General features: G+C 41.1%; 1 protein-coding gene across 1 annotated transcript; it reads right to left on the bottom strand.

The window, feature by feature from the left end:
• Positions 1 to 4,511: 4,511 nt before the first annotated feature.
• insra (insulin receptor a) lies at positions 4,512 to 60,756 on the bottom strand. The gene is made up of 21 exons (XM_058648220.1): positions 59,551 to 60,756; positions 46,541 to 47,089; positions 28,308 to 28,641; positions 23,893 to 24,032; positions 23,488 to 23,632; positions 23,024 to 23,235; positions 21,459 to 21,585; positions 20,062 to 20,315; positions 15,037 to 15,204; positions 14,130 to 14,328; positions 13,748 to 14,034; positions 12,861 to 13,000; positions 12,238 to 12,397; positions 11,282 to 11,381; positions 11,111 to 11,178; positions 10,162 to 10,391; positions 9,874 to 9,984; positions 8,569 to 8,728; positions 7,562 to 7,691; positions 7,104 to 7,238; positions 4,512 to 6,134 (listed from the first exon to the last, which is right to left on the bottom strand). Exons 1-21 carry the CDS (start codon positions 59,648 to 59,650, stop codon positions 5,777 to 5,779), a joined length of 4,107 nt encoding a protein of 1,368 aa, XP_058504203.1. The 5' UTR covers positions 59,651 to 60,756; the 3' UTR covers positions 4,512 to 5,776.
• Positions 60,757 to 61,425: the final 669 nt, after the last annotated feature.

Below are 61,425 nucleotides of genomic sequence, written 5' to 3'. Positions count from 1 at the left end.
CCTTAACGACAGTGGAAGTAAAGAAGCTGATTCTAACCTTCATTCCTCTCCTTTCTAGAGCATATCTCCACCTCTCGAGCTTTTCCTCCACCTGGTCTCTGCTCTCACCACAGATCACAATGTCATCTGCAAACATTATAGTCCATGGAGATTCCTGTCTAACCTCATATGCCAGTCTGTCCATCACCACCGCAAACATGAAGGGACTCAGAGCCGAACCCTGATGTAGTCCCACTTCCACCTTGAACCTCTCTGTCACACCTACAGCACACCTCACCGCTGTCTCACAGTTGGCATACATGTCTTGCACCAGTCTAACATACTTCTCTGCCACTCCAGACTTCCTCATACAGTACCATAGTTCCTCTCTCGGCACCCTGTCATAGGCTTTTTCCAGATCTACAAAGGTACAATGCAGCTCCCTCTGACCTTCTCTGTATTTCTCTACCAGCATTCTTAAAGCAAATACTGCATCTGTAGTACTCTTTCTAGGCATGAAACCATACTGTTGCTCACAAATGCTGACTTCTGCTCTCAGTCTAGTTTCCACTACTCTTTCCCATAACTTCATTGTATCGTCTGCTAAATGACATGTAATGTAATGTAATGGCTCATCAACTTTATTCCTATATAGTTACTGCAATTCTGAACATCTCCCTTATTCTTAAAAATGGGCACCATCACACTTCTTCTCCATTCCTCAGGCATCCCCTCACTGTTGAATAGTCTGACCAGAAACTCTACTGCCTCCTCTCCTAGACACTTCCATACCTCCACAGGTATATCATCAGGACCAACTGCCTTTCCATTCTTCGTCCTCTTCAGTGCCCCCCTCCCTTCATATTTACTAATCTCTGCTACTTCATGGTTCACAGTAGTCACCTCTTCTACCCTTTGCTCTCTTTCATTTTCCTCATTCATTAGCTCTTCAAAGTACTCTTTCCATCTTCCCATTACTTCTGTGGCACCTGTCAACACATGTCCCTCTCTATCCTTAATCACCAGAACCTGCTGGACGTCTTTCTCATCTCTATCTCTCTGTTTTGCCAACCTGTATAAATCATTCTCTCCCTCCTTACTTTCCAAACTAGCATACAAGTCATCATACGCCCTTTGTTTGGCCTTTGCCACCTCTACCTTTACCTTGTGCTGCATCTCCCTGTACTCCTGTCTGCTCTCTTCAGTCTCCTCAGTGTCCCACTTTTTCTTTGCTCACCTCTTTCTCTTTATATACTCCTGCACTTCCCCATTCCACCACCAAGTCTCCTTATCTACTTTTCTTCCAGACGACACACCAAGTACTCTCCTACTTGTCTCCCTGATTACATTAGCTGTAGTTGTCCAGTCATCTGGGAGCTCTCCCTGACCACCCAGATTATTTCTCAACTCCTCCCTGAAAACCATAGAACAGTCCTCTCTTTTCAGCTTCCACAACTTTGTCCTTTGTTCGGTCTTTGTCCTCAGTCCTAGACTCTTGCCTTTCCTCTTTTCTCTCTGTTTCTGAACCCACCTTCCTCATCTCCTCCTGCGACTTCGACCCACAGTAGCCCATTTTCCACTGTTACCCTGTAGGTTATCGGCACCAATGTCGGTCGTTGTTAACCCGGGCCTCGACCGATCTGGTAGGGAAGTCATAGGTTCGATTCGCATATTTGGTTTTGGCACAGGTTTTACGCCGGATGCCCTTCCTGACGCAACCCTCAGGAAGGGCTTGGGACCGCAAGTAGAAGTAAATAATGATCTGGTTTGCCACATGGGGCCTACCAGGAAGTAAGAATAATATTGAATAACCTCCAGGTGGGAACTGTGCAGTGATTAGTAACTTCTCACTTTATTTACAGTGTCATATTAGTCAACATTTTCCCTTGTTTCACTAGTTTTAGGTCTTCTTTAACAGAGCTTGATGTCAATTTTGTAAATTATGGTCCCATTTAGAGGACGATAGACGATAAAGCAGGGCACTACAGAGCCAAAAACTTGAATTGAACACACACCACTGTTCATTCCATAATGGCCATGTGACTCCCTCTACTGGGCAAAGCTGTGTACTACAGTTAACAGAATGTCGGTGTACTTTCTGAAACTTGTGGAGGTTATTTTTGGTCACTGTAGTACTGAATTGGTTGTCCATAACATGCCTCAATTAAGTACATTTTATAATAAAATGATATATTTTATAATCACTATATAAAGGGGGTCACACGGTGGTGTAGTGGTTAGCACTCTCGCCTTGCAGCGAGAAGACCCGGGTTTGAGCCCCGGTTGGAACAAGGGCCTTTCTGCATGGAGTTTGCATGTTCTCCCCGTGTGTGCGTGGGTTCTCTCCGGGTACTCCGGCTTCCTCCCACAGTCCAAAAACATGCAATGTGGGGATAGGTAAATTGGACACTCCAAATTGACCATAGGAGTGAGTGTGAGAGTGAATGGTTGTTTGTCTCTATCTGTGTGTGGCCCTGCGATGGACTGGCGAACTGTCCAGGGTGTACCCCGCCTATCGCCCGATGTAGCTGAGATTGGCACAGCACCCCCCGTGACCCTCTGGTTGAGGATAAAGCGGTAGATGATGACTGACTGACTGACTATATAAAGGTACTTCCTGTTAGTTTTACAGCACACCTGGGTTATGATGTGGTACATTTCTCATCGTATACTCTATAATGAATGACAGTGGAAAGGGAAGATTGTGTCATTTTACTCACTGTGCTATTGTTCAACTTCAGCTGTTTTGTATGTGTTATTGTAACAAACAGTCAGTTATTAGAGAATATTTGTTACAGATACTGCAATTACATTTTTTTACACAATAATTTGTATAGTTACACAAAATTAATGTAATAGTTCATTTTAATTTTACACAGGACCTGAAGTTGTCATATGTGGAACTTTTGAGGTTTTCTGTTCCCTCCACGTTCACTTTTGGGGAGCCTACCTGTTATTTAACCTTTCATCTTTTGCTGCTGTATTCTGTGAGAGAGGTAAGCGACATGTGCTCATGTTATTTCTTCACAACGCAGACTGATACGGTATTATATATAACATAATATAATATAATACTATAATTAAACTGAGGGTCACACGGTGGTGTAGTGGTTAGCACTCTCGCCTTGCAGCGAGAAGACCCAGGTTCGAGCCCCGGTTGGAACAAGGGCCTTTCTGCATGAAGTTTGCATGTTTTCCCTGTGTGTGCGTGGGTTCTCTCCGGGTTCTCCGGCTTCCTCCCACAGTCCAAAAACATGCAATGTGGGGATTATGTAAATTGGACACTCTAAATTGCCCATAGGAGTGAGTGTGAGAGTGAATGGTTGTTTGTCTCTATCTGTGTGTGGCCCTGCGATGGACTGGCGAACTGTCCAGGTTGTACCCTACCTATCGCCCGATGTAGCTGAGATTGGCACAGCACCCCGTGCTGGTGGAGGATAAAGCGGTAGATGATGACTGACTATAATTAAACTGTATAATCCCCATGAAGAGTGAAGTTATATAGCACAGTATTAGTGCTGTGCTAATACAATACTACAGTGTCAGTATTGACACTGAACGATCATGTTTCAATACTGCTGTTGTCCAGCAGGTGACGTCATTGCTCCATAGTACTTTCCTGTGAGATCAGCTGCAGGTAAAGACCTGGCAAAGCAGTGTTGTTCAGACACATTAATGTACTCCTTATCCATATTTATACATGAATTATGTTCATTTTACAGTGAAAATGCTAATGAAGGGACTATGGTTTTAATGTCTGTACAGTTTCATTTTTGTTACCCTTGCTGAGTTAAAGGTCCAGTGTGTAAGAATCTACTGGTGAGGATGCAGAGTGGAACAAACCCCCCCCCAGCGTCAGAGAACCACTGTGGCCTTCACGTTACAAGAGAGGATCGTCGTTCTTCTTTCGTTTGTGTGGGAAGCTTCTGGTTTGTCCACTCACGTTGCTGTAAAATGTAGCGGCACATGATGGCGGCCTCTGTAGAGCAAGACAGTTACCTTTAGTGTGGGTAGCATATTTAATTATTGCCAATAAATCCTCCTTAATGTTGTCTCAGTGGACCTTTAAAGCTCTTTCTCCCACAGTTCTAAAACCATCACGTGTAAGCAATCTTCCTCTGGTGGTATGGGGGGGACATTCTAAATTGTCCGTATGAGTGAATGTTTTTTTTTCTCTGTGTGGCCCTGCAATGGACTGGCAAACTGCCCAGGGTGTGACCCCGCCTATCGTCCTATGTCAGCTGAGATTGGCACAGCACCACCCGTGACCCTCCTGTGGAGGATAAAGCGGTAGAAACAATGGATGAATTAGAGTCACCTTTGAAGCTCCATTTTAATCAGTGTGTGAGTATGATGAGATTATTGGGACTAAATCTGCCTCCAGTGAAAAGTCTGTAATGGTGTTACTTTGAGAACTTAGGTGGTGTCTTGGGTCTAAAAAGTTTGAGAACCACTGCTGAGCTTGATGCAAACCAAACCTGTAAAAATCTCAACAATCAACAGAGAACAGAAGCACGGCCAGAGCCACTTCCTGAATGCACCTTTGCTGCATTATTTACAGCACTATTTTTATTTGATCTCGATATGATGGGCAGACATATTTAAGCTGAAGATGCCAACATCTTCTTCTTCTTCTCCCCGCGCCTCACATAGCAAAAAAAAAAAAAAGACCGAGTGCTGTTGGTTGATCGTGAGTCCCAAAAAAACAAAAAGGTAATTAGTATGATTTTTCTGGATTAGAAAATAAAATAAACACAAGAGACTAACATGTAAAAACATATTCTATGACCAGAAATACCTCATGAATGACAACATATCAGCTACATACAAAAACATCAATATCATTTTTTTATATACTTACATATATATATTTAACCTTCTATACCCACTAAAAATATACCAACGAAGCAGCTATTGGTCAATCTGAGGAACTCGTTCGCCGACGTGTATTTGAAAACAGTTTTAAATATCCTTCAGCTGTAAATGTGTAAATAAAAAAAATGAAGAGAGAGAGAAAAAAAAAACGGGGGTGAGGGTGGTGGAATAAAGACAGGAAAATAAATATAAAAAAAAAAAAATGTCCTGTGTTTATCCTGTGAGAGCCATTTTTGGAATACTGCAGAGTGTGAGGAGGTAAGCCACTTCAACCAGCTTCTCCAGTGGATAAGAGTTTGTTCAATGATGGACTGACTTGTCTTTGACCGTCCAACACGGACTTCCCAAAGTCTTTCATTCTCAGTTCGTCATCCACTAATGTACAAAGATTCACATACAGTTCTAAGACAACTGACGTAGGCCACAGACAAAATAGAAGGGCACTTTTTCTTTTTTTTTTCAAGACCTAGCAACCTGGGATTTAACCCTTTTGTTTGGGTGAGAGGAGGGACAGGGACACAGTCTGGACACAGGCGGGGGGGGGCGGGGGACCGTGGGTTTAGCAGCCTTCTTGGTTGTCAAGAGTTTGTTTCACAGTTGAATCCATTATCTGCCCAGTCCTGCGCAAACTTGGCAATATATATATGTGTATATATACAGTATATAAACTACAATCATTAACAAGAAAGGTGGGAGATTCATCCTTAAATGTGTCTTCTGTTGTCCGTGCGTGAACGTACTGTAGTGTGGGTTTGTGGTGTCTGAGGAGAAAAATAAAGTCCTGAGATATGCACTGCGCAGCTTCAGAATAGAGTGTGGTAAAAGTGTGATCTATATAAAAATGAGAACGAAAGACAAAAAATATATTCAACTCTATAGCATTGATGTGTTTTTCTTGTGTGTGTGGGATGTGTACAGTATGTTAGGAGGGGCTGGACCGCGGCAGCGCCAGTATTCGTCCGTTGGTCTTTCCCCCGTTCATGTGTGTGAACGGGATGTGGTGTTCCTCGTAACTGCCCCTCAGGCCCATGGAGGAGGCCTCGTCCCTGTCCAAACACTGCTCCCTCTGCGAGTAGGAGGACGGGTCCAGTGGGATGCTCTCCATGTTCTCCATGTCCAGGTCAAAGTCCTCGCTCTCAGGCGGCTTGTTCTCCTCACTGTAGAAGAAGGACACGTCCTGGAAGGAAGGGTGCAGGTCCTCGCGCAGCATCTCGATGATCTCCTGGAAGGTGGGGCGCATCTTGGGGTTGTACTGCCAACACATCTGCATCAGGTTGTGTCTGGTAGAAGACACAGGGAGAGTGGCATCATGGTTAAAATGTTTCTCACTAAAACAGGCATCATTCCAGACTACCTAACGATCCAAGAGATCCAACAACGCTCTGATCTGATCTGATCTGAAGTGGTGAATGATGTGACTCCATTGTTCAATCAAACACAATTAAAAGCACAAGAATAAGCCACATGTCCCTTTATTATGGTGAAAACAAGCAATGTACTCTAAGATGAGTCAATCCTACATAAACCATCCAGCTACCATCAATATTCACTGAAGCGCCTATTGTATATTCATCTACAACTACAAAAAGACCTTCTGTCGACACATGTACTTTGACACAGTTTCCTAAACAATACTTTTTTCATGACTGGTCATTCATTTGTCGCACATGAAAAAAGCTGAGGCGACTTTTGGCTTTGTGTGTGACATTAAACCTCCAGCGCCAAACCTCTACTTCCACCTGTGAACATCTGAGAAATAATCCCAACAGTGTGGCGTCTGACTTACTTTTGTCTCTCCTGATGCCTCTTACAAAAGGATCAACAGTCAGCCAACTGGGAAAGCTTGTGATTGTGAACGCCTACTGTATGTCTATGACGAGTTGCTGTTTTCAGCCATGTTCCAACTGTATAATTCTGTCTTGCTTTACTCACACAGTGTGCTTCTTCTGCCTTGCCTGCTCATTCATGACATAAAATGTGCAGTACCTCTGTGTGCAGCTAGGGAACGACTGAGAGACAGTTGTGTGGAGCTCATGTGAACTCATTTGGAGCTCAATGGTTTGACTCCAACAAAGAATGATGCAACGTTTCCAGACTTTTGAAAATCAATCTGGTCAAAAGATGGATATGCAAAGAATTTTGTCCTGGCAGTCTGAACAAGGCCTAAGACCTTCTGAGGTACATGTGTGGTTTTGAGTCAGCCTGTAACAAATAATGAAGAGGTTAGAATTCTCGCTTCTTGTGCTCACAATCTGTCGGCGCAGTTGTCCGGTCGGTCCAGGTAGTTGCCGTCCATGACGAACTTGAGGACCTGCTCGTTGGACAGGCCCTGGTAAGGCTGCTCCGCCAGCGTGCTGATCTCCCACAGCACAACCCCAAACGACCTGGACAACAGGACGAAGAGAGAGAAAACAACAACGACACGGACAGAATGAAGACGAGCCCATTAGACACCTGACAGAGTCGATGTGTCTGTAAACACTTGAGGCAGAGAGCAGGCTGATGACGAGGGGAACAGGCAACAGCAGGAGCAGCCGCTGCGATGCTGGTAAACAATGTTGGATTATAAACCGTTTCAATCCCTCATTTAGTGTTTACAGGTTTGTCATGAAGGTAAAAAGACTAAATCTATATGTTAAAATGTATGATTCTGCTCGACATAAACTGATTTAACATTTGATTGCAGGGACACAGAGATGATACCGACCAGCAGTCTGAATGTGCAGTGAAGACTCCGTCCTTCAGAGACTCTGGTGCCATCCACCTGACGGGCAGGAGACCCTTCCCTCCTTTACGGTAGTAGTCGGTCTCGTAGATGTCTCTGGTCATACCAAAGTCTGGGAAGGAAAGAGGTGAAATTTAAAGATGAATAATAAGATTTTGTCGTATTTTAATGTTTAAAACTGTAAACATATATATATCAACCCCACTTTTTCCCAGTTTTCAGTGTCAGGTTTTATCCAGACTTAAAATGACAATTACTCGCAGAAATTAAATGCAGAATAGCACAGATTCTCCAACAACCATTTTAATGCATCTCTCCACTGTTTACGGAACACTGCCAGAAATGTGGGCATCATATTTGACTTTCATTTCTTGTTTGACAATCAAGCGCCCAACGTTCCTGCAATCCTGTTTTGCTCAACTCAGGCTTATCTCTAAAACAAAATGCTTTCCCTCGACCGTTGGCCTTGGAAAAGTGATTCATGCTTTTATTTCTTCACATCTGGATCATCGTAGTGCACTTGCAAAATGCTGTCGCTAGGCTACTAATCAACACTAAGAGATGGGAACATGTTAATCCTATTTTTTTTCCCTCTTTTTACCAGTTGCTCTACCACTGAGCAACCGTCGCCCCGTATAAAAGCACGTCTCTTAATAGAGCTTTTTCACAGCAGATGTTTGTCAACATGAACTAGTTAGTGGTGGCCCTAGTTTCACTCGTAACATTAATCAGAGCTCCTCTCACACACAGGTGTAAGAGAAACAGGTTAGTGCTACTGTTCGCGTGTCACCGTAGGCCACACAGTAAATACTTTCTAACCTGTAGAAGCTGGAAAATATGTTATTTATTGGATGTGTTCCAATTGGGTGATAGAGAAAAGGTTCTCTGTGCAGTAGCAATGTAAACTGTTCACTGCTCCAGTGGGATTGGAAACACAACCAAGTCTCCAAGTCGCGGCTTAGGCCAAACAAGAGTCGGTGAAAACATACCTCCTATTTTGACGGCGAGATCGTGAGCTACCATGCAGTTCCTGGCTGCCAGGTCCCTGTGGACAAATTTCTTGGCGTTAAGGTAAGCCATGCCGTCTGCAATCTCAGCAGCCATTTGGATCATCTCCTTCAGAGTGGGCGGTGGACGGCCGGGGTTGTTCTGAGGGAAACAAGGAGGAACTTTAAATTTATCATGCGTTACCACAGAGACACGGACAGAGAAACACCATTTTCTTTCCGTGTCAACAACTTCCGGATTCAAAGCTGGTCTTGAAATCATGTTTTGATACTTCGAAAAAAAAAAATGGATTTACATGCAGAGCTTAGTAATAACACCGGTTGAGTTAAGCTCTAAAGAGGCCAGTGCAGGGCTGCAGCCATGTTTTTATTTGACTTTAGTGCTGATTGCGCAAGCCTCCTGTCAACATACAGCAGCTCAATCCTGCTCCGATTCCAGGTCATGTACCATTTGCATATTTACACACTCCGCAAGGTGACACTTGAACAGAACATTATTGTCTGCATCTGTACACAAAAGCTAACTGTGGCATTTAGAGAGCTATATGTATAGGTGTGGAAGGTTTTAGGAATAGACAGCCCCTTGTGTTCAAAACAAAACAAAACAAAACAAAAAACCCACAAATTGCAAATAGAGTTTCTATATGTAATGTGCAACAACCTGACCGCAGAAACATCCGTGGAGCAAACAATTATGGTGTAAACTGCTGGTTAATGTGAACTTGGTTGGAATAAAGTTGTGGCGAGTCTTCAGCTAAAACTGAAGCTGTACAGACTATGTATTTACATAAACCTCTTTTATGCCCTTTATTGTAAACATGGTTTCTGATGCTATATGTAAGAAATGGATTGTATTAAGTCATTGAATGACCACTATGTTTTTTTCCCCACAACTTAAATGTGTATTTATGGGCTGCAAACTCTTGCTAATGTTTTGGTTTGGTTGTTTTGGTCTTTTGTGCCACCAGCCAGTAGCACTTTGAAATAATTGAAGTAATGCTGCAGTCACATCTGAGGTGAATTTTCCACATTACACCACACCACATTCACTTCATATGCGCTGCAAGATAATTGTTGAGCTCATCCTGTCTGCATTTGTGTCTATTGCCATGTACCAGGAAGACAAACTGTCTGTACTGTAGATAAAACATCTAGTGGTATGAACACATAGAGATGCCAAATGTCACTGAAACAAAAAAGCTCACTACACCACTTGTAGCTTGTAAAAACACCAGTTAAATATTTCTCTGAGTGACACAGGGACGTGTGTTGTTGTTGTGTCATTACCTCAGCATCAGGTCGCAGAGAGCGTAGGAAGCTCTTCAGGTCTCCGTGGGTCATCAGCTCCATCACCACCAGGGTGGGCTGACCCTTGGACACGACGCCCAGCAGACGCACCTGTGAGACAAACAGGAGTGGTGATTCCTATTTCATGAGCTACTGCATGTTTGACATGGACACAAATGAGCTAGAATGAAAATCCTCGTCAGAATAAAGACGCCACATAAAAACACGCCAGTCTGAATACTCTGGTCAAGTCAACAAAAACTTCTGTAGAAAAATGTCTCTCCTCACCACATGATGGCAGTTGAAGGCCTTCATGACCGAGGCCTCGTTCAAGAACTCGATTCTCTCCCTCAGGCTGGCGGACTCGTTCACCGTCTTCACCGCTACGTGTGTGTCGCACTCGCCCTTTATGATGTCCTTTGCGATGCCCTCGTAGACCATGCCGAAGGAGCCCTGACCCAGTTCCCTCAGAATGGCGATCTTGTCTCTTGCCACCTCCCACTCGTCCTCCTCGTACACTGTGGACACATTTAGAGGAAAATATTACAGCTCAATTTAAGAAACTTTACATGCAGAAGAAAAGCTTAATAGGAGTAAAGAGATTCATCCTCATGCAACCATTAAAAAATGTACACTACAAAAACTGCTATTAAACAGTATATACATTACATCAAACCTGATCATAAAAAACAACAACAACATTCATTTTGTTTTGCATTTTAAATGACAATTTGAACAAAAATGACTTTTTGTGTAGTGTCACTTAAAAAAACTACCCTCTCAACACCTTAAGTTCCAAAAATGTCCCATCCGCACAAACTGCAATCGGTCCAGACCATAAAAAAAATAAAATGAATGCATTTTAATTATTTTCTAATATGTTTCCTCTTGCTATTTACTGTATGGCACAATACCAGGAGAAATTACATCTACACTAAACAGAGGAAAATAGGGTCAAAATGATGAAAATTGGAAAGTCATAAAGTAGGCATAATAACATTGAAGGCACTTTTTTTTTTTTACATAGTGTAGTTATGTCATAAAACCTTAAGTCAATGTTTTTAAAATCAAAAATGTATATACAAGTTAAATTATCAACAAATAAATAAAAGATGTTGGATCTGAGAGATCTAAGGTGAGTATAATGTAATTGTGCAGTTGGTCAGCAGCCAGATTAGTTTTTTTTTTATTAAACAGCCTCTACATCATTGATCATATCATTAAAACCATTTCTTACCATCATTAGCACTGAGATACTCTGGGTTTGAAGAGGCGTAGATGGGACCGCTTGGTCCTTGAGTTTGACTGAAAGGAAAACAAGGAGCGCATTTATTAAAAAAGGTTAATGACACAGGAAATAATTTAAAAACAAAAAATTGCTTTTGAAAAAAACACATTTACTCCGTACCTCTTCTTGAACATGAAAAACCCGACCGCGGTCACAAACATCAGCAGGACAAAGCAGATGACCGGCGCAATCACGATCTTCACAATGTAGAGAGGATCGCCTGTTCAAAGCATTCGCCCAGAGACAATGAGTGACAGTTTAGAGGAAGAACATAAATGACCTCTTATGAAACAAGCGTGTTAAATTACAGCCAGGACCAATTAGCTGCTCTGTGAACACCATCTTTTCAAAGTGGATAATAAAAGATTTTATTCATGTTAATGTTCCGCTTGTTCACACAATTCTTCCTATTTTGACAGCAGCTGGTCAGTGTAGATATAAAAGAACTTCACATTGACCAGCTCTCAGCTTCAGTTTACAGATAAATCAAATGATGTTGTTTCTTTTTTCTCTGAAAGGAAAGTACATATTCAATTCAACGTTATTAGCCTCACGAGTTTAGATGCTAAGGGAAGGCTTCAAGGGAATCACAAGGATATCTCGTGATACGATATCAATAATATCACGATACAGCGATTCTGTGATAATTAATATATTGCAAGACAATCACGTATCTATCGTGTAACGATATCTGACAATAAAATGTCTGTGAAAAGTTAAAAGTGCATGGATTTCTCCATTTATTCACAAAACAGAGAACAAAGTGCATCAATTCTAAAGCCCCTTTTCCACCTATGGTCCCCAGCTCGCCTTTAGAAAGAGAAACGTGTTGATAAATCGTGCTGCGGGGCGCTGGTGAGTTTATGGAGCAGAACGTGTGGTTTGCTGATTAATGTGTAGGACTAATTATGCAGTTGCTGGGCTATGTAAATAACCAAAACCATTCTTTGGCAGATTTACAACTCTGTACAGTGTGGAGTCCTAATTATCATTCCAGATAAGTACGTCTCAAGCTTTTCACAATGCATAAACCTCGGCGAGAATATCAACGGAGCCGCACGACAGACGAGACTTACTTGCGTCCTGGACGTAGAAAAAGGTGGGCTCGGTCCAGGATCCATTTCCGGCCAGCGATGTGGCTCGGATCCTCACGGTGTAGTTCCCAGGATGCATCACTTTCAGCTTGCAGCCTCGGGACACTTTGAACATGTTCCGAGACACGCAGTAATGCTGCTCCTGCAATAGAAGGAGGAAGCAGCTGCTTCAGGATAGCCCAAGTTTTTTAATATGATGTCAAAAATAACATTTTGACTCAGTTGAAGAGATATGCTTTCTTCTCCCTGTTAAAACTTGTTTCCACTGTGGAAACATCTGTTTTATTTATCGTTGCCTGACACTAAATAACCATCTGTTTTGTAGTCCTGTCTCCATGGCAACTAAAACACGTTGCAACGGGAAAATTACTTCTCCATTCAGTTCAAACAAAATACACGACTGAGACCATTAGGCCAAAATTTGAAAACACAAGACAGGTAATTAGAAAGACCCGTGTTATTTGTCTGTATGCCTGCACGGCTGAACCATTTCATCTGATTGGTCTTTCATTACCTGCACAAGCCGGCACCCAGACCCACATCACTACTTTAACTGGAGCAATAACAGGCATGACAGATGTGCGTGCGGGCGCGTGTTTGTTCACCTCCGTGTCGCCGATTCTCTTGTAGTTGACCTCGTACAGGATGATCATGCCGTTAGGAGCTAGAGGTTCCTGCCACGTGATATGAACCGTATTCTCCGCCACCTCGTATTTGATTGGGCTCACGATATCGTCGGCTTTGGCTGTGGAGGAGAAAGTCACAGGGTCACACTCTGCTGCTCTTCAGTTTGGGGAGAAACAGAAGATGAGCGTCTGCTTGGATTAATGGCTATGACATGACACCACGTCATGGGGCCGCAACAGGAACTTAGCTGCCTCTGTCTCGACGCTGAAAGTGGGACAAAAATGCAAATGAACCTAGATAAGAAAGGAACATAAGACCAGCAATAAATGTCCCACTGTATTTATTATTTCCTTCAGTGAGATTTACAGGTCACAGTGAGAAAAGCACAGGTGCAGATAATGAAATGAAATGAATGATGGCTGACTTTTATAGTGTCTGCTGGCTCACAGTCACACTGCCCTGACTGACATCAGCTGAACACACACTCTGTCAAAATATCTGCTGTAAAACAGCCTATAATATTATATATAAATGTTGCCGGATTGGGATTTTCAGGTTATTCTGGGTTATTGGGTGTAAACTGGGTGAGCGTCGCTTGCCAAAAGCTATAGCCATCATTGTGTTTTTTTAATATAAACTCTTATCAGGAGCACTCCTCCTCCAGTTTAGACGAGATGCTGCGGTGACTCACTGTCTGGCTGCTAAGGCTGGAGCGTGTTAGTTAGCATACTACTAAGGGGTTATTGTTGGCCATGCAGCAACAAAATACAAAAAAAACACACACAATAAAACATATAAATAATCAAGACATGGGAACATGCTTTTTGCTCCACAGCAATCATCAGCGCTAACACTGTGTCTTTACCTTCAGGCATGGTGCGGGCGCTGACATAAGCTGCCATGCTGCAGCGGGCCGGGTCAGTCAGGTGGTTGCAGGCGTGGACCTCGATCTGGTAGCTGGTGAAGTGCCGCAGGTTAGAGATGACAGTGGACTCTTTGGCGGGGACGCTGATCACCCTCTTGGTGCTCTCAAAGGTCTCCTCACCCTCATCCTCAGGGAGGCGCGTGCCCTCGGGAAGGCTGGGGGTGGTGGCGGGGAAGGGGAGTGTTCTGTTGGCGATTCCCACCACAGCGCGACGCTGTCTGGAGCGTCTAGATAAAAACAACAACAACAACAACAAGGCATGCTTTACAGGAGCTTTAAGGACAACAGACTGTTCTCTTCATGTTTTCTCTGAAGGTCTCACTTTATCTCAAAGACTTCGTTGTGCAGGTAGTTCTCAAAGGTTTTGCGGTACTCCGAGTCCTCCTTCTCCTTCTTGAGCTCTTTGTCAGTTTTGGGGCAGGCGCAGCATCGCGACCCTTGGCCCTGCTCCTCGGTCTGGTTCCACTTCTGCTCCTCTTCGTTGTCCACCTGCGTCGGCACCCGTGACGGCAACTTCATCCCTGACGAAATGGGGTCAGACAAGGCAACCAGGGAGGAAAAGAGAAAATAAACAGTCAGAAATGTGACAGCAACTGCAAATAGCACAGGCACATAACACATATATGCACAAATGTGCATATGTACACAATGTACACACACACACCCGAGGGGGCATGTCTGTCACTGTCATCCCTCACCTCCTCCTCACCCTCTCTCTCTAGTGGAGATAAATAACTCGTGACATGACCTCCCTGCAGACTTCCATCTCTCTGAATGTGTTGACACAGGTTGGTAAGAACCTGATTATCTTCAAGGCTGAAATTTAACGGAATCCAAATAGAAAATGATATAATCCCTGTTGAGGACAAGAGTTCAAGTCTAGCAACTATCAGGTTTCTTCAGTACCAACATTAGAATTGAGACACGGTCTCTGGGTATTGACAGATACTGAGAATCAGGGTCTAGATGCATATGGTGCAAACGTGCTCCATAAACCATAATACGCTTGTGCCTTAGGTTCTGGATTAGACGAACAGACAAATGTCACAGCGTCCAGTAAACAACCTGAAGTAGTAAATAGTTTTTGAGTGCGGAAAGCTGCTCGACTAATGGAAAGCTATAAAATGACGTCTCTCTCTCTCTCGCTGTCAGACACAGTCAGAAACACTAAACCACTAAAACAGGAGCAGAGACACGAGAGCAGGACAACCACAAATGCCGTGTCTCACCCTTCTGACAGTAGTCAAACTTGTAGAGCTCGATGGCTTCAGGCTGCTGCTGGCAGAAGACCAGGTAGTGAGTGATGTTGCCGTTGGGGTCATTGGGAGGTTTCCACTTGAGGATGATTTGGGACGAAGAGTTGGACGAGGAAATCGGGTCCAGCGGGACTGAGGGTTCTGGGGGAGACATCACAGGAAGTCAGGGAGGAATTTTTACTGTGCGTCAGAACAGCAAGTACACAAGTATGAAATGTGACAACATGAATCACGGACCTGAAAAATAAAATTTTAATATTTTCCCCTTTCAGGGTTCACAAGGGAATCTCATTACGACTTTACCAAGGAAAACCACTACTGCTCTAAAACGCAGCCTGTGTACAGTGAAATTAAAGCTACAGTATACAATGTGTTTTAAAATTGCATTAAAATAAAGACTATTTTGTTTTTGTAGCTTTAGAATAAGCCTTTCATATGTGCTTGTGGCATTTAGCATTTTGGAGCAGATGGAGGAGAACAATAACTTTCGGGCCACCGTAGTTGCCTAATGCTCTTGGGAAAGGGAGGGGTGAGCGAGGAGTCTTCCATTAGTTATAAACTACAGCTTCACCATTCTTCTTCTTTTGGCTTCTCTCCCTTTCTCAGTCACTGACTTGTATTTCACTGGAAAAGCTTCACGAGCTTCAGGGGAAATATCATCATGCTCTGTGTGTGTGTGTGTGTTTGATAACTAAATACTATTGTGGGATGTGCAACAATGGAAAAAAGGTGTGGCTGATCTTTATCGTACTAAACATAACTGTCATTAAAGTGATGGAAGGTAATGCTATTGACATTCTCCCAGCCTGATTACATCAAACTGACACCTGTCACTTATTCACTCGATGGGTGCAGTGCTGACTTTGGCAGTGTTCGGATAAGAAGTGCAAGAGATATTCACAGGAAAGCCACTTATGCTGCTTATAAATGGCCGTATCCACCTAAGGAAAACATAACTTGATGCACGACGGCCTCGCAATTGATGGAAGTGATCAAATAATAGCACAGATGTAACACTGTTTCAGCTCAATTTGCATTTCATGTCACACTTACTGAGTACACACTTGTGTGTTGCTCTGTGGTAAGTACCTGTCCACTCTGGGTCTGTCCCTTCTGCCTATTTCATAGCTAACTGCAGCACTTTGATGTTTGTGTTCACCGCATAATACATTTGTAATAAGCACAATCTAATATTTAGTGCTATGAACCTCACTATTTACCCGGAATTTACCTGTGTATATATGTATATATGTATATATATATATATATATATATATATATATGTGTGTATATATATATATATATATATATATATATATATATATATGTGTATATATATATATATATATATATAATATTATATTAAAGACTTAATGCACACGATGCATATTACATAAAGAAGGTACTTTCCTCTGTGCCACAGCTGGTGTTATGTATTTCAGTTTGACTTGAATCAAGGTTTCCAGAGAGGAAGTTGTGATAGCTTTAGTTTGGATCTATATTTGTATTTAGCTGCGGTTTTATAGGCTTAGTTTCACATCCAGGTTCTTCTCTGTACTTTTACTGTACTGTGAAGATGACCTCATCTTTTAACTTTAAGTATGCCTTCATTGGACCTTTCTCGTTGTTACACTGATTGTAGAACAATCGGTTGCACAGAAATTCATTTATTTGTATGTGGGTGTGTTTAACTAAACCGGAACATCTTAGTTTACAATAAAAGCCCCGACAAGTTAAGTCGATGTGCATCACGTTCAATAAGATGCCGCACTCACTGCCACGCTTGTTTATCTGTTTTTCCTAATTAGTTAAATTAATAGCAGTGACGCAAGAAGCACAACAAACATGAGTCACAGTGTGACATGCAAAAGCCTGGGCGGAAACAGGCACCAGCCACAGGTGCTTTTTGTTTAATCAGATTACTCATCTAAATGTGTTTTTTGTTTTTTGCATCACTTGAGGCCAGCTGATTAAACACAAGACAATTAGGTTAAGTGTGGCTTCAACACTGAGTGACGGCGGATCATCTGTGAATCAGATTCTTGACAAAACAAGACACTTGTGATTAAACGCGATAAATGTCCTGGCCTCAAATGTCCTGAGCTGAAGTGGATGTTGACACAAACGTCACTGAACACTTTTTACGTCGGGGGGCGAGGACCAACCGGTTCGGCCGCATTGTCAGACTAAGTTTCACCAGCAACAGCTCATTTGTAATGACAGCTTTGCCCTTCTGACGCTGCTGGTTAGACACGACACAGACAAGGAAACATACACAACTGTGGAGAGGAAGTTATTTAGACAGGCCTTCCTGAATACAATGAACCCAAACAGCACAGGACACCACACTTAGTGGGTGGCAGTGTACAATTAGAGTCGAGGTGCACACTTGTAACGGCCGTGTGATGGACTGACACCTCGCATGAGAAGGCACCGCACAGAGCAGTGGTACCTGAGAGCGACCGTGCCATCTGTCATTACACACTCACACGATCTATCCTTCAGTATATAAACATTAGAGCTGAAACATTTAATCGATTATTAATCGATTACTAAATGAATCGACAACTATTGGATAATTGATTATTCGGTTCGAAGCTTTTTTCATGATTAAAACAAGATTTCCCATTGTTTAAGCTTCTTAAATGTGAGTATTTTCTTCATTTCTTTGCTCTGGATAAGAAAGAAATCATTAAAAGTCAATCATTTTGGTTTGTGGACAAGACATTTGAGAACACCGATCAACATTTTTTAAGGTTTTCTGATATTTTATGGACCAAATGATTAACCTATTAATCGAGAAAAGATTATGAAAATAATCGTTAGTTGCAGCAGTTTTTATTATAACTATTATTATTATTATTATTGTTGTATAATTTTGCATGCATGTGTAATGACAAAACAAGAATTTTCTATTTGCATGCGACACTGTTTCTTTAAATTACCCACGATGTTCAGTCAGTTCTCATTCATTCCTAATAATGGCCACAAAAGTCTAAAGCATTTCCATGAATTAAAATATTAAATTCTTTAAGTTGACAGAGCATAAAATAAATCCTGGAAACAAAAATAGACTAAAGCTATAATGTGCCTTTTGATTTAGTACTATTTCCCTTCAGACTAACATGTTTAATAAGTATTTTAAGTAAGTATCTAAGCCCAAATGACAGCATTGTTGCAGAATACACGCACACACACACATACAAGGGCTTTTTCCACAACGGGAAGTTACATTTACATTTAAGCATTTAGCAGACGCTTTTAGACTTACAAAAGAGGAATAACCTACAGAGAAGCGTTCTTGGAAAGAACTTCATTAGGTAGAACCAGCGGACTGATAGAGTGCAGAGGGAGGGGGGAGGGAGTAAAGGTAAGAAAAATTATTCATGAATCCCCCTTAGGCCATTACATACACCCCCAAAATTCATCCACAACTGTACCTCATATTTTTTAGTTATGCTACTCACAGACAGAAACACCATGCCCTTGGTGGATGTAATTAATATTTAAGTCATTATATCAGTCATTATTATTATTATAATACGACATTTGATTCATTTCCAACATTGATGTGATCTGGAGCCTGGATGGATTAAAAAAGCTAATTAGTTCAGTTTTAAACTATTAATACAGATTTACAGACGTCAGAAAAATGCTTGATGAAATTTAAGAATTTAAAATACCCTCTAGCATAATATACATATTTAAACTTTAGAGGAAACTTATTGTACTAGTTGTTTAAAGTTTTGAACATCCCATTGTGGCGGAAAGAGCGTTCCGTCATGTTTCATGGTTGCATTTCTGTATTGTTTAATAAAAAAAAAAAAAAAAAAAAAAAAGAATAATGTATATTTAGGTGTTCAGTGTGTCACTGGAGAAGCTTCACTGCTTCAGGGGAAATGTTTGATGACTAAATGCTATTGTGGGATCTGCAACGACGGAAAAGGTGTGGCCGATCTGTTCTACCTTATGTTTAAAGGATTAAACATTAGTATCGTCGTGAAAGTGATGGAGTTATATTTAGCCTTTACATTTTGATTCACTTTGTTAAAGGAGACTTAACAAGGTCAATTTTTTTTTTTTTACAGTTTTGCCATTTTAAGAAATAATGAAAAGTTTGTTTTGTGATGTCATCAGCGGGTAGATTGACTCGTCAAAAACTGTAGACAGGAAGTTGATAACAGGAGGACAACCTTATAGATAAGCAGGTCTTAAAATAGTGCCAAACCACAGTTTAACTACAACTTTGCTAATTTGGTAATTTCTGTTGTTTTTATTTGGTTTTATTGGCCTCTCCTGTATTCATGTGGCTTCAGCGAAAGGCTTTAATGAAACGGGAATGTTCCGCTAATCGGCTGCAAACAAGAAGGGAACGTGAACGTGCCATAAGGACTTTTTCCTTCCCGTGAGGGACAAGTAAACACTTCACTTGTGGCTGAAAGCTTTAAATTTCAAGTAGCCACGGGAACAAACTAGTTGGTATCCCTATATCTGATGGCTTGTTAAAATAAACGCACAGAAGACCATCCAGTACCAGAGAAGTGGCAAGCAGTTGCAGGTAAAACCACAGCTAATAATGACTAGTTGGTGTCCCAAGTAACAATTTATATAATTTATTTATTTAATTTAATTATTAAAACCGGCCTACTTTTATGAATTCTTCATATCATTTCATTCATTACATCAGCCGTCCACACTCAGCGACAGCACAAAAGAGTAACACGTCGTCCTCTCACTCCGTAAATATCACACGGATGTGAAACTGACCTGCTATTTCCATTTGTTATCAAGAGTTTCAAGTGTCCCTGCATCACTGTTAAGGAAGCAAACTTGCTTTGTTCCCAGATCCACAAAGGAAATGAAAAGCAGAAGTGCCCGCACAGAAATAGGAACTTTAACCCGCAGTTACTTTAGCGTTCAAAAATGAATCTGTAAAAACACTATTTCTTGCACAAGCTTCAAAAACATAAACAATATGTGGCGTTGAGTCGTTCTTACTGGTGGCGTTGGTGCGGACGTAGATGATATCGCTCTTGGCTCCGAGCACCTCGTGCTCATCGGAGGCGGAGAGCTGAGTTTTCACCATGATAGCATACTGCGTCCAGGGCTTCAGTGGCAAGATGAGATGACCCGGTTCAACCTGGTCTTTCTCCGCGTCACCCACCCGGCGCGGAGGATCCACATCAGCAATCACCCAGCTGTTGGAGCCACAGGCATCCTGCCCATCAAACTCAGTTACGTTCTGAAAAGGTCTGTGAGGGGAGAGAGAACCATAACGGTATCCAAATGAAACGTCTGTTATACAGTATATGTGGGCCTGAATTTTATTTCAGCAGAGAGAGGATATTGAGTTTCAACTTGATGCTTTCTGGCAATTCATCACTGTATTTATTGAAGCAGTCAGTTCGAGGAAAAGAGCTGTGTAAACACCCGCGAGGCCAGACACAACCTTAAACTGATGCTGGTCCAAAAAGATTTTATTCAAACAAACAAGAATTGACAAACATAAAATAACAATAATTTGTTTTTCTCGAATTGCTTCAATGCTGGGTGACATGGCGTATTAGTAATATCTCAATATCTTTAGGCTATATTCCGATATACCAGATACATGGGGATAGAAAGCTGCAACAGAAGTTGTTTCTCTGGGGTCACAGAAAGTTTTCTTTTGAGACGTTTGTGACAATACAAACACTGTAAATACTGGATGGGGATGAGCTGACATGATACTCAGTATCGTTCCAATACTGGTACAAAATCACTGGATTGGATATCATACAAATAAAAATGTAAAAATCTGCTACATTGATACAAAAAAAAACAGCATAATTTCAGATAATACCTAGCCACATTATTTTGCCGATAATTAATTCATAGAAACTCATTAGTTATGGGCAGCCCATGGCCAAGTGGAAAGGGAACTTGGCTTGTAACTGGAGGGGTACCGGTTCGAGTCTCCACCAGGTCAAAGGGCTCGGGTACCCGTGAACAAGGTACCCAAACCCCCATTTGCTCCTTGGGCGCCCCCTGCTCCTAATTCTAGGAAGGTTTCTAGGAGGATGAGGATGAGTTAAATGCAGAGGGGGAATTTCCCTAAGGAGATAAATAAAGCTTGTAACCGGAAGATACAGCGACCTGGAAACGACACAAAACATTCCCCACTAGTAGCTGAGAAAAAGAAATGTCTTGTCCTTCACAGATGTATTATATAAGAATTTGTTTAAAGTGAGTCACTGAAGTAGAAAATGATGGTGCTATCCACCAGATCTAAATGGTTATTTTTATTATTTACAACGTAGTTAAACAGCTGAAAGCAAATCCATTTCAGGCAGCGATCCAAGTGTGATTGTGTCTGTCTGTCTGTGGCTATGACTGATGACTGTAAATGTACTCACGCTTCTTTGTAGAGCACCATGAATCCCAGCAGGTCTCTGAAGTCTTTAGGCCAGAAGGACTCCCACTTCACCATTATTTTATCACTCGTGGATCGGACCTGAGTAAACTTCAACACCTGGTTCTCGCCTGAGGAGAAAACACATGGATCAATTAGATGCAATAAACAGCGGGACAAGAAGAAGCTATAGGGAGACACTGCAGAGAGATTGGCGTTGATTTGGCGTGTAAATAACCCGCTGGAGCAGCCGCCTAAACCTCCACCTCCTCAACGTGTGTAAGAAGATAAGGTTTCCACATAAAAGCCGTACTCATTGATTTAGCGCACACAGAGCTGCTACGCAAAATATAATTCATTACCTGTGTGTGTCCACGCAAAAATCCGCCTTTGCCTTCAGCGTACGTGAAGAGAATTGCATAAGAATTACATAACCTCACTGGCCGGTCATACTTTGGTCACGAAATGAAATGGAACAGCTCCTTTCATTCCTAAGACTGTGAGATTCAACTGGTTATGATTGATTATGGGGCGATGGTAGCCCAGAGTGGTGGGGTGAGCTGTCTTTCACCTAACTGGACGGTTGTGGGTTAGGTTGTTGGGGGGAGGAGCTGGAACCAATCCCAGCTGACATTGAGTTAGTTTGGACTGTGGGAGGAAGCCAGAGTGCTGGAGTACCCGGAGGTAATGTAACTTCACACAGAAAGGCCCTTGGTCAAATTGGGATGCGAACCAGTGGCCTTCTCACTGTGAGACAACAATGTTAGCCATTTTACCACTGTGTGACCCCTTATCAAGAAACGTAATTGGGTAAAAACTTGACCAAAAAATCCGTCTGGCTTGACAATCTTAACGAATCAAATTATAATACCCTGTGTTTCCTCAATAATTATATAGACTGTGGCCATATTTCATGGTCTAACTGATTTTTTTACACTCCCAATATTAATAAACGTGACCTGTTTTCAGCTGTTGCTTCATTGTCGTGCCGCGTGCAGAGCATTGAGTGCCCCTTCTTGCTCTGCAGTTCCACTCTCTCTCACTCACATACACATTCACAGTGGACCACAGTGGTCTGTCATAGCTGGACTGGCCATCTGGAGCACCAGCACAATTCTCAACCCATCAAAAATCCATCAGGACTATGCTGCTGTCAGCTGGTGGAGCCTGACATGCCAACACTGGTTTCTGCTTTGACAGTGCGTGGTTCCCTTGGTCAAGGCTCTTTAAATCCTGCTGTTGCTTTAAAACCTAAAATTCAACCTAGTAATAATCCGTTATTGTCCCAATATCTGGCACAACATGAAAGATAACAGGTACAGACGCTGGTGTGCCGCCTACTAAAATAGCAATCCAATTTTTGGATGTGCTTCGGGTCTGTTGGTTGTTCCTACTAATCTATATCAGAGAAAGGTCTGCAGGAAGACATCTGCAAACATACGACGACAGGAAATGACCGTCATAACATTAACCATGACTATGTTTGCGCTTGTGTTAGGGTCAGCTATAATCTGTCGTCATAGCAACTCCTACATCAATTACAGTGTCTCCAGAGGAAAGGGTTCTTACACGAGGCCTGGTCTCCGTTGGTCTTGGTGACGTCGCTCTTCTGCTGCCTTCCTTTTGTTCCTGTGACCTCCTCCATCTTGCGGATCTCCGACATGCACAGTTTGGAGTTGTAGTGGAAAAACATGCGGCCCTGCAGGATGGTGAGCTTGTGTTTGGACCAGTCCCAGAGCTGTCGCAGGTTCTGATTGTCCAGAGCATAAAACGAGTAATTTCTGGAAAAAGAACACACAAGATTGAAAGAAGAGATTTCTTTTTTACTGTATGAGCATTGTCTATTGCACAACAACAACAACAGCAGCAGCCATGTGAACGAAACCTCATATATGATTTGGGGAAGCCTAACCAGAAACAGCTACCACAGGAAGACATTTTGAAAAGGTCAGTCCTGCCGCTTTTGACTCATAATTACAGGAGGAGGCCCTGGAATGGTGAGGATGAGATATGCTCAGAAGATGGAGTCTCACCCGATTTCCTGTTCCTCTCCATGAATAACTCGGAGTTTCCGGAAAAACGAGAGCGAAACGAGGGCGTAGGAACGCCGCACTGCCAGGTAGCCAGTGATCACTTCCAGCTGACCCAGGCTGGCCTCCAGCTCGGCTGCTATGTTGTCTACAGAAAAACAAGAAACACACAAGCCTTTGAATGACAAGATAATAATAATAAGATGATGATCTTACATCTGGATGCATTCATTCAGATCGGCCATAAACATAGTCTTATTTTGAAATAGGCTTACCTACTATATGACACGATCAATGTGTTAAGAAAAATGTAATGATTATTTTTAATTTCATGATGTTTTGCCGACTAATTATTTGACCGTGTGGGACATAAAGCTCTCACAGCTATTACGAATCACAGACACTCACTTCCTCCACGAAGGTTAATGACCAGGCTTCCGTTGAGCACGGTGCAGCCTCTCAGAGCCTGAGCTGCAGTGACAGAGTCCACGATCTTCAGCCCCTTACACACCTTAGGACACAGCCCGGCACAGGGAGTGCAGACCAACCTAGACAAAAAAAAACACAACAAAAACCTCAGGAAAGTGTATCTATGCGGTAACAGCGTATACTTGGTGCTTGGAGAAACCTGCAATTCCTCATATCTTTGGCACCGCAGGGCATGAGAAACAGAGCCCGAGCAACGACGTACACTGTGTCATCACAATTTCACTGATGTGGTGAACCCGATACATCACATCCAGCAATCTCATCATTTGCAGTCACATTTGTGTCCACCTGACGGATGTAACGTTCGCCTCCTTCTGGCATTACTTTAAGTCTCCACCATCTCCTGAGAGAAATATAGGGTACTTTAGCGGCTAAATGCTCCATTGCATTTACAGTGGTGTTTGGTGCTGGGTGGGATCGTCTACGCTGGGTTTCACAGCTTTGCAGTAAAGTAGATCAATATTTTCATGTTTACATCATTATACATTATTTTTGCTCGACTGAAAATGTATTAATTACCACTAAGGCACCACTTTGAGATTGTCGGAACTACGTGGAGTTAAAGGCGAGATTCTAGTGTTTGTTGTTTTAGTGCCTGGAGTTTTTTTAATTTTTATTCTATTTTGAACAAGAACAATGTCAACAGGACACCAAATAAAATAAGACTACTGTGTGCTTTCCTAGTTGGAAATGTTAAGGATAATCTAACTACACAAGTTGGCATCATTTATTTGTTTATTGAAAAGACCTTATTTTTCCCCACTATAAACACTGACCCAGAGTGTAGTCAGATGTTCTGTGCCTGTCAAACTGTTGACTGTTATTTTGAATATGTCTTTTCAATTAGGGGGAGAGTCAAAGAGGGAGAAGGAGCCGATTTGGGGATATATCGTCGTCCTTCCTGGTGCAATAAGATAATCGATACACCAGGGCAACTATCGATATTTTAATTAATAAATTAAGGCACTCTAGAGCAGGGGTGTCAAACTAATTTTAGTTACGGGGCTATAAACAGTGCAATTTGATCTCAAGTGGGCCAGATCAGTAAAATGATAGCATAATAACCTATGGACAACAAGGACTGAAGTATCTTTTTACAAAACGCATTACGAACGACCTAAAAGTTCTTGCCATTTCAACAATATTATGTCTAAGTTTACAATTTACACGTGTTTGTGCAGGTATCTGACTCTGCAAAATATAGGATTTCACATTATGAATAGATTGTGTGATGTGGTGTGCAGGCAAGATTCGACTCTCTGGCAGGCCGGTTCTGGCCCACGGGCCATATGTTTGACACCCCTGCTCTAGAGTGAAGATTCCCTGACAGTTTCACTTGCCGGGGCTTCACAGCATCATGCCATGTCATTAAGATATCCATGTTCAATACATAGACTTTATGCACTTTGTTCTCTCTGTTGTGAATAAATAGAGAAGTCTTATTTACCATGTATCACATATGGTATGATATCATACCCATTTTCTGTATAATGTGTATGTTTACTCTTACTACAATGTTATTGTTGCATTTTGCATGTTGGAACCCCCCCAAAAGTAATAATAATCAAATTTACAATGACAACGAGCTGAGAGATACTCAGAAGCTGTACAGATCTAAAATGGAACTGGATGGTCCAGTGAGTGACACCTTTCACAAACAAGCAGTCATGTGATCTGTAATATGTAATATGAAATCATCGTAGCTGCACCACATGCGTAGCAGAGCCACAGCGAATTGAACTCTCTTGTTCGTGCCTTTGTGAACTTTTGCTTTGTTTGAACTAAAGCTGAACTTACCCCAAACTTTGACCTTGACAACCAAGCTGAGCCACCTGGCTTGCATAAGCGTTTCACAACAAGTCTCCTCTCATAACGGGTATATGGTTGCGCCTTTTGTGTGCCAACCATATTAACCCATTTCCTGAAAAGCAGTCTGTACAAACCCTCACCCCCCGCCCCCTGCCCCTCCCACTCATAATGCAGCAAGTGCAAATTTGATGAGGTAAGAGGAACCACGGCAGCCTCTCGGATTCACACGCCGGCAGATTTACAGATGTCACATGCTGCAGGGAGCGTTTGTGGGAATTAAGGGAAGGATTAGACAATGACAGGCTGTTTGTTCAGGGTCATTGCCCTAAGTACGACATGCATTTAAAATGTGTTTTCACTGCTCGCTGGTTTACGATGTGAGAAGCCTCTGTTCTACAGGAGTTGAGTAAGTTGGCAGGGCAATTACAGAACCAGGAGACCATGTTTCTTTTCTGAACGCCAAATAAACAAAGTGGTTGACGGCTAATGTGCTACAGTGTTTGATATGTCGTCAAATAATACACAACTATAAAATCTAAAAATGTAGATGTGTTGTGTTTGAGACTGTTTGTGAATGAAAAGCCTGACGCAAAATGAAAAAATGCTCAGAGGGATATGGTCTGAGTCCTGTGATCTAGTCCACTTTCATTTCCTCAGCTGAACTTAAAGCCAATAACATGCGGGAGAAGCCAAAGAGCAATAAGAGGAAAAGAAAGGCAGAGGTATGGCTAGTTTCACAAGAGGTCAGCAGGAGCTTTAAGATTTGATTAAAATCCCTGACTGGAAGTCATCATAAGTGCAGAAGCTCCACCTGTAGTATCTTATTTTTAATGTTTTTAAAATACTACAGTGGGTATATTATATAATAGCCTTGCAGAGACATTAGCTTCATTCTACTCCATCTGCGTTTATTTGGTTGTTATTTTAGGCCCGAGTCATACTTTCTGCATTCAGTGTCCGTAGAGAGACACTTTTCCAAGCATGCGTATTCCATTTCACATTCTATTCCAGCGGTGATTTCAATCCAAAAGTTTGTCCTCCTTTGTGTTCTTCAAGCAACGGGTTGTTGCAGCTATGAGGCTACGATCATCTCACATAACACAATCCATAGCAAAGTAATCAAAATTAAAGCAAATATCCCAAAAAAGACACTGCAACTATTTGATCAAGGTAAAAACGAGGTAAGATGACAAAACGTCTCGTCATTGTCATCATCACAGCATAGATTAGACTGCATCAGTCGCATGCCAGACAGACTCTTTATATCTTATTACAGCCACCCACTGGGAGTGAGGCCACATCACCCCACTAAACTGACAGTCTGTCCCAAAAAGCCTCTTGGACTATTCAGTTTTATAACTGTTGGGCTGGTCAACTGGCCGTGTTGTAACAGAAGACAACAAGTCTCCAAAGATCCAGCTGTGGTTTCAGCCTCTGCCAGAGCAGAGTGTTTAGGACGGTCTGGAGTGTCTGCGCTCACAGACACGCCCACACTAATCAACCGGCCCGTCATGGTCAGTGAAGGCGTCAAAGTGATGAAGGTCACTGGCGGGTCGGCACATGCACAGCACCCGACGTCAGAGAGGTGCAGGGGAGACACATGTAAATGACATCTGTAAATGACAGATGCACAGAAAGAGGGAGTTGCTTCCATTTGCCTATGGCGTAAACACAGCAACGTGCATGAAGCCGGCGGTTGGTGGACAACCATCAATTTTGTGCGGTAAGTAGGTGATTGAGAACATAAAGCCAAACAGATGGATACGGAGTCAAAATCAGAGACACAGATGTGCCAGCCGTCCCACTGTGCTGCACTCATTTGAGCTAGCTGTCTGCTTTCCCTCTCACTCACAGTCCCTCTCTCACACACGCACACACGCACGCACGCGCACACGCACGCACACTTTGATCAGTCTGAGCTCCAACGCTGTCATTATGTTCTACAAGGAAAGTAAAAGAAAGACAGAGAGCTATTTGGTTCTTATTTTATGGGGCACACATCTGCTCTCTTTCATATAAATTCTAGCTGTTTATTTCCTATTCCTAACCTTACCAAGGGTGGTGGAGTTTGTTTGAACTATTATTAGGGAATTTTTGCCGATGCTTGGGCCTAAAACCTATACAGATACATTTCCTTGGGCCCAACTACAGAACAGTTATATTTTAACAGTCATATAACCAACTCATGTCACAGCAGACCTAGCTATACTGTACATTCTCTTCATTCCTGCAAAATAAATAATCAACATATTAATAATAAAAAATCTGAGACAATTTCTCGACAAATCGAATTAATTCACTTGTTTATCCTCTTGAAAAATGACATAAACTCTTCAATTGATTAGCAAGATAGTAACATATTGGTTTTTTTTGTCTTACAACTAATCACTTAATCAAAATCTTTAACTCTGATGTGTTAAGTAAGTTTGCGTGTGTGCATGACGACTATCTAACAACTTCTTCTAATCAAACATTGTTCCTTCAGAGCAATAAGAGCCCTTCAGACAGCACGAGTATCCACTTACGAGGAGTTGGCGGTGGTGTAGCCGGAGGGACACTCGGGCATGCAGGCACCGTTGTGGATGACATACTCGTGGCAGTCTGCATTCTTACTGCGCTCCTTCTCTTGCTTGCATTTGTTGTGGAGCGCCTGGCAGAAAGCGTGGGTGACGCAGCGCAAGCCCTTGAAGGTTAAGTGGGTTTGGGGGCAGCGGTCCACACATTTATCCTCGCTCTGAAGGCCACGGCACGCCACGCAGTGACTGGCTGAGTTGGGCTTCAGGCAGCCGCCCAGGCAGTGCTCATGGCAGCACTGGTCATCGTCCGTACAGGCCCGGTGTTTGCACTGAACAGGACACACTGCAGGTAAGGAGAAGACGAGGTTAGAGAGTCAAAATAATCACCGTTAAAAGAAATAAATGCGAGTCATGAGCAAGAGTGTTACATTTTAAAGCCTGGTTTCTATTCTGTTGTTCAACAAAACTGAACGTGTCTTGGTGATGTTTTTAGTTTATGCTCCTGTGAAAGGTTTCAGTCATCTCGGTGTAACCACACATCTTCAGGCAGACCTTTTAACCGACAGTGTACACTGCATCAGTACTCTTATCTGATTTATTTGCATTTACTTTTTAATGAAAAGATCTGAGAACAGAGGGTGGTCAGTGCTGTAGTTGAAACAATCAAGAGAGCAACATCGATCCATCACAGCACAGTGTGCGACAAAATGTGTCCTTTGTGGAATGTGAAAGAGAAGGTGCAAGCAGTGAAACCCCATTGACACTGTAACTATAAGTCTATATATTTAACTGTAATCGATAATCCTTGCAGTCCTAAAGGCACTCGTGTACCTGAATAGCATTTGAAGCGCTGTATATTTTTCATGTGGGGTTGACACATGCAAGATGGTTTTTGCTGGAGTTGAAACTCAATGGACGACACATTTGAGCATGAGCGCCATAAACACAGTCACTGTGGAATAACCAACAATGTGTTGCAATTCAAGGTATCAAAAAAATGTCCCAACATCAATTCTACGCAAAGTGATGCTCTGCTAAGCTCTTGGCTGCGATTACCGTGGTACAAAACAAGCCGCACATGAGCTAAAGTAGCTGAAAACTATTCAGCAGAAATGTCTCTCTGGCAACATGCTCTCTGGGTCCTTAAGAGGAGAAAGACACTCAGTACATCGCCATACAAGTCACACAAGTTAACCGTAGCTCGAGTACGCCACCGTCCTTGTCCCAGTATTTGAGCACTAGTGGGGAATCCAGTAATTGACTGACGTGTGTCCGCCTCCGCTACACTACAGTAGGTGGCAACTAGAGCTGAAACAATTCATCGATTATTAATGGATTACTTAATTAATCGACAACTATTTTGATAAACAATTAATCGGCTTGAAGCTTTTTTCATGATTAAAACACAATTCTTCTTAAATGTGAATATTTTCTTCATTCTTTGCTCTGGATAACAAAGAAACCATTAAAAGTTAATAATTTTGGTTTGTGGACAAAACAAGACATTTGACATGTCATCATTTCCAGGTTTGACGAACACATCAACATTTTCTGTTATTTTGTGGACCAAACAATTAATCGATTCATCGAGAAAATAATCAACAGATTAATCAATAATGGAAATAATTGTTAGTTGCAGCTGTAGTGGCGACATGGCCCCTTGTTCGCTTGCAGCTAGTTGCTAGCATGTTGAGTGAAATTCTAAATATACTGGCTGAAATTTCACATTACTATTCTTCTACATTCTTACTTCTTCCTCTTACAAGTTTTAGCCTGAGGTGGAGACTATGGAGTGTCCAGGCCAGCTCGAGTCCGATTCTGGTCTGAAGGTATAAATGTGGCAGTAGCCCGACTCAGTCCCATTATCTGGTTATGTCGGCTTTGAGAAATTCAATTTAATACAACTTCAATCAAACTAACAAGCTAACGGGTAGATGTTAGTCAGAATAACATGATAATTATATGCATTTAATATGCATAAATATAATGCATTGACTGATAGATACTGAAGATGCAGAGTCCTGACAGTCGGTTCACTTACATGCACAGTTTAATCGAGCTAAGGCCGTAGTCTGACTAAGACAATCGTACCACTTGCCGAGTCTGAGTATACATGCGGACGAGATAATTGATTTGTTAGCAGTGTATGTCGGACTCCGCCTCCAGATTGGAACATGGCTCTTTGTGGTTTGCGGTGTTGTTCCTGTTCTTTTATATGTCGTCTCCTTCTACTTCCGGGTCAAAGATTAGACTTCTAGTCCGTTTTAGATTAGCTTGATTTTAGCCGGACTAATGTGTTTACATAACATTAAGAAAACCAAATTATTGTCTATTGTCTAAAACTGTACTTTTAATATGCATGTCAACGCACTGAGTCACACATAGGTCTGCTGATGTTATTGGGGTGTAAACACATTCCACTACAGACAAGGACACAAGTCTTTAGGTTGCATGTTAATGCATAAGTCCTGCATGTGTGTTCATCCACAAATACAATGTTACATAACAGACTCTCAGGACTGACAGGTGTGTGCACGCACACGCGAGTGAGAGTGTATACCACGGCTTATGTGCGTGCTGTCTCACTGTAGGTGTGAGGACATACAGAGGCTTCTCAGAAGTAAATCAAACTGTCTAACCGGCCTGATGAGCTTAGTTTCTCATCCACGAGAGCCAGATTAACATCGTTCAACAACACAGGGGGTAATGAGTCTCTGAGGTTACAGGTTAGATAATAAAAATATGAGTATTCGTGTCTTTTATTGGCCTGAACAAACATTTTAGAATTGTATTTACAATTTACAATTCTGGCTCTCCATAATCTGTTATTCTTTGCAACTCTATGTTGTTTGGCATGAGTCAGTGAGCTCATGTTGATAACTGCTTGGCTTCATTAGTATCATGCAGTCAAAACCTTGCCCCCCTGTTTTCTCACATTAATGGAAGAGGGCTCTTGAAGCACATGAAGAGTTCGTTTGGGAGGGACACAGTAATATGCGAACGGCAGGGAAAGGGGGAAGCTAAAGGGGCAAGAGTGCTAGAAAACAAATTACACAACCACCTATTATCTGTGTCTGTCTCCTAGTCAAAATAATCTTCCCCACAATGGGATTTACAAAGAGTACTGAAGATAATCTCCACACTTAAACCCCCCCAAAAAAATTTCATCTCATTTTCCAGTTGCGACCAGAGTACATTTCAAAAGCAGCCATTCAACTTCACCTCAAATGCATACGCCCACATAGGGACGGACGGACACACACACACGCTCACAAAAGCTTTGCTGTCTGCTCTCTGTGACTCCTGATCCTGCAAGGGGTTCCATGCCGGAGCACAGGCCCAGCAGCAGATCCACCCTCAGCCTTAGCCAATGTGTTGGCTAGCTGTAGGAGCTAGCCATTCAAATTGCCTCTCCCATCTCCAAGGAAGAGCGGCACATGGTTTAACCCTTTTTTTGCACTTCTCTTCTCTTCTCTTCAGACAGTAGCAATATGAGTTTTGCAAAAAGAAAAAAAACACCACCACACATACGCAGTGAGAGGCTTAAGTGAGCTAAATCAGCTGTTTGAACACGGATCCAAAGCTAAATTAGTTCTTTTGTTTTCTTTTTTGTCAGAACACAGCCATTGCGTCACTTTTTATTCCAAAGTACTTTTTTTGAGGAAATAGGGGCCCTACTGCTTTATGATTCATCGGCTCGAGATGACTGCTGAGATAAGACCGTTGTCAGTATTGTGCAGAGAAGCTTTTCATACCTCTGCAGATGGATCATGCCTCATCTTGTCTACAACACATTAGCAGTTTTGACTTCAACCCTAAAGCAACAAAAACAATTCCATCCAGACTGAGATGTGTTTGAACAACTGTAACATACAAAAAGACTGAAATTGTAATATTAAAGTCTTAAGTAATACCAAAACACTTTGTTAATATTTAAAATATTAAATGGTTTTAATACTGACATTAAAATTCATTTTCAGTGATCATAATCATTATATTTCTACATCGGTTTTGTTTATTTAAAGTATTTATTTATAATTTTTAAAGAGCTTATTAAATTTTTCAGCAGTTTCTTATTCATTTATTTACTATGATTCAATAAAAACAATCATGGCGATTTGGATTTTAATTAGTTTATTTCCTTGTTATTATATATAATTTCATATTTTAGGTTTTCTGCTTTTATCTATTTCATATAATTTTACATTAAATATAATATTAATATAATATTTTGGTCAAAGAAAAAAAACAAAAAAATCTGGTAAAACAAATTGTGTGAGGCAGGACAGCAACACTATTGTGTCAGCCTAATGGCATGTGAATGTGTCACAGGCTGTTGCAAATTTGGTTTTGAATTTGAATGAACAGTTTCTATCTGGGGACTTTTACAGCAGCGATGCAAATGTATTTAACAACAGAGATTACAGTGAGTCCTGTTGAACAGTTTACAGCGCTTTCACCTTTCAGTTTCCCTTCACCCCCAATTTTAAACATGAACCACACATGGGCCAAGTGTTGTAGACATTTCTTGGATTAAATGATTAATTAGGGAGTAATTGTTAATTGGTAATAGAAAAAGTTTTCTCGACAGAACTACTTTGCAATTACAATTGTGATGCATCTGCATTTAGTTTCAGTATCAATGCAGTTGCACATTTCAACATTTAAATGTATGTATTAGGTTTCACCAGTCCACTTAATGAGGTTCAATTACTTTTCTAATACTATTCATATAATGTACATAATGTATATATATTCTTAGTATATCGTACCTTAGTTAATATCTTAGTGCACGTATCTTAGTAAAGGCTGTGAATCTCTGTTATTTCCTGTTGTTGGTTGGAGTCGCTCCAACAAAAGCAATTTCCCACCCCGGGGATCAATAAAGTATTTTTGATTCTGTTTATTCTTGTTTTTGTAAATCTTGCATGTCTAATGTTTTAACAGAGCCATGGGTGAGTGAGGTTAATGTGGGTCAATCCATTTCAGCGCCTGATGTCAGGCTTCAGACATGCACTGAGTGGGAGCCACCTGAGAGAACAAGCGGCCACCGCTTTCATGACAAACCAAACAAAACAAAACCACTCACCGTCCAAAAGATTAGTGCAGTTCACTTTGCCAGCAGCTGACTTGGCCAGGTCTGCTACACTGAGATCAATGCTGGGCCAAAATCAATCCCAAAGCAGCTGTATTAGTCACTGTCAGACTTCATACAGGCCTTTAATACACAAACAAGAGTGGCCAGACTAAGGGAGAGGGATTTGTTTCTTGTTTGCTTGTCAGAAATGTTTTCAAGGTTGAGACCCTGAGGACCTTTGAGCGTGGGGCCACCCCAAGCCATCTCTGTTCTCCCAGAATGAGGGGGGGACGCGGTTTGATTCTCTCTATACAGACATGCACATGTCAGGCGTAGTTTCTTTCTATAATAATAGAATACTTGTTATTATTATCAGTCTACTCTGTATCAATATGTTCTTAAGTTTCATCAGTGTGCTAATCTTCTATTTGCAGAGTAAAATCACTTGTCAACAATAAATCAATGGGTTTTTGGGAGGCGAATGCTGGATCAGCAGTTGGACTTCGGTTTGTTTACGACTAGACACCTCTGTGACTGGATGGTGCGTCTCTAAACTGTTCCTCCTCATCACACTGGTTTCTCTAGCACCCTGATCAAGGCGTATCTGAACTTTCACAAAAGTGCAGCAGGATCGCACGAAAGCTGAGGAATAAGGGCGCACAAAATGTCTCCTAAAGCCCAAAATGGACAACATCAACACAGTACTTCAGGTCCTACTGTAACAGACATGAACACAGTCTGTCAGGGCAATGGCAGCTTAAAAAAAAGAGAGATGAAGAAACAGATTTGTGCAGACTGCCCGCCAACGCCATGCTGTGACAACGTGGGGTTTCAAAAAAAAAAAAAGAAGAAGAAGAAAGAATCCACATTGCTTGCATTTAATGACTCGCACAGTTCACACCAGTTCTTTGCACACTGCTCTGGACGTTCTGCAAACCAATATAACAACTCCATGAAGATATTTCTATTTTTGTTGTTGGACCTGGCACAAGACAGCAATTAGTAATGCATGTATTCAAGCAGGGATGATAATAAAATACACAGTATCCCAAAACTGGGATTTCTGCCTAAAATTAAGAGCCACTGTGCTTTCCATTAACCGCAGTCGTTCCAAAAATCATCCTGTGGTGAGTTTTTTCCAGCTTCCATTTAAGGCAGTGATGACACAACAGTACATTGAAGCATTTTGTGTTGAGATCATATTAGACCCCAGAAAATGCCAAATGGGACAGTGGTGGTGTGCTGGCTGGCAATTAAAATTCCACGGCCATGACAAGGGTAGTATTTAGTTTCTTATGAAAGAAAGGTTTCTGCTGAGGGCCCAGAAGAAAAAGAGGCTAAATTGGAACAAAAATGAAGTGCTTCTGAAAATGCTGATCTGTCAGTGTTTTTACATCGTTAGCCTTTTAAAACAAAGGAGACAAATGAATGCTAAATAATCTGTCAAAATTTAACTATGAGGTTTTATTCACATTGTGTCTGTGGAGGTTCTCATTCGACCAGGTCATAGTCATCTTCAGTAGTAGCTGTAGAACCTGGACTTCATTGGTGATAAAAACCTGGTAGGGCTGAAACAATTACTCGATTACTAAATTAACTATGAACTATTTTCGATTAAGTGGTTTGAGGGTTTTCAGATTTTTCAGCTTCTTGAATATATGTTCTGGTTTCTTTGCTCATTTGAGAACGTCGTCATTTCAGGTTTGAGAAACACTTTGACATTTTATAGACCAAACAATTACTCGGTTAATCGGGAAAATAATTGACAGATTAATCGATAAGTAAAATAATTGTTAGTTGCAGCCCTAATGCCTGGAAGTCCAACAAAACTCTAGCAGGTCCAGTTGCCTACAGCCAAACTCCTGAAGATTTGATTGACAGTATATTTGCTCAGCACTTGCGGCCTGGTTCAGCACAACAGCTGAACACATATTTGAGAACAGAATGTCATGCAAGAAGTATGGAAGAGGCAAAAACGTAATAAATGCATATTAGCATACAAATGTCCACCAATTTTGAAAAATCCAATGCAATATTGAATTATAAAACCACTGATTAATGCTAATAAGGCCACCTGCATCTGACTGGAGAATACTTTTTAACAAAGACACAGTAATTCCAGCTGGAACTATTTTTTTAAGCTTTTTAGTTGTTGTTACTGTTGGACACGCTGAGATTTTGTTGCTGGTGGACGTTCACCAAACTGTATAAAGAGATGAAGATTTTTGATGTATTCAGTTATACATGACAACAAGACTCCGAGGCCTTTATTCTGCTTCCTAAAATCTTCCACACTCAATTTTTTCTGGCTGATGATTTTGGAAATAGACACATGCCAAAAACACAGAGTGTACTGGAATGGAAAAAATTACACTGATCTCACACAGACAAGTTGAGATGGTGACAACGTGGACAAATAATATATTACAATTTTCAATGACTGCAAATAATTTTTTATGACTTAAGAAAGGTGCAGTGTGTAAAAATGTTACCCCTCGCCACACCTTTCCCTTCCATGTGTGTTGTGAACCTATGTAGCCTTCAGTTAGCATTGAAAGTGAAAAGATGTTTACTTTGTGGGGTTTGTGGACCGAGAGTTGCAGGCACGATGAAATATCAGTCAAGACCAAAAAACGTGTCGATACACCCACGTATGAAAAAGAGACACGACTATTAGTGAAAACACAAAAACATCCTGCGGTCAATCCATCTCAAATTAAAGCTTGATTAAATAAACGTATGGGGAAAGGACTGACACAGTGATCTGACGTAACATGATGAAAAACATAGCAAAGGCTAATTGAATGAGAATTATTTGTCTGACTTTTTTCCCCGGGTGTGCTCTTGACCGCTGGTGTGACTCAGTAGCAGCAAGGTTTGGTTGACGTGACTCGGGCAGAAACAGCAGCAGTCGTAAACAATTTCATTAACCATGCCCAGCCTCCATTAATAGGCCAAAAAGACACAAACAACATGGGAAGGCACTTTTTGTTTTTAATGTCGCCATCATCTGAAGGCAGGATATCCAGTTTATCCGTGACTGGAATAGAAATGATAAACATTGTGCAATCATTGATAGGCAATTATACTGCTTGTTTGACAGGCAAGTGACACACACTGCAGCCTTGAATCTTCATTTCCTTTGGGGGGGGGCGTCAGTGTCAGGCTAAAATAATGACCAGCTCCATGGTTCATTTTGACTTTGTGTGATGATTTCACACACATTTATGTCATTAATGCAACATCAAACCTTTTGTCTCTTTATAAATGCTAATTTCAGGCAGAGGCATTAATCTTCTTACTAAGAGAGCAGCTGTCTAAACAAATAAATAATAAGCATTTGCAGTAACAGGGTGATGTGGAATGGTCCCCTTAATCCACTTCTATAAGGAAATTGGGTTTCTTCAATGAAGCAAACAAGTTAAGTCTGAAAAAGGGCACGTGAAGTGTTTTTCTCTGCCATTATCAGTCTTCATTGTAGTAAGTGCATCTGTTAAAGGGACAGTCCAATAAAGTCATGGGTGTTTGCTCTGGATGGAAACTGGTGTTTATTCATGTCACTTGTCTCATATCTGCAGCAGTACCAACAACAGGTGAGGTATAATATAAAGTCAATCTGGGCCGTAAATGTCATCGGTGACAGTGGCCAGAGCAAAGGTCTGGGTATAAACCCAAATATAAACAGTATTTGAGAAGCTGCAGTCAATGTAGGTTTGGCACCTTTTATCAAAAACCTATTCAGAATAGTTTCTGATTAATCACCTAATCAGTTTGCAAAACTATCTACTAAGGATGGGCATGTTTTATCAATCTTTATCACCACAATTATTACCTAATTTGTGGTGCATCTTAAATTATAAGGTGGCAGAAGCAGCAACAAGCACTTAGTTAAAGGACTTAATATGTGTTTGCAGACGTGATGACATTTACAAGGGTCTTTGAATGCATCTCATTAGCTGCTACCATGAGCGCAACACACTGTGAACCTTGCATTACTTTCACTAGCTCGAATAACCAATGAATAATACCATTGAATATATGAATTTTTTGCTAGAAATGCCTGTCCCTACTATCTACTAATCAGAGTAGAGCTGCAGCTAACCATTATTTTTATAATCAATCTGTCCATTATTATACTGTCCACAAACCAAAATTATTCAGTGTTAATGATTTCTTTGTTATATTGAGCAATGTTTTAATTCTTTTTTTTTTTTAAACCCAATTAATTTCAAATAATTGTTTCAGGCCTAAATCAGAGTTTCCTCTATTTTATTCACATTAGAAACAGAGTTGGATGTTCAATTCTGTTGCCATTTTCTACTCTACTTTCCTTGGAGTGAGATAAAAAAACAACTACCAACAACCTTTAAAGGCCACAAGGTGCAAAACTCGATTGCATTTACAATTGCATCAATTCACTCACTTCTTCTAATGACTGTTCTCAAGCAAACGACATGATGTCTTTCATTGTCCATTCATTTGCAACCATGCATATAAACAACCTAACAATGGCATTTTGTGGAGTGAGAAGGCCATAGATTGCCACGACAACATACAAAAATGTACTTCTTATTTAAAAAGAAAAACCCACAGAGACAGAAAAAAACAAACACCTGGAATACAGTTGCGTGCAGCACGTGAGTAGATAAAGAAAAAACAATCCAGCAGCAAAGGAGTAGTGAGCTGTGCTGTAAGTCGAATGTCTATGCTAAGTGTGAGCACGTATGGTGGTGAAGAAACGCCTGTCGGCCCAGCTTTAACAAATGCCTGAAATATCTGGGATTCCATGGGAATGGCTCCAGTAGCTGAACGGCAAGAGTTCGCAGGGTGCAGCTTCATGAGACTGAGTGCCAGAGCGGTTAAGTCAGCTCAAAGGAAAGTACTCATGGTGTGTGTGTGTGTGTGTGTGTGTGTGTGTGTGTGTGTGTGTGTGTGGTGGGGGTCTTTATTAGGACAGCAGAGAGCACTCTACAAACTGAGCAATGAAGAGAGGAGACTGTTGAGGCTCAGGGAAAAAAAGGGGCAGAGGTGGGGGTGCTTGTATTCAAACATACAGAATGACTAGTACGCATTTGTCTGGTTACTTTCTCTATTTTCACACCTGATTATAAAACTTCTGTGATAGAAATAAGGTCAAACGGGCCACAAATGTAAAATACAAAATAAGGTCTACTAACTGGGTTATATGGTCAGCAAGCAGAGGATCAAGTGAAGTATCCTCTGACATTTTTGTCATCTCACACCACTATTACTCTTTAAAAAAGGTTATACTGTACATGTTGACTAAGATGATCACCAATAACAATAACAGTTGTGTTGTGATGGCAGAACTATCTAGTGAAGTTAGCATGCTAAGAGGTTAGCTACAACCGACTCTGTCTTATATGCTGCGTTCCATTTGCATTGGAACTTGTGTTCCAGTTGAAAAGTCTGAAACGGAAACACATCTTGGGCTAGCCATTGTTCGCTAAACCAGTCGATAACAGCGTTGCAACATGTATGTGGTTAAAAATTAAACAGTACTATGTGTACAACAGAAGTGGTATTAGGGATATGACCTGGTACCTGGTGTTTTTTTAAGCACCTGCTCTGGCAAAGTTCCACGTGAGCTGAGCCTTAAAATGCGATGTCTACAGACTGCCGGAAGTAATGGAAAACCACGTGCCATATACCAAACCAAGCAGAGTTGAGTTTGAATCGAGTAGAGCCGAGTAGTGCTAGAACTGTATGATGGAAAAACGCCATAACAGTTGACATACTGTACATACACCCGTTGGGAATTTTTTTTAAATTCCCACTTCCAGGAAGTCCAGGATATCATGCAGAATTATTTAAGGTTTAACACAGGAGAACACAGAATGAATGTGGGTCATGACAAAAAAAGATGCAGTAGGAATGATGCATGTGATGGGAAAAGGACATGCTTTAGAGGCATTACTAAAGGCAATGACTTCTGGGACACTTGCACCCATCTACAAAAATCGGGAAACCCTTTGCTTTCAGGAGAACTGGCAAAAAAGGATGGGTAATGGTTGGGGTAAGGGGTTGAAATGGAATTTACCCATCTTCTTCTCCTCTCAGTTCATCCCCATCTCATGATTGAGCCATCGTTTTCAAAATAAAAACATTGCACATGAACACAACGTGATAAAGCTGAGGTTTCTTCTAAAGTTTTTCCTCACAGCAGGGTTCACTTCCATCTCGAAATAATAAACTCCTGTAACAATATCCTTCCATTTCCCAAGCGACAGCTTAACTAGCGGCTATGTTAGTCTTCCTTCCTGCCTCGCTGACCTCCATAGGTCACCCCTCAGTATTTTGGTCTCATAAAAGTGCCTAATGCTACTGAGGCTGCACTCCAGACCTACACCGCCATTCATAACCTCAGAAAGGAAGCAGACCAACAAAGACAGGAAACAATTGGGAGAAACGTGCTGTCAACTTCTACAACCGCCATTGTTCTGAGAGGAAAAGGATCATTGTGGCACCAGTGTTGACCACTATGTGTGGACGCAGCAACAGAGAGGAGAGCTGAGGTCCTTTCACCCTTCCTCACCCCCGATGTGGCTGGTGACCTTGCTTTTCCTTCCGATACGGCCCGAGTGAAAGACTGATGTGTTCATATACACGATTACACCACGGTGTTACTCTCGTGTTACCTAGCAGCAAGACTAAACAATAGCTGCAAACACACACGCACACAGGTTATGTCCCCGTGAGATTGATAGTCCACGTCTGTGTTGCCCATACTCACACCCACACACACATTGACCCTGACACATCTCCAACCTCATCTTGGGATTGGTGTGCAGATAAATGTGATGTGAGCCAAAGTTAAATTTAGGATGTTCCTTTCAAAAGTTCTGTCACTGGGTCCTTACCTGGCCTGGCACAAATTGTAGCAATAGTCCAAATGTCACAAAATAGCAACAAAACAACCATATCCTCCTTTTGTTGGTGGGCTACACATGCAGACATGCAACAAGTGTGTTGTGTGTATCGGCGGAGTTGTCTGTTAATTCTCTCTCTTTAGGGAGCTTATTAAAGGATGTATATGCTGGCAAAAGCTGTTGTGGGTGGCTGAGGACCGTACCCCTTGGGTCTCTCATCATCATCATCTCCAGCAGATGTAGATAATTAAGATCACCTTTTATTAATGTGTGAACAGTACTAGCCACATGGGAAATGCAGACTCATCTATTGTATCACCGTGAGCTTAATGAAGGGCCTGCAAGAGGAACTGCTCCTCAAAGAGAACAAAGGCAAAACCTGATTTATTCAAGCGGAATTTCTGCTATGTTAAAGTTCAACCTTAATACAGACAGCGGAGAGAGTGGCACTGTCAAAAGCTGTTTCCATCATGGTGTGGTTCTGTTAGGAATGGTAAACCGCTGGTCAGGCTTGCGTTTTCGACTGAGGTGTGGGCCGTACCCGATGCGAGGTCAGCGAGATATGTAGCACAACACCGCACCGTCATGCGTTGAAGAGAAGCGAGCGAGGGAGTGATGTTTTTCTCCCAATCAGCTTACGGTACCATTTTACTCTGGTACCCCAAGGGAAAAGGTGACAAAAAACTGAACGATAGGGGCTGGTTATTTTGGTACTATTGCTAATGGAAACACAAAAAAAACATCACTGTAACAAAACGACTCGATGGAAACACAGCTTAAAAGACAAGAAAGAAGAGCTGTGGGTGACAGAGCTGAATATGCTGAGATTTTCTTTGGGCGTGACCAGGATGGACGGGATTAAAAATGAGCATATTCGAGGGTCGGCTCGGATTGAACAGTTTGGAGAAGTAAAAGAGTCGAGGTTCAGATGGTACGGTCACGTGCAGAGGAAGGATAGTGATTATACTGGACGAAGGATGTTGAAGATGGAGCTGCTGGGCAGGAGGAAAAGAGGAAGACCACAGAGAAGGTTCAGGGATGTTGTGAAGAGGACATGAGGCAGATGATCCGCTGTGGCATGCGTGAAATTGAAAGTATAAAAGAAAAACATGAGTGACACCATAGCCCACCATTCATAAACATATCACATATTTGTCACTGCTTCCAGGGACCAGAAACCTCACGTTTAAACAAAATATAAAACAATAAAGGGAACTTGATTTCAAAGTAATCTAACTCGTGAGAGATAGAATGACTAATAATCATACTTAATATTTTCACAGGCATTTCAACAAGGTGAACTTTCATTTACAAAATATTGAAAATAAATGAATATGGCCAGATGGGCATTTTCTCAGTGCAGTCCAAAGTAATATCAAGTAGAAGCCCCCGCACTCTTATTGAGTCAGGGCCAATATTTTCAGCTGCCGGCCGGTTTCAAGGAGCAGGCTAAAGTGACAGCCTGAGAAGCCGTGCCACAGAACAGCCATTATAAAAACATAATCAAATGCCTATTATCTTTAAAAGCCAGTGGGCAAGAAATAGTACTTTATTAAACGGCTCTACAGTAATATTTCCCTTCATGCCAGCTCACAATTTCAAGTCAATTTTGTAAGGAAATAAAGGCCTGCTTTAAAAAAGTCTGTTTATGGCACATTATTTAAAGATGTCAACAGGATAAGGAAACAACTGCCAATAATTTATAATACAATGTTTTTTGGGTTTTTTTTAGAGATGATTACCTGCACAAACAACAATGGACGGATGCTTTTTATATTAACATTTGGGACTTGTTTTTCCTTAACAATATCGAGATAATATGGAAGTGGCAGTGGTGCCTTTCAGCAGGGTTTTCACTTTGAATCCTGTTGGACCACGGCTTTCTGTGTGGAGTCTGCATCTCCATCCTTAAAGGAGAAGCAGTGAACATCAATAATACGGTTGGGAGTGACAGAATGTCACCTTGTCTGGGATGTCACCCATCGCGGGAGTGCACGGAGCTGGTCATAAAGACTAGTCCCAGTAAAGGGCTCCTGGGACAGACAGAGAAACTTACCCCAATGTAGCCCTCACAATTGTGATAGTTTTACTGAGAAATATCACAGATGTCCTGTGGTAAAATAACATTACTCCACCTCTCCATGTAAAAATAATCTGGTCCAAATAGTGCTTAACTGAAGAAAACAACTGTCCGTCAAAAATTAAAAGTGCAGGATTTCTCTATTTATTCACAACATAGAGAACAAAGTGCATATGTATTTAGTCGATGTATTTTTTCAAAAATTTCTCCACCATTAGCCCGCTGTAAACTCCCTCTTCTTTTAGCCATTTTTAATTAAAATATCGATATTTAGTCAAAATAGGAGAAAAAACCTTGGTGTTAAATGTTGGAGATGTGTTAATAAGAAAGCTTTTTCCCTGACTGCCTGATGTGAAAGTATTTGCAGTTTATCTTAAATAAACCGTCCCATGTCTGACCTACTTTGGGACTTAGTTTACACAAAAATTCAATGACCAACTTGCAGAAATAACAAATATGCTTCACAGGACGATGCCTTGGTTTGCCATTATTACAGCTGTTGACATGGTGTGTGTGTGTGTGTGTGTGTGTGTGTGTGTGTGTATGTGTGCGCACGGCTGTAGCCAAATCTAATCAGCTTTGATAATGAGCATCTCCTGCAACCTTGCTTTGCCACTTTGGTGAACGGACACACCCAATTTAGTCTAAAACGGAGGTGTGGGGCAGGGGGGGAGTAGTGGCTGCTCTGGGAGAAACTCAAATTAGAGACGCAGGGAAGGGAAATGGGTTCCAACTCCAAACATGTGAGCCTCGTGGTTCTGCAGCTTTGTTTTCTCCTGGTGGACAGAGGAGAGAAAGTGCACACGCGACCTACAGTTACCTCGAACGCTTGAAGCTCTGCAAGACATGCGTTTACAAATGTGTAACAATATCACCTATTTTTTTCAAAGGGTTTCTCACAGTTTCACTAAAAAGGACCCATGACAAGATAAAGGAGTCCACTCGTCTGCTCTTCATTGTTGATGATTTAAGTCCCGCACACAAATAAAAGTGAGGACAGCAACGTTTACGGAATGTACGGGTCATCACAAGGGCAGCAGTAGCAGGATTATTCACATCCTGATGTAAAATTACCAATACTAACTGGGAATGCACAGAATTATTAGCACAAGAACACGCCAAGATTCCCCATATGATAACAGTAGGCTGAATAGGCTGCTTCTTACTCTACTTGTATGATGGTAGCCTCACCAACAATAAAATCTTTATATTTATTAATTTTACACGATGAAGAAACTGTATTAATACATCTGCTGAGGCATTAATATGCAAAACACTCGGTCCAAACTTGGCATTAGGGCTGAAACAATTACTTGATTAGTCGATTATTAATCGATTACTAAATGAATCGGTATTTTTCCATTATTAACACAGGTTTTTAGATTTTTCAGCTTCTTAAATGTGAATATTTTCTGGTTTCTTCGCTCCATATAATAAAGAAAAATGTGGACAAAACAAGTACTCGATTAATCGAGAAAATATCTGCTTGGCATATTGGATATCGGCAAAAAGAACAATATCTAAAACCATGTCTAATCTAGTCATCTCTGTTTTCAGCCCAGGGTCAATTTTGATTAAGTGTAAAACACTCTTGACGGAACGAGGAGGAGGTTGAACATATTATGTGCTTCAGTCAGGGTGTAAGAGCAAGAAGGCCCTGCTACATGGGCTGCTTTGCCTTTGTGTCTCTCGGGGGGGGGGAAGAAAGGGTTCTGAAGAAAGGGGGGAGGAGAAGCAAATGAGAGGGAATTCCTTGTTTGCATGTTTTGTGGCGGTTGCTGTGCTGTAATGTCCCAAGTTCATTCTCTATGTCCACGCATACGTGTATTATTTTGTGACTCACAAAAAGCAAAAACAGCCCATTGTTGTTTTTTGTAATTTGTCCATGTCCTGCAACAGCATTGGAAAATAACTCACATAAAAGAATTATGAACGTGCTGCATGCTGACATAAGTAGTTTTCCCACTGGAGGCACCTGTGCTACTTGCGGAAATACTGGTGCAATGTAAAGAAGATCATTACAGTCCCAACATCAGCAGCAGCAGATCAAGAGACTGTGAAAAAATGCAACAAGTATCTTGCTTTAAGTTAAGTTAACTACAGTAAGTCTATAAAAAGCTCTAAGTAAAAAGCACTCCATCTGAAGAGGGCACAGAATGCCTAGCGCTCTGTCCTGTGGTTCAAGCTGGGGCTTGACGGGTCTTTTCATGCTTTAGTGAAAGTAGGCAAAAAAACCACAGGTCCCAGACCACAAGACCGCAAGCCCTGCCCGTGCCGAATGCCGGCCCACGGCTGAGGATCAGTGCTTGCCAGTCAGCATCTGGCGGTGATTCATCACGAGGAAAATGGCACGCAATTAGAAAATCATATACGCTGAGAGACCTTTTATGCAACACTTCCGCCTTGACACTCACCACAATTTGATAATGGGCCATCGGGGCCTTTTCTGCAAATGTCTTGTGATGACTAAGAGGAATCACCTCAAGTCCAAAGTCATTAGTGGAAAAACTATAAAAACATTCATCCACTCCAGTGAAAAACGCAGCCTTGCTCAGCACCACAGAAATGTAGCAGTAGCCACACCAAACAAACAGATAAATAGCTTCATAATCAGGGCTTGAAAAGGCAGACGTGTGCTGAGACACTGGTTCAAAGGAACTGTGAAACTGATGCATTCAGGGTTGCGTAATGGTGTGAGCCAAGATGTTCACACATCACGTATGTGCTAGATTCCTCCGCGCACTTGAACTAGAGGCTTTTTTTGCAGTGTGAAATGAACGGGTCTGTCATTTCACAGTCAAAACCATAACACGTACGAGGAACAGCCCCTGTCCCAGGAGCTGTGGTCATAACACTATGATGTCCACAGGGTCCACCATCCCATCGTCTCTACCGCCTCCATACACACGACATGACGACACTGCGGTCTGTTGAGAATAAACATTCATAGACTAACTGGTGGGGTGCTGGGTCACATTAAGAGTGCAGTTCAAACTGTTTTGACACTGAACTTGACCCATTTCACTAAACCTGGACACATGACACAGTGCTGACATTTCAACATCACAAAGGGACACTGCTAACCTTTGTCAAAACAACCGTTAAGATCGTTCTTTCAGCTGCGAACAAAGGCCTATTTTTGTTCCAAACACTGACCCACATCAGCTTTTATTTGGTCCAAATGGAGAGATTAATTCCGTAAATGTTAGACTGGTTAGACATATAGTAAAAAAGCAAACGGGAATGGAAATAATGATGTGTTGACGGAAAGTAGTCGAGAAAGAGCTGCACGGGGAATTGCTACCAGTCACCGAGAGAAACATTCATACGGATTCTTTTCTGCCTCAGCATGAACATGATTTAGAAACAAACAAAGAAACGAGGCATAAATGAAAAAAACAACAACCGCAGTGATGACGATTATAAGATGTTATTTTTCACTACAATAAATCCCTAAATTGAACACTGCATTCTTTCTCTGTTTGATAATTGAATAACTGGTTTGAAAAAGTTTCTTGAATGTGAATATTTTCTGGGTTTTTTTTGCTCCAAATAACAAAGAAACTCATTAAAATTTAATCACAAAACAACACATTTGAGAACTTCATCCTTTTGAGGTTCGGACACCCATCAACATTGTCTGATATTTTATGGACTGAACAGTTACTTTGATTAATCAAGAGATTAATAGACAGATTGATCGATTATGACAATAATCTACTCGCAGTACTAGACAGAACTTCATCGGACTTTGCCCCGGGGATCAGTGAGGCAAGAGTGAGATTGGTGGCCAACCACAACATTAAGTCTTCACTGGGGATCATCTTAAAGGCAAAACAAGTACAACAAAATATACAATTTTGATCAATTGTGCAATCGTTTGGTCCATAAAATGTCAGAAAATCTTTAAAAACAAAATGTTGATCAGTGTTTTTCATAGGTTGAAATGATGATGTTCTCAAATGTCTGGTTTTGTTGACAAACCAAAATGATTCAGTCTTGATGATTTATTTGTTATGTATAGAGAATAGAAACCAGAAAATATTCATTTCTAAGAAGCAAAAAAAAATCTGAGAACTGATTGTTCAGGATGTTAGTTGTAGTTTTTGTAAGCAGACAGTACGTCTCCATAACCTATCATCGATAACAAGTGTGCAGTGCAGGATTATGAGAATATTTGAGTAAGTATTCTTACTTCTTTGACAGTGGCTCTGGGTCCAGCAACGTTCACTGAAATGTCCGTTAATGGTCGTCGTCGGACAGGTGGTCTTTCCGATGGAGGCCCCCGGGCACACGTCACCACACTCTCTGTCGTTCTTGTTGGCCATGATGTAGTTGTCCGCCACCGAGTCCAGGACCTTTGACCAGTCCAGGGTGGAGAGATAGCAGAGATCTGGGTTCTTCTCAATCCTCACGGCTCCCCGGGTGATGTTCATCAAGCTATGGAGGCCGATCTCTCGCAGCTGGAGCATTTCGAACACCACTAGGGCATAGTTGAAGAATAAGTTGTTGCCTCTGATGACGGTTAGGTTGGGGAAGAGGTCACTGAGAGTCTCCAGGCCGTAAACTCTGAAGATCAATAAGTAGTCGGTGATCACCGTCAGCTTTGGGAAACTCAGGCCCCGGAAATCCTCTGGCTTGGTCCTGAACATGAGCAAGATCTTCAGATGGCCTTCAATCACAGTGCAGTTCTCAAGTGATTGCAGGTTGGCCACACTGTTCCGGATGTCCTGCTTTGGACATACTGAAAAGACAAGAAAGGAAAGATGTTTCATTTAATAAAGGAGACAAAAACTTGGGTAATGTCAAAGCTGTCACATGTGGAAAGACTGAATACAGACAAACTCTTAGTAGGAGGTGATGTTACTACTCTGGGATATGAAGAACAAAAACACTGTTGGAGACAATTTGTCATCAGATTTCTACTACAGAATGTGAGCGATGCATTAGACATGAACGTCTGCTCGACTCAAGGAGAAGAAGAAAAAAAAATCTTTTAGTAATTAGAGGCGCGATTTTCCTGAAAAGTATGCGGTTGTGTCTCTGCCTTTGATGAAGACCAGACCATCTTCACTGACATTTTGTTTAGCAACCGCATATCTGGCAGCGAGCCACTGTCAAATATGGAGCGGTGTCATCACAGCGAGACTGTGCTCTTCCTTGGTTGCACCGAGGTTGATTTGTGGAGTTGTTTCTGCAACTCAAACCATAAAAAAACATTAGCTAATGCATTAAAATATTTGTTCTTAAGAGGAACTGAAACAGTAATGGCCTGGTAGTAGACTTGGGGAATTGTCCGTCGTAACACGGTCACATGATCGGGTTTCACGAGAAATTCCTCAACTCACTGCTGAGTACATGACATTTCCACTACAAGAGATGAATGTAAGGCTGTAACGACAGAGGATTTCACGATTGTTATTGATTTGTTTTTTTAATATTTCACTCCTTTTATTTTCTAGAAAAGAGAGAAAAGCAGCCAAATGCTTAATAATTAGTAATGAGTAACTCTTAATTGTTTAGTTGATTAAGTCTTCACTCCACCTAATGTTTCAGCTAGTTTCTGCTGAATGTCAACAGAGCCGCAGCTGAATTTTCATTTTATTAATAGTCATTTTGAAACCTTCTGCAATTTTACACTCTGGTGGGTTTTTTTTTTATATAAAATATATATATACATATATATATATATATATATATATATATATATATATACACACATATATATATATAGTTAGACACGATGAGGGTAATGAGGATTTCCTCAGCCCTCACTTCAACCAGCCAAACTCAAACTGATTATATGCTTGTGACATAACACAAGTAATGGCGGCCATAAAGATGTTTTCCTTTGCAGGTGCATCGCAGGACATTCCAGACCCCGGCGGTTTTACAGTTCACAAGTCATGGGTGCGCTGCCTGGTGAGAGGACTGTGTTTGTTTACCGTGCGACCCACCGTTGAGATGGGCGCATCCGGCCAACTGGTCAGTCATGTGGGGAAGAGGTGTAACAGCTAGGCGTGCACCTCTTTATGGCAGCGGCTCCTTTTACACTTTCTGTTGCATAACAGCACAAGACAACTGCACACAGACATACGCTGTTCAATCACTGTGTTCAAAAAACAAGCTTTTCACTCCATGACCTCAACCAGTAAGATCTCTTTTCAGCGATTATCTGGTCTACAACTTTGAGGGAGTTTTTTTTTTTTTTTTTTTAAATACAGGCTAATGTCCTAACATGGGCTTAAACCACAGCCTATTAAAAGCAGCTTGGCTCGTTTATAGGTGCATTTCTTTTTTTAAACTATCTTTAAACTGTAGCTCCTTTTGCCAAATCATCTGCATGGGTGACATACCACAGTCCTGTACTTAAAAACACGACCACCTCCAAACGAAACTACTTCTAGGGAACGGACAGAAGGGACAGCAAGAAATGAAGCCGACCATAGATCCGTCAACAACAAAGGGCTCAGAGATCCCACACACACACTCTCAAAGAGAACAGTTTAACGAACAAAGATGCTGCTGGCAGCATACGTTACAAGGAGACGGCGTCGCAGCTGAGGACTCAGTGACCCTGTGGAGGAGGCGAATCATCACAGGGCAGTAAGTCCAGGCTCCTATCAGTGTACACTTTCAGCCAGGCCAGTATTTTTAGCATCACATTCCCAATAGAGAATCTAATACACTCCAGCCGAACCAATAGTGGCTCACATTCGAAACTGGAACATGGCAATCCTGGTGTGTAAGTGAGGAATTTTAAAGCAGAGAAAGAACTGGCCAGGCTGACTTCACCATGTGTAAATACTTAGTTTAGGAACAAAACTCTGGCAGGAGTGGATAGATAGATACACACACACACACACACAATTTGGTTGTTTCAGTGTGTAGCTCTGAATCGTGACGACAAGACACAACTCAAGCAAAACAAACCAGGTGCAGGCCAGAATTCAAATTCTCCCTCATTGTTGAGAAACAAAAAAAAACAAAAACTGGTAGACATTACAAAGGTTACTACGGCAACTAAGCTGGCCCCTGCTCGCCATACGTCACCAACTTTGAAGCAGACGGCCAAACAACATAACGGTGCTCCGAATTGGCAGTTAGACTCATTAGAGGGGCAAATATCTATCGATTGATGCCATTAGATTCCATCCATCTCTATCAGTGCCTGCACCTGTGAGACGGATGAACTTTTAAGGTTAATTAAAACGCAGCAGTATGATGGTTTCCTATTTCAGCACCACCGTAAGCAAAGGAAAACGCTGTTAATAATACCAACGTGGATGCAGACCAGACAGGGTGGAGCTTAAAATCAAAGTTTAAAGGTTAAGACTAGTGCGGTCTTGTGTTGTTATCAAGTACAATTTGGATTCATCCATTAAATGTGAAGAGCAAATTTGTAGAAGGTCCAGCGCAAAACTAAATGTTAATTTCAAAGCGGTGTCTGGTTTTCAACTTTGACCCAGGAGGGATGAAAAGTCCAAAAGTAAAGTAAAAGTGTCTCCATGACAACTGAGCGACCCACTGATGTTGGAGAGAAGAGATGGATGTGTGGATGCAACAAAGGGGAATAAAAAATAAGATAAAAGCTCATCAGTTTATTAGTTGCTAGTGCGAACACAGCGTTATTCTATGACTTTGGATTCATGGATCCACCTCATTCCTACGGCCACTGATACGTTGCGTGAATTGTCGGCACGACTTCCAAAAAAATATGTGGCGTGCTATCGCTGAAGGAGAACTGGCGTTTTTCGTGGTAACTGGACACTAATCACTGCGAGCGATTGTGAAATTGAAAACGTGTCACACCACAAACGCTATGATTTAGTTCTACATGGTATATTTTGCAGTGTTAAAAAAAAAGTGTCAATTTAACACAATTTCTGTTTAGGTCAAGTCACAATCAGGATTTAAGTTAAATTTAACTCAACTCAACATAACACTAAGAGTTGAATACAAACAGTAGGCCTGCAACAATTACACAACATTATTAATCAATGACTATTATTTTGATAATCAATTAATGGGTTATAGTGTTTTGGGTTTGTTTTTTTTAAATAATTAAAACAAGCCAAGTCTAGTTTTTCAGCTTTTTAAATGGGAATATTTTCTAGTTTCTTTGCTCCATATACCAAAGAAATCTTTTAGAACTTTGGGAAACATCCCTTTTTCAACATTTTCTGACATTTTATGGGCCAAACAAGTAAACGATTAATCAAGAAAATATCAGTTTATAGCACTATTTAAGAGTTACATTGACTCTTACAGTTATTTTTATTTAAGTTAATGTCACATTAGAACAATGCAATGTCACAATTTCAAAATATTAATAACAAATGTATAGAATCAAATGAACTCCTCCGAGGCACACCGGCATTTACGCTGCGATAAGGTCAGTTGCGTTTTGTTAGAAAAAAGGTGGGACACAAATGTATTCATTTAAAAAGGCAGACAGAGCCAAGCCTGGTGATTCCCCCTCAGGTGATGTTCAAACTGCAGGATGCTTGTGCATTACAGGAACAGCGTGATCCTGACACCATGTCATGAGTATACTTCATTTTATATCAGACAACAGGCAAGACCAACCAGGAAATCACAGATATCACAGCGATAAGATGTAAACAACTACTATGTCCCAAGGTGTATCATTTTCCTGTTACAGTGTTATGCGACTTATTACCTAATGCAACCCAATGATGACACGTCATCCTGGTAATAAATCCAGATAAACACCTCTGGGAATGATTGATGTGAATCCTGCCTCGGTCACAAGACCGTCCTAAATTTAAATTGACGTCCTGTCAACTGTTCCTCTGCAGCTGTGGAGCACTTTAACATAACTGTAAGAACTAGGAGTCCCACTCGAGAGACATCGGAGCGTCACCATCTGTCCAGTGAGTGCTCGCGGCAGACTGTACAAATCTACAATGCTTTCACTGCAGCTGCAAGCAGGCAGCATTGCAAGGCAATAACACCTCTGATCTGTGTGTTGTGTGTTTGTGTCCGGGGGGGGGGTTACAGGTTGTTACAGGTTGTTACAGGTTGTTAGACTGATGGTGCACATTATCACTGGGCCTCACTCAGTGAACCCACACTCACAACACAGCCGTTTCAACACTTCCCCTTTTCGCTGTTTTGCCGTCTGATTTTTCACTAAAAACTAATCACAGTTCAACCGCATGCCGAGGTCACTGAGATGCATTTACGGTTTCCAAAATGACATGTGATGTAATCCACTTCAAAAAAAAAAAAAAGGAAAAAAAAGGGAGCAGTAAAACCTAATAATTACACAGTTTCACATCATTACACTGCAAAACAGAAGAAACTGCTCTTCTGAATGACCACTGTTTCACCTCTTGACTTAATAAGTCGGCATGCTAGAATTTAGTTTTAAAGGGTTCTTGGCAGCCATTAAGAGAGGCTTGTCATCTCCTTAATAGCACGGGATTAGATAGTACCGCAGTTTAATTCTCTCATTACTACAACTCGGGAGATAATGCTTCCTTGAGAAACTGCTGAAGGGTCAAGGCCCTGTCTTGTAAACAGGCAGAAGTGTGTCGTGGGTTAGCAAATACAGTGTGTAGTTTAGCAGGACTGCCATGGTGAGCATATTAACAATACAACACGGTGCATCGGGGAATAAAATTTAACCAAAGTAATCAAGGCCTGAGTCTTTCAGCGGAGCGCAATGTAGTAAAAGAAGGAGCCTATAAAACTTGATTTGATTATTTGAAATGTATGACATTGGTTCAAATGAAACACCTGTGAGACAGCAAAGCCGTGTCATGATGAAACAACTAGTGTGAAAACTGCATCAGAATACAGATCAGCCTTCTATAACCCCATTCCCACAGGTTAAAAACAAACATCTAATCCTGGGTTTAAACCAGTGGGAACGTGTTAAAGCTATTTTTTGCTTTAATGCTTGTGGCAAAAACTTGGGACGCCACTCAATATAATCAGATCTGCTAAATCAGGGGTTTCAAACTTAAATGACCTGGGCGCCACTGAGCATATAGTCTGGTCAGGAGGGGGCCCACCAAGGGGAAAATAAAAAGTCCAACTTTTTTGGGGGAAAAACACCTTTTCTGTGGGGTAGACGACATACTGTATTATGATATTATTCAAAATAAAAGTGTTTGTTTTCATATGGAATTATAATTCACAATAAAAACAGAATGAAAATAAATATTTCCTGGTTTCTTTGCTCCATTTAGCAAAGAAATCATAAAAACTGAATCATTTTGGTTTGTGAACAAAACAAGACATTTGAGAACATGGTTTAGAAAAAAAGGTAATTTTTCACCAAAAGATCACGCGATTAATTGAGAAAATAATGATATTAATTAGAATTTAGAATTAGTTAGTGTGTTTTTACACACACACACCAATTAGTGAAATTGAATATGACGTCTGGATTGAACAGGGGCATCCTCCGGTTACAAGCCCAATTCCTTTCCTCTCCTCTTGGTCATGGGCCGTCAGGAAGTGGTGGGCAACATGAAATCGATTGGAGGGCCGTGAGTTTGACATTGATTTAAAGAGAAACTGAAGTAAAAGATGCCAGGGCAAAAGTGGTAGTGTTGTTTTTCTTTGCTTATCAGGCACGTGCGACTTCACAATTAAAAACACTACAGAGCAGAACGACCACTGATAATATGGAAGGTGTTAATCTCTTTTTTCTAGCAGCTTCACCCAGATATAAAAAACAATAGTATTTGTGTGAAAGAGGCTTCTGTTAAAAACCTTTAAGTGGTTTATGTGGGTATTCTGTGGGGTAATCATTACCTGAAACTTGTGAGAGCAAAACAAGAAGCACATTTCCTTTTTAACAGGGCCACTGTGTCAAGGGTAAAGCTGTGTCACAACAAGGCTTTTCTGTGTGGCCAAAGTCAGCGTGCAGGTGTGTCTGATTAGTTCCAGGCAGTGTATAACTTTCAAATGTGAACCCGTCAACCAGGATTACACGAGCATTGTTGAGGGTGACAAGTGCAAAAATCCCTCCATTATGTCCGTGTCAAACACACTCATGACTTTGGTACTCGAGACAGCAGTGGAAGTGTTTGGGGAGTGAAGTTGTGCAGAGGTGGCTGGGAGGTGACGGCTCCAACGCCTCGCGTTTACTTTTCTTGTCAGGGAGAATAAACCAAAGGTGGTTTAATAATAAGTTGCTCTCTGGTGCTGCCGATGGTTTTGTGACAAGTCTCACGCTGTTTGACTCATTCATGACAACAATGCACTAAAGTCTGACAACAAAACCACCGGAGACCTCAGCACACAACCTGAGGTGAGCCAACGTGGTAGTAGACTCATTTGCCTCTGGTGTGGTTGTTTAAAAAAAAATTAAATAAAGAAAAAGAAGCAATTATTGGTGTTAGATTTAAGATATATATAGTATATACACACACATACATATGGGTGTGTGTGTGTGTGTATATATATATATATATATATATATATATATATATATATATATATATGTATATATATATATATATACACATACATATATACACACACACACACACACACATATTTATATATAAAAGAAAATATTCTGCTACATGATAGATGACAGAAGACGCATGTGTTCTTTTTCCAGTTACTTGTGAATAACATGTACTTCCTCGTCTTCAGCGAGACAGGAAAGACAGCGCCAGCTTGAATGACAACGCAAGACGATAAAGACAAATATATCTGATGATAAAACTTTTGCCAAAACAACAACTGTTGCCTCTGAGCTCACAGCGCAGGAGGACAAACAGGACAACATTCAACACACAGTGGGTGGCAATAAAACAGCCATGCACTGGAGGTGTTGAACTGCGTGTTATTTTCAGCACCGACACTAGAAATAAAATCAAAATCTTACCATCAAGATTTACAATAACATTCACTGCTGCTGCATGAAGGCTATGGACAGCTGCCATCTACTGATGTGCGCTACATAAGAGCACACACCACAGCCAAAATAAAAAACAATCTTAGGTGTACTGCAGGATTTTCCATATCTATTAGACTGGACTAGTTTTTGTGAGATGAACCCGATGAACTGCCAACTAAGAGTATAAGTAATCATCAATTGTTTAAACGGTCTCACACTGGAATGTTTTGCTTTAGGTGTGGTTGTCACCTGGGAACGTTGTGCACTTACACGCCACTAAAGCATCTGTCACATTAAAATAAGTGGGTGCACACAAGACTTTTATTTTAATTTTTAAAGCAATTAACACCGTACCTATTGGCAGTGGTTGTTTGGCTCTGTGGTGTTTGGCTGTCCATGAATTGTAATGTCACAGACATATATTCCTGGTATTCCAAGATGAGTTTTCTGCCCAGTTAGATTGTGAAGTAATTTTCTCATGTTGCCGCCTCAGGCAACAACTCGTAGCGCCACAACATTTGCAGTAAATCACTCCGCGTCGCACTTTTTAAACCCAGACAAACGTCCGGACGAGGGCCGAGTGATCGTTTAGGTCCATAAAATGTCAGAAAATGTTGATCAGGGTTCATCAAACCTGGAAAGAATTATGTTCTCAAATTTCTTGTTTTGTCCAAAAAAAACAAATGATTTAGCTTTAATGATTTATTTGTCTTGAAACCAGATGATATCCACATTTAAAGGAGCTGAAAAATCAGAAAACACTCAAACTGATTAACCTGATTAACCGATAGTTGACCACTCATTTAATAATCGATTAATCAAGGAAACAGACATTTGTTGTCCTGTTCTACCGTTTCAACTGTGTCACTCCACACCAGCTGTTACTACCACAGCTGGTTATTGGTAGTATTTTATCTAGTAAGTCAATTTGATTGGAAATGAGCTAGTGGTAGAGCAAGCACTGTTTTAGTTTTAATTAGTTGTGACACTAGCTGTTGTCTCCTCCAACGTTTGTGATTTTTTTTTCAGTCATGTGGTGCGTATACATAGAGTGCGGGGTGTGTTCTGGTCACTCTGTGTCTATGTCAGTACTTGTGCCTCATTCTGTCATTTTCTTTTCTTTTTTTTTTTTACACAATTTACAGAGACACTCACATTCACACCTATAGGACATTTAGAGCCTCTAAATAACTTAACTTCCAGTCAGCATATCTTTGGACTGTGGCAGGAAGTTGGACATTCAGTCGCCACACAGAAATGCCCTGAGTTGAACCCTGATGATTAAAACCAGTGATATTCTTGCTGTCAGGTGGCGAAACTCACCACCACACCCTCATTCTGTTTTGGCTATTCAGTGTTGTTCTCCTGTCCTTCCCTGTCATCTGTGTCACATTTACTGGGCTTCATCTTTGTTTGTGTTGCCTTCATGCACGTTTTCCCTGCGTGCTTCTGTTGCCATGTGGACGAACAAAGCACTTTCCAAAATGGTAATAAAAAAAAAATATTGCAATGAAAAGTCATTTTGCAGCGTGCAATAAACAGAAAAGATCATATGAAAAGATAGATGTTTTTTTTTCCCCCATCTTCAAAGGATGCACACATCGTCCTATAGTGCACAGCAGCCACAGCAGTGTTGACTGGCTATTGATTATAAAGTGTAATCAATCAGACAGTGCTATGGGTGGTGGCTTAAAGCCAAAGCAGCACAGTGTGTGAACAAATCAAACGTAAAATATCCTGAACATATCTTAACATAATTATGCTAAAAGCATGAATAATTATAAAGTAACTACTATAAACTAAAAGCAAAATGCACCATATTTCTCTGAAGAGTAGGGAGAAGCCTTCAAAAACAGCACTGGGTGTTGTTTTACAACCAACTACAACTGACCGTTACATGATATTCTCCTGGAAAAACGGAAGCATGAAATGTTACTACATCAGGGGCCCACGCTGGGGCTGACTTTACTGACCGTAAAAAAAAAAATAACAACAAAAACATAACAGGGCACACACCACATGCCAGTTATATGGACGATTTAGCTCCAACACAGCTGTGAATTAAAATCAGTCGATGAGAAATTAGAAATATTATCATCACTGCTACTAAATAAATGCTGTTTTCCCCTCCTTCAGCTGACTTGGACAGCAACCAGTGAGTCGCTTTCCTGACTTCAACATTTGTCAGTCCAGCTTATGAAATCAGAGCCAGTGTGAGGCCCACGTTCCACTCTTCCCTTCTGTGGTTCAAACTCAAGTCTGAGAGCAGGCGGGGGGAGAGAGTGTGTGAGTGTGTGAGTGTGTGTGTGTGTGTGTGTGTGTGTGTGTGTGTGTGTGTGTGTGTGTGGGAGGGGGGGGGAGGCGGCGGTGGCAGCGCAATTACACAACTTGCTTTTGATTTATGTCTCAAAGTTCTTGTTCCGACTGGTTTACTGACATCTCTCCATTTGTCCTTCACTAAAATCTGACGATAGGTGATTTTTTTCCCCCCCTCTTAAAAGTCAAACTTTCATGTACCGTCGCTGTATAAAGTTTTAAAGCTAAGCTATACCCAGGGCAAAACATGTGGTTTGTGTAAATAAAGTGGATGTAAACAGTAAATACTCCCTGATACTGAAAATAAAAGGAGGAGCTCCTGTCGATGAAATACGTAGCACAGTTTGTTATGTACACATCTAGGTGTTTGTGTCAAGACGAGTAAGGATACTTCATTTCTTCTTCCCTCAAAAAAAACAGGCTTTTTTATATAGTGTTTAATGCATCGGCTTAAGCCTAATGTACTTTGCCACTGTGCTCCTCCAGAACTAAAGGAAAGTAGCTGAATATGCACTTTGTTTTATGGACAAAGATTTGAAGGAAATCATTTACAGTGATAATATACAATTCTTTTAAAATAAATGTCTCATTACACAGCAGATAATGACACTGTCACATTACATTTGGAATTACTTATAGCTGCAATTATCAATCAAACTGCCCAAAATGACATGACTCAAGATTCTCAAATGTCACAATTTGCCTTCTTTTAAAATTAATATTTACTTTTCTGTAGTATAGTTGGACAAACATGATATTTAATCACACAGCAGAGTATTGTGGAGCAACGCTGTTGTCTTTTGTATGATAAATCAAAAATGATGTAAATAAAAATAACAAAAACAAAAGTTAATCAAAACGGTTTTTGGAGTATACAGTAATGTGTAAATACTGTTTTCAATACAGATCACAGTGCATCTTCACTATAACATTTCCTGATAAATTAGTTAATTATGAGTGGATTCTCGTTCACCTGACTGACCTCTGTTGTTTCCGTTTATCAAAAAAACCCCAGACACCTACTGAGCAGCGGGTTAAACAAGCAGGTTGCCTCACAGTTTGACTTCACATTTCCTCATAAGTTTAATCAATATTTGCTTAAAATAAAAGATTCCATCAGTGTGAGCAAGCGCTGTCACTGCGGCGTTTGAGAAATGCATAAATGTCTCTGGGGTGATTACAAACATGTTCATTCATTGTTATCATCCGGGTTTGTGGGCTGTGAATATAAAGGGGATTGTCAGGAGCTTTAAAAAGGACTCATTGTTCCACGGCTACAAATCAAGGCATTTCCAGTCCCTGGCGTGTCCAATTAATTCATATAAATTCTCAGACTGCTTACTTATTTGGGACAAAACATTTTGTTTACAGTTCCTGCAGACTCAAAAGGCAGATAAGTGTTAACCTTTGTCCCTTCACTGGCTGTCTACAACTTTCTGCCTACGTGCCTCAAATAATCATCACTGACAAAAAGACATCTGTTTGACAGCAGGGCAATATGCAGCGTGTTTTTCAGCGGTTAATATTTTTTTATTGCCTCTGACATGGAGGTAATGCTTCTGGCCGTGTTTGTCTGTCTGCTCGTCTTCAATTTGGGAGCAGGGGAACTCAACATATAAAGAACATGGTGGTGATGTGGGAAAATGTGCAGTACAGGTTTGCACTCTCCGAGTGCTTTCTCCACATCTCGATTTATTAAATCCATGCATTTTTGAGTTTGTAGGGCAGTGTCAGAGTATTTATTGTCAAACTAATTTTTGTAAGAGGACTTATTTACAAAACAAGAATATGTATTATTAGGCTTGAACAATAACATTGAAAGCAATTATTGTGATTTCATTTGAAATATAATGTCTTCAAAATTTTCGAGTCAATATTCACTGAGTTATTAGTTGAAGTTGTGTTGAAAGTCTTGTGATGGAGCACTAACAAGTGGCAGCATCAAAATATTAATTTTAACTGAAAAACAAAAGATGAATTGTTCCCATTATATTACTGTTATTATTGTTCATACATGTAACATATCTAAAACACACATTTTAATTGCTGTATGTTGTGTACATGTGTGTTTTCAATTTGATTTGTTGATGTCTTGTGTTAAGCACTCTTGCCTTTGCAGCAAGAAGATCAAGGTTCGAGCCCCGTTTGGAACAAGAGCCTTTCTGCATGGAGTTTGCACGTTCTCCCCGTGTGTCCATGGGTTTTCTCCGGGTTCTCCGGCTTCCTCCCACAGTCCAAAAACATGCGATATGGGGATTAGGTAAATTGACCATAGGTGTGAGTGTGAGAGTGAGAGTGAATGGTTGTTGTTGTTGTCTCTGTGTGTGGCCCTGCGATGGACTGGCGAAGTGTCCAGGGTCTATCGCCCTATGTCAGCTGAGATTGGCACAGCACCCCCCGCGACCCTCTGGTGGAGGATAAAGCGGTAGAAGATGGATGTGTTGTGTTAATATTTGAGGGTTCAGTGTTCAACTAATGTGGATTTTGTTTAGATCAGGAAAGCCAATGACAAATATATGAGGCAATATTTGTTTTGGTTCATATATGTTTGTCACTCTTATATAAAATATGTAAGTTTAATAATAAATAAAGCAATGAAAAATAACTAAATATTACATACGCAATAACTCAACTTTATCCAATAAACGCATAGGCTTTGAGTTAAAGTTTGAATGAACGAATACATAATTGCTTGAGCAGCATTTAATCTAATTTCTGAGCACAAAAAATACCAAAACTGACATAAATCAATCGATGAACAAACAAATAACAATAATAACAATAATAATAATAATAATAATAGAGAAATTGTACTCAGCCAGTGCCGATAATTAAAACTGTATTTACTTATTTATTGTGTTGTACCTGAGCATGAATGGCTAATTTCTGTGTAATGACTTTTAAAAAAGTAGTCTATGTGTGTGTGTGTGTGTGTGCAACCACACCGTTTCACAACAGAAAGAAAGCACAGCTCGTGTAAAGAAATAATTTGTATGACTTACTCTCTGCAGTAGCGTGATGACAGCTCATCATGAAGCAGGCAGCGGTCAAAACAAAACACAAAGTCCGGAGACACATCACTGACTCTGTTCGACACACCATTCAATTCCGATCCAGATCGAATACTCAGTGATACTTGGCAAAGGCACACACCACAGTTCAAAATGGAGGAAAAATGCCTTCAGGAGACTGGTTTTGTTTTGCGGCGTGGGCCAACAGGTAAACAAATATAAACGAAAGACATCCCGGAAGATGGGCGGAGGATCGAGTCCAACGTGTTCACTCAATCACAAGCTAACGCTGCTGTTGCTGCTGCGACTACTGCTGCTGCATAAGTTAGCCACCTCATGGAAAAGCACCGTCAAAACACACAGCAGCGCGACACACTTCTGCTCCCCGTTGTGCCTTTACATACACGTGTTTCTGTATATGTCCCACTTTAGTTTGTCCGCGTCAAAAATAGCAGAAAAAAATGACTCGAGGAGACGTCGCTGCTGGGCTAGCTGCTGCTGCTGCTGCGTCTAGCCTAGCTTAGCCTAGCCTGGCTCCTTTACTCCAGTCCAGGCCACAGGAGAAGTTTGCGCTGCTTTTCACACCAGTCTTAACATTTTCTTAACACGGAGAAATCCCACGTCAGCGGAGATGCACGGTCTCAAAAACAAAACCAAACACAAAACACCCCCACAAAAGTTGCAAATGTAGAAATGACTGGAACCAAAAAGAAAACACTTGATTCAGATGTTTTTTAAAAGGAGTCGCTGGCTGCTGGTTTTGCAGGCTGTGGCACGCGTGGCGTAAAACGTTAGCGTGTCTCTCGCAGAAATGCACAGTCCTCTCTGAAGTCCTCCAGCGAGCACAGAACCGAAGCTCTTTTTCTGTCTTTTCTGCCCCACGAGTGAAATACGGCGTTTTCTTTTTCAGTGTCGAGTTGCACGAACTCTTAGTCAGGGCAGAGATTTCAGTGAAAGCTTGCACACAGACTCCGTCGTGGCTCGGTAGACGATCCGGAGATCGTAATAATAATATACTAATAACAATTATTATTATGATAAAAAAAAAAAGATCCAAGTTGCGACCCTGCTCCGTTCAGCTGTCTGGCATGACGATCAAGCATGAACCCGAGAAAATAGATGAGATAAAGTTTTCTATTAATTATTATTAATATTATTTGATTTTTTTTCCCTTTTCTTCTTCCACAGACAGAGGTAGATTGTACAGTGTCCCAGCAGCTCCTGCAGGATCCCCTTCTTCCCAGCCTCTCCGCCAGTAAACAAACCCTGCCAGTGAGCCAGATGGGCTTCAGGGGAAATACGGACTGGAGCTTATTGGATTACACAACAAACTGATCCAACTGTCAGGTGGTGAAAAATAATGCACTTAACTCCCACCAGTCATTTGCGCCGTTAAGTCAAGACAGTTTATTCACGGGTCACACCTGAAACACGGAAAACCTGACCGCTTCATACGGAGTTGTTGTATTATTTGCTTCAAGGCAGGGCCGGCGCAAGCTTTTATGGGGCCCTAAACTGAATTTGATGGGGGGGGGGGGGGGGGTCTGAAATCTTCAACTCCAAAATAAAACCATAAAACTTAAGCTCAACACTATTTAGATATCTACACACACACACACACATATCTATGTATATATACATATACATATATGTGTGTGTGTATATATATATATATATATATATATATATATATATATATATATATATATATATACATAGATTATAAATCTATAAATCATATAAACAAGATAATAAAGTAATTGGTTTGAAGGTTGTTTTTTCTTGATTAAATAGATTTCTGACTATTTTATCTTCTTAAATGTGAATATGTTCTGGTTTCTTTGCTCCAGATAAAGAAACCATTAA

This window comes from Solea solea, chromosome 1 (assembly GCF_958295425.1).
Source record: "Solea solea chromosome 1, fSolSol10.1, whole genome shotgun sequence".
Lineage (NCBI taxonomy): Eukaryota > Metazoa > Chordata > Actinopteri > Pleuronectiformes > Soleidae > Solea > Solea solea.
This window is presented reverse-complemented; position numbering and strand designations above follow the sequence as displayed.

What these genes read in the sequence shown, in the direction of transcription:
- insra (XM_058648220.1), bottom strand. Translation starts at nt 59,650, where the DNA reads ATGGTGTGTCGAACAGAGTCAGTGATGTGTCTCCGGACTTTGTGTTTT. An exon ending in CATTAACCTTCGTGGAGGAA is followed by an intron (nt 23,633 to 23,892) that starts GTGAGTGTCTGT and finishes GTTTTTCTGTAG; the next exon opens with ACAACATAGCAGCCGAGCTG. An exon ending in GTATCTCAGTGCTAATGATG is followed by an intron (nt 10,392 to 11,110) that starts GTAAGAAATGGT and finishes ATGTGTCCACAG; the next exon opens with TGTACGAGGAGGACGAGTGG.